The 72,089-nt window shown below is 35.4% G+C and overlaps 1 protein-coding gene and 2 non-coding genes across 3 annotated transcripts; 2 read left to right on the forward strand and 1 right to left on the reverse strand.

Annotated features, from left to right (window-relative positions):
- Nucleotides 1-25,483: 25,483 nt before the first annotated feature.
- On the forward strand, nucleotides 25,484-27,910 carry LOC145010224 (uncharacterized). Its single transcript, XM_078968791.1, has 4 exons — nucleotides 25,484-25,959; nucleotides 26,005-26,488; nucleotides 26,557-27,234; nucleotides 27,422-27,910. Exons 1-4 carry the CDS (start codon nucleotides 25,484-25,486, stop codon nucleotides 27,908-27,910), a joined length of 2,127 nt encoding a protein of 708 aa, XP_078824917.1.
- Nucleotides 27,911-50,417: 22,507 nt separating this feature from the next.
- Nucleotides 50,418-50,490, reverse strand: TRNAV-UAC (transfer RNA valine (anticodon UAC)). Its single transcript has one exon. It is a non-coding gene; the product is annotated as a tRNA-Val (tRNA).
- A 456-nt stretch (nucleotides 50,491-50,946) lies between these two features.
- On the forward strand, nucleotides 50,947-51,019 carry TRNAV-UAC (transfer RNA valine (anticodon UAC)). Its single transcript has one exon. It is a non-coding gene; the product is annotated as a tRNA-Val (tRNA).
- Nucleotides 51,020-72,089: the final 21,070 nt, after the last annotated feature.

Consider the following 72,089-nt stretch of genomic DNA (forward strand, 5'->3'; position numbering starts at 1 on the left):
TGATGACTCCATTGCTAGAGCAGATCCGAGAGGCTTTTGTGGAAGGTACGAAGGAAGAGCGTCGAAAGAGTGAGAGAATCGTAGGCCAGGTGGCCTCATTTGATTACGATATCCATGGGTTTTTGACCCTACACAGGAGGGTCTGGGTGCCCTACTGGGGAGGGGTACGACAGGTACTGATGGATGAAGCCCAATATTCCAGATTTTCCATCCATCCCGGGGCGACGAAGATGTATCGGGATCTTCGCCCAGATTATTGGTGGCCGTTTTATGAAGCGGGATATAGCATGATATGTGGAGCGATGCCTGACTTATAGGAAGGTCAAGGCAAAGCACCAGAGGCACCACGGCAAGATGCATCCGCTAGACATTCCCGTGTGGAAATGGGAAGACATCACCATGTATTTCATCACAAAGCTTCTTAGGACCGCACGTGGAGTAGATTCGATATGGGTCATCGTGGATCGATTGACCAAGAGTTCTCACTTCATTCCGATTCAGGAAAGTATCTCGGCAGAGAGGCTCGCCGAGATCTATGTTTGAGAAATCGTGGCACGTCATAGGGTGCCGGTCTCGGTAGTATCGGATCGGGATGTACGTTTTACTTCCAGGTTTTGGAAGCAGTTTCACAACGAGATGGGTACTCGTCTCCTTTTCAGCACCGCTTTCCACCCTCAGACCGATGAACCGAGTGAGAGGACGATTCAGACTCTCGAGGACATGCTTAGATCATGTGTGCTAGATTTCGGGGGCAATTAGGATACATATCTTCTGTTACCAGAATTTTCGTACAACAACAGCTATCACTCCAGTATAGACCGACCTCCCTTTGAGATGCTCTACGAAAGGAAGTGTAGGACCCTAATATGCTAGGGAGAGGTTGGTCAGAGAGTCATGGGGAGTACTGACCATGGAGAAGACGATTCCTCCAACCAAGACGCACGACGGCGATGGGTAGGGCACGAAACATATACGAATCTATGATGCGGTGGTCGATTAGTAAACATTTGAGACTTTTGGATGATTAAGATTGTTGTCAGGAGGAATGCACGAAGCGGTGGTGTTCTCTGGAAAGCCTAATTAAGGCGGTCGGTTGGGAAGCATCTAGTTAAACTGTATATGAAGATGAAGTGTAGTGTATTTATTGGAGGATGAAGGCGGTGGAGAGCGAATGCAGTGGAACAATGTTACCCGATTAAAAAAAACCTTTGTAGACAAAAATACCCCTGAGAATTTGGTCCAATCACAATCAAGTACTGTTAAAAATTTTCACATCTTTAATATATATATATATATATATATATATATATATATATATATATATATATATATATAGGGAAAACTACAATAAAGTCTCTACATATTGGCCTCATAATCGATTTAGTCCCTATATATTTTTTTTATTCAATTAAGTCCCAAATACTGGTAATCGTATTCAATTTAATCCTTTGACCCGGTCAACAGGTCATCCAACTTTCAAAAATTACATTTTTGGCCCAGATTTCAAAATTTATTACAAATTTGATCCAAAATTTACACTTTTGGCCCGGATTTTAATTTTTTTTTTACAAATTTGGTCCAAACTTTACCTTTTTTGCCCAAATTTTAGAATTTTATTATGAATTCATCCTAATTTTAGTTTTTTTGCAACTTTTTTTTTCAAAAAATTGTTTCTAATATGTTTTTTCTTTATAAAATCATATTTATACCAAAAAAAATGTATTTTCACATAAAAATCTTATATTTTCTATATAAAACTTTTTTAAAAAAGTTTTTTGTATATGAAATATCTAGTTATAAAAATATGTATTTATTTAGTATATAAATATATATAAATTTGTTTTTATAAAAAAATGTATACACACCTATCACCTTATATATATATATATATATATATATATATATATATATATATATATATATATATATATATATGCACACAAATAGGTGTGTATCTATATTTTTTTTATTAAATCGTGTTTGTATATGAAATATTTAGTTATAAAAAAACTTTCTTCAAAAAGTTTTTTGTATATGAATTATTTAGTTATAAAAATAAGTATTTATTAAGTATATAAATATATAGAAATCCGTTTTTATGAAAAAAAATGTATACAAACACCTATTTTATCTATTTGTTTTATAAAATCGTTTTTGTTTATATTTTTTTTATAAAAACATGTTTGAATATTTTTTTTATATAATACGTGTTTGTATACATTTTATAAAATGTATACAAACACGATTTTATAAAATATATACAAACACGTATTATATAAAAACTTATTTAAACACGTTTTTATAAAATGTATACGAACACGTATTATATAAAAAATTATTCAAACACGTTTTTATAAAAAAAATATAAATAAACACGATTTTATAAAAAAAATATAGATACACACCTATTTGTGTGCATATATATATATATATATATATATATATATATATATATATATATATATATATATATATATATATATATAAAGGTGATAGGTGTGTATACATTTTTTTATAAAAACAAATTTATATATATTTATATACTAAATAAATACATATTTTTATAACTAGATATTTCATATACAAAAAACTTTTTAAAAAAAGTTTTATATAGAAAATATAAGATTTTTATGTGAAAATACATTTTTTTGGTATAAATATGATTTTATAAAGAAAAAACATATTAGAAACAATTTTTTGAAAAAAAAAAGTTGCAAAAAAACTAAAATTAGGATGAATTCATAATAAAATTCTAAAATTTGGGCAAAAAAGGTAAAGTTTTGACCAAATTTGTAAAAAAAATTAAAATCCGGGCCAAAAGTGTAAATTTTGGACCAAATTTGTAATAAATTTTGAAATCTGGGCCAAAAATGTAATTTTTGAAAGTTGGATGACCTGTTGTCCGTGTCAAAGGATTAAATTGAATACGATTACCGGTATTTGGGACTTAATTGAATAAAAAAAATATATAGGGACTAAATCGATTATGAGGCCAATATGTAGGGACTTTATTGTAGTTTTCCCTATATATATATATATATATATATATATATATATATATATATATATATATATATATATATATATATATATATATATATATATATATATATATATATATATATATATATATATATAGAAAAATGAATGAGAATGTGATATATGACAAAAGAAATATTTTTATTTATTAGAGTATATATATATATATATATATATATATATATATATATATATATATATATATTACACTTTTATATTCGAATGGAAGTATTATATATATATATATATATATATATATATATATATATATATATATATATATATATATATATATATATATATATATATATATATATATATTACACTTTTATATTCCAAAGATATTAATTTATAAAGTGGTTAAACTCTTAAGTCATGGACGAATGGAAGTATTCGCAACAATTCTGGACTTCTTAATGATCCGTTTTTCAAGTTATCATTTGTTCATGATAATTCCTACCAAATTTTTTATTTTTCAGTTATATATATGAAGTTCTATAAATAATTAGTTTTATAATATTCCAATCATTTTTCGGATTTTTAAGTAACTTAGCTAACAAATAACAATAATTGTTTATCTATAACGAAAGGGCATGAACAGATCAATTTAGTAAAAATACATGTTATGTGTGATCGTGTCTACATAATTTAGAAAAAATATAAATTAAGCGGGCCTTGTTTGTATATGACAATGCTAATGTTTAAACATACTAGACGTTTAATTATGTGGTCCTATTTGGTAACATCATCTAAAATCACACTAGATAACCATTATCCTTCCATAAAAAAAGGAGCTTCTCACCTATGATGTCTTGAATTGTTCGATTAACTGTCCTAGATGATTACATCTTCCTCTGAAGTGGTTGAGTGATCCGGCCATCCCACTTTGTCTTTTGATATTGCACATTGAGTTATAACCAAAATTAAATTGATGGGAGTCTTTAATCAATCAAGAGTGAGTTATTCTTCCAACTGACATGTTATTAGCTGCAACTATGAATGAAAGTAGGTCGAAACCCGGCCCGAATAGACATGGACCCAGAAAACACGGGAACCGGTTAACGAGATTTTGTAGGACCGAAACCAGACCGGTATATAGGAATTAGTTCCGAGTAAGGTACCAGGTAAAGTGAGTTTAGAACTGGAAAACCCAAAAACATCAAAGTGAGTCGGGTAGAATCGGATAAAGTGGATCTACTACCGAAAAAATAGAATTTTTCGGTAATTACTTAGTGAGTTAAACTTTGAAATTTTTTAGCTTTGATATCCCTACTTTGAGGAACTGTAAGTCATTGAATATGAAACCAAAAATGATAAAATTATAGCCTAAAATTATATACAAACTCTAAACTACATTAAAAAAAAAAAAAAAAAAAAAAAAAAAAAAAAAAAAAAAAAAAAAAACCTCATGATGATCTGACTTCAAACGAAGTAGATATGCATTTTTTAAATTTCACAGAATACAAAAACAAGCTGAAAAACAGAAATTTTTCAGCTTTGATATCTCGACTTTAGGGGACTTTAAGCCAATGAATATGAAACCAAAAATTTCAAATTATAGTCTAAAACTATTTACAAACTCTAAGACTACACGATGGAAAAAACCTCATGGTAATCCGATTTCAAGCGAATTAGATATGCATTTTTAAAATTTCACAAAATAAAAAAAACAAGCTGAAAAATAGAAAATTTACAGCTTTGATATCTCGACTTTGGGGGAATTTAATTTAATGAATATGACACCAAAAATGATAAAATTATAGTCTAAATTCATTTACAAACTATAAAATACACTCTAGAAAAAACTTCATCCCAATATGACTTTAAACGGATGAGATATGCATGTTTTAAACATTTCAGAGCAACCAGTTTTGACCCCTAAAACCAGTTCTGGTTCCTAAACCCGGTTTACCTGGACCCAAATGACCCAAAACCTAGATTAACCGAAACTCGGATAAAGTCATTCTTTAAACCTCGAACTTGGATTGGTTCTACATATTCTAGTTCCCATGGTTCCGTTTTTTGGTCCGGTTTTCCGGTTTTAAACCTCATCCCTAGCTGCAACATCGACCATAGTTGTGGCAAGTGCAATAAGACCATAGTCATAGATTTTAGTGAACAAAGCTTTGTACACAAATTTCTTTCCAGATCCATTGAAGCCATCTATGAAGAACACATCTTAAATATTTTAATCCACGTGCCTCGTTATCTCATCACAAGCAAACTTCCAATCGGAAATTAAGTGTCTCGTGTATGTAAATCTTTGTATTCCCCATCTATAAATTGCTAGGTGTATACTTGTGCATTGCACAAGATTAATATACACATATCAAAAGAGTTTTACCCTCGTATTCCAGTTACATTTAAATAAGATTAAAAATATATTTTTTAAACTTTATATTACTTTTATTCATTGTTATGAGTATTCTAAATATAAATTATATGGTCATTTTATTTTTTATTTCAACTAATCTTAAAATTTGAAAATTGAAATATTGGTTTTAAAAAATTAATATAAAACAAACAATAATATATAACATATTGAATTAAATATTATGTACATTCTCTATATAATATTGATTGATAATATGTATCTAATGTAGTTTACTTTAATTATTAAACCATAGCATATAATTTCTTTTGTATATAATAAAACTTACATATTAAAAGTTTCAACATAATAACATTCCTCGAAAAGTGGTAAAACGACCTCAAACCAACACAAAACCTTTAAATCTTGTTTTCTTTGTGAAATTTGTATCTAATTTGTATTGTGTTACTCAAAAGATTGGTCTTTTTATAGTAAACTTTCTATTAAGTGCTTAATAAATGTAACATATAAGTTATAACCCTTTAAGTAGTTAAATCGGTGTAACACCCGTGTTTCTGGGCTAAAAACATTAATAAAGTTGTAATAGTCTAGGTCAACCTTTGTAACTTATTTTGAAGTAATAAATAGGAATTATGTGAATATTATGTGAATTATATGCTTATTAGCTTAATTATTATGATTTAATTAATTAATAATGAAAATAATCCTTTAAAATAAATATTAAAAAAAGATGATATCTTTTAAAAAAGTTGTAGTGGCCGAAACAAGGATTCCGAAGATATAAAGAACGCCGAAATCCAAGTTATAACGAAGAAGTTATGACCTGTCGAAGTTTCGCGACGAAACCGGCACGACACCGGGAAGCGTAAAAAGTGAATATTGTGATAAAGTGTTTTTTAGCCTTAACAATCTAAATGAAAGTCATAGTATTCGTTAAACCGAGAAGTTCGATAAAAAGAACGCCCAAATCTGACTTCGTATGAGGAAGTTATGATTTTTCTAAGTCTTAGCTTAGCAGTAGACAGCTAAATACTCGAATTTAAGATCGAGCAAAATTTAGCCGACACAACCTAAACGAGAATCGAAGGTCTCGTCAATAGTAGTACAACAGTAAAAAGACTGACGAAAACGGACGTCGGATGAAGAAGTTATGAATTTTTAACGGATTTTCCTATCCCAGTCTGTTAAAAATAATAATATTAAAATTAAAATCAAAATTAGCCGACGAAGTCTAAACGAAAGTTGTAGAGCGTAATTTTAGCTATCCGTGCATATAAAGAACATCAAAAACGGAGCTCGTATGCGAAAGTTATGAATTTTAGAAGTTTTGGGTGCAAAATCCGAGGAATTTCGCATGCATGGCTCGGATTTGGCCACGTACGAGCCTCGCATGCATGACGCGTGTCGCATCCGTGGAAGAATCCGAAGCAGTCACGTCTCGCCGACCAGCCTCCGACGCGCCCTTCGCATCCGAGCCTCGCTGGCCTTCGCTGCATCCGACGCGTGTCGCTATTCCCTCGGACCGAAGTCTCGGCCAATCAGAAGACGCCTCGTAGCCGCCACGTGTCCGAGTCTCGTAGGGCCACGTCCGAGCCTCATAGCCAACCTCCGTGTCTCACCTCGCTACTTCCACATGCCTCACCCCTTCCCTGCCACCTCTTCCTATCGTGTCCAAACCTCGCAGGTGCTACGTGGAAGCTCCTCAGCCACGAAGACCTCGGCCTCGCACCCTATAAATAGGGGGGCTGCGAGATCTTCCAAATACTTTTGGAAATTTGACATTTTTCACCCATAAACTTATATTTTGACTATTTTAACTTCCCCCGAAGCCCCGATATCATTTTTAAAGCCCGGAATACGTCCCGAAGTGCCCGAAAACCCGGAAAATTTTATCTTTTCAGTTTTGAAGCTCCAACTCTCGCAGAGCCCGGTTTCTCAATAAAACTCCCGGTTTTATCAAAAACTATCATTTTAAGGAACGAATTGCTGCCCGATTATCATCAAATCAAGTGAGTGTATAGTTACTTTCATCTTACACATAGATATGAAGTATTTTCTATAAAATACGTGTTATGTGTAATTATATTGATTGTTTATTTGAGATGATTATTGAATACAATGTTTTATACAAGTTATAAACTGTATATGTATTTTATCTACAAATATGTTGGGTAAAACATGGGTAGACAAAATAGTTGATGTGTGTTAAAATGATGAGAGGCCTCGATGTTGTTGTTGTTCCAGTCATCTAGTGGAGTACGGATGACGACCACGGACTCTTCTAGACAGTCCAGTGGAACGCTAGCAGGCTCACAACCTGTAGGTGTTGTGAACGATGTGTTCGCTAATGTACTCCATCCCCCTCATGGTTGCCTTTAGGACATTTATTGTTGAGGAACCCCCTTAGCAGTAGTGTTCATTCCGATGATAAAATCCTTAGACTAGGTCCCTTGTATAGGTGTTTAGGGACGTAAAGTGAGGATAACGGGAATGGGTAATCAGGGTTATTGTTAGTTGATGAAATTAATAAGCTTATTGTTGATTGATGAAATTAATAAATTTATTATTATTTGTGGGTTGAAAACCCTATATGCTCACCAGGCTCCCAAGCCTGACCCACTCAGCTTACTGTTTTACAGGTAGTGGACTCAGAGCATAATTATGATGATGATGAGGGACTTTTGGATTATAGGCCATTAGTTGTAAATAACTGTTGTAAGACTTATAATGTACTGTTTATACTTATGTACTGTATCGAACATGACATCCCAAGTCTTTTAATGAAATACATTTCTAAGGAAATGCTGTTGATAAATCTTTATCATATTATTGTTTTGGGAAAAATTCCGCAATTCTTTTATTAAAAGGTTACTCTGATTTTGAAATAAAGTATAAACAAAACCGGTCTTTTCTGGCCGTGAAATTGGGGATGTCACAGTTGGTATCAGAGCATTAGTTTAAGCGAACTAGGAATTTGTAGGATTTCTAGACTTAAACTTAGAATGCTAAGCGATGATTGTGAGGTGTGAGCACTAGTATATTTTAGGAAAGATGCCTAAAATGCTTTTATGTGCTAAATGTTATGTGTTTGCTATACATGATATTATTGTTCGGATCTATGGTCTGTTGCCGACCGGATCTGGAAACCTTATGTGTGTAGGATTCTAAACGTATGACTACGATATTAGAACTAACATATAAACGTTTCAAAGACTTAACATCTAACGAAAATGAAGATCTAAATTCACCTACGATTGGTGTATAGATCGAAATGGCGAGTACTCAAAGTGGGTTCAGAAGTGATAATCCACAGCCTGAGCCAATCACGATGATTGGAGTGTAGGCAATGGTACGTACGACGTTAGGTGAACAGATGGAAGAAACAAAACGTTTACTTCAACAAAGTACGGATGAACTTATTGTGCCAGTACGTCAGGCATTTGTTCTTGAGGCAACTATTAGGGTTGCTAAGTCTATTGAGGAAATGATCAATAACACAACTGCCAACAAAGGTGAAGTTGGCAAGAAGAGGAAATTTGAGGAGTCTTCAAGGCCCAACAAGAGCAACATATCCTCAAAGTTTGGCAAAAGAAGAGATAAAGGAAAATGGTACGGGAAGTGCAAAAATAAACACTCTAGGAATTGTGACGGGGAGGTGAAATGCTTTAAGTGTGGAGAAATAGGGCATTACGCCAATAAGTGTACGATTCCCAAGCAGGTGTGCTACAGATGTAAAGAAGAAGGCCATATTTCTAAGAATTGTCCGAAGAACAATGAAGTAACAAGGCCAAGTGCACCATCAACGCCAAAGGAATTTCGGGATATCCTTGACGAAGCGATTAATAACACTAGGAAGTAGAAGTCAAGACTTGATACCCGAAGATCAAGTTACGAAGTAGTAATGTGAATAGTAACAAGTAGTTTAGCCAATGAGAGGCATAGTATGGGGTAAACTTGAACCTTTGTGTAATCGTTTCAAGAAAATAAAATAAATCCTGGTTTTGTCGTCTGATGAGTAGAATGGCTGGTGTAATTTTTGAAGTTGTCCCAATCATCTGGAATTTCCATCACCAACCAAGTTGAAGTAGAGTTGATCATTGAAGATACGCGTGAAAGAAGTCTTAGTAGAGTCTAAGAAACTTTTATGATTAATTGGACACATTCGTATGTGTTAAATTGCTTTGTATTTTAGGACTTGGGGACTGTAAGATAGTGCTTGGGACGAGTATGAGTAGGTGTGAATAGTAGTAGAGATCTATACTACTGGAAGCACAGGACTCGCACTTGGATCAGGGAAAGTCACAAGGTTACCAAGAAGCTCTTATTTGATTCCGTCTTGTTCTAGTCTGTCGTTACCATCGTTTCGGTAATGACTAAGAAGATGGTTGTTATTCCGACCTTAGAGGTCATATCAAATTGAGTCCGACCACGATGAGTTTATTATGTGGTTCAGAGAACCAAGTTCAATGTAACATTTGACTTAAGCCAGAAGATTGGAATGAAAGATGATCAAAGCAATCAATAGAAGTATCACACTCATTGTTAAAGAAGTTGGTAGTTAGAAATAATACATGTTGAACTGTGATTGTATCACATTAGAACATGAAGGAAAGTACTTATTCCAAGAAGAAGAAGGAGTCCTCAATCAAGATTTATTATGTAACTCGAAGGTTACAATTGAAAGTCCCATGGAGATCCGAAGCTTTTTAGGATTAGCTGGATATTACCGAAGGTTTATCCAAGGCTTTTCTTCGATAGCTGCTCCATTGACAGCCTTGACCCACAAAAGAGCTACTTATACTTGGAGTGAAAAGCATAAGGAAGCCTTTGAGAAGTTGAAGAAGAAATTATGCGAAGCACCAATTCTTTCTTTACCCGAAGGAGTTGAAGACTTCACAGTCTATAGTGATGCATCTAGAGTTGGGTTAGGTTGTGTTTTGACCCAGCGAGATAAAGTGATAGCATATGCATCAAAACTGAAGGAGCATGAAAAGAACTACCCTACTCATGATTTGGAGTTGGCAGCGGTAGTTTTCGCTCTAAAAATATGGAGACATTACCTCTATGGTACGAAGTGCAAAATTTTCACTGATCATAAGAGTCTCCAGTATCTCTTTAATCAGAAAGAACTGAATATGAGGCAATGATGCTGGCTGGAATTACTCAAAGACTACGACTGTGAGATACTTTATCTCCCTGGTAAAGCAAATGTTGTTGCTGATACTCTCAGTCGGAAAGTCAACCTTGAAAAGAAAAGACCAAGAGCGTTGAGAATTGAGGTTGTCTCAACAATTGTGGAGAGTATAAAGAAAGCTCAGGAAGGAGCTTTAGAGAAGAATGACCGAAAAGAAGAAAGTTTGGGCAAAACATTAGTATTCGGTACAAACAACCAAGAGTTGAAGGTATTCCAAGATAGGATTTGGGTACCTAAGACGGAAGGAGTAAGAGATGTTTTGATGGAAGAAGCTCACAAGACCATGTACTCGATTCATCGCGGCAGTACGAAAATGTATAGGGATTTAAATCCCTATTACTGGTGGCCAACGATGAAGCTCGATGTTGCTAAGTATGTGGCCGAGTGTGTGACATGTGCAAGAGTCAAGGCACAACATCAGAAACCGTATGGGAGTTTAGAACTTTTACCTGTACCTATGGGTAAATGGGAAGACATCACCATGAATTTTGTGACTAAACTACCCAGAACAAAGAGCGGTCACGACATGATTTGGGTGGTCGTGGATCGTTTCACCAAGAGTGCACAGCTCATAGAAGCCAATGAAAAATGGTCTATGGATAAGCTTGCGAATGCTTACGTGAAGGAAATTGTGAGACTTCACGGTGTTCCTCTAACAATTGTATCAGATCGTGATATTCGTTTCACGTCACGATTTTTGAAAAGTCTACAAGAGGAAATGGGTACCAAGTTGTGTTTAAGTACAACTTACCATCCACAAATGATACTTCTCAAGATCCAAACTTTATGACTTATTGATCTCAATAACGACCAAATATGAGGCTTAAAGGTTCTAGAGTAACTTCTACTCAAAAGAACCACAATCTTGGGACTAAAATACAACAATACCACCCAAACTAGATCTATAAGAGAAGTCATCAAGGTTAAGACTTTATACCTCTAGAAGATAGATCAAGATGCATAAATTTAGGATCCACAAGTTCCAAGCTGACTAACACTTCTCCAATAAGCTTCTTCCTCTTCAATGTGTAACAAAAACACTCCAAATCACTCAAAAGCCTCAAAATATCTCAAATAAAGGCTAGGGTTTCGATTTTAGGGTTAAGCTTGATGGAGGCTGAAAATAATAGGGTTGCACGTAAGTTAAGGCCTTTAAATAGGGTCCAAGACCCTAAATTAGGGTTTGCACCTGATTGGAGTACGCCCATCGTACAACAATGTCTCTCTGCAATCAACCATCCTAGTATGTCCGACGTACTCCCTATACGCCCAACGTGCTAGGCTTAGCTCTAAAACCACCAAACTTCTGAAGGCCATAACTTCTTCGTTATAAGCCCAATTTTAATGGTCCTTATATCCACAGAAAGGTAATGAGAAGATATACAATACTATCATCTCTAATTAGCGTTAGAACTTTCCGAACTTAAATCCAAATTTCATATAAGGCCCGAACCATCACTTTAGAGTTATACGCTTGGGCTCTAAAGCACAAATTGAACTCTCAGATTACCTAATCTACATTATCCACATCAAAAGGGGGTCTAAATCTCTCTCCCCCAAGGCTCCAAGCCTTATGATAACCGATCTTCTGGTCATGGTCTCAAATTAGGAAATGATTTGAAATAGGGTGTTACAACTCTCCCCCACTTAAATTAGATTTCATCCTCGAAATCACTTCTTACCAGCCTCTTGACAACCAGACGCTCCAAACAACACCTCTTGACTCCCTGAATCCCCAGAAAAGTTGACTCATACTCTTAGTGAACCTCCAAAGCTACCATTAAAACCCAACCTTATCAGAACTCACACTCCTAATGGTAAACATATCACTAATCCCTTAGCTGACAAACCATCACCTCACTGCTATAATTCTTAAACCCCCAAAACTTTGTGTGACACCAAAATTTTTGCAAAAATTTTAAACTTTTAAAACTCATCTTAAATTAAATCAAACAACTGAAAAAGTCATAACATAATCCATCAAACTTAACAATCATATAAAATAAGTGCGGAAGAAATAACAATAATAAGGTCCCAATAAAAATAACAAGTAGCGATGTCCCGATGCTCCATGTCAAGCCTTAGCCTCTTTAATCTTAACACCTGAAAAGTTCTAAGGGAAACCGTAAGCACAAAGCTTAATGAATTCAAACACAGACATTGTACTAACATTCATATTTACTAACCCTAATTCATTTTCCAATTATAGTTGTATAATAAGGGCAAAGAACAAACAACGCCAATAATACAAGAAGGACTTGTAGGTTTGAACCGCACCGGGAAGATCCCGTATCACTTGGTCCTAATCACCTCACCTCACGATGAGTATTACGTTGGTGATCTTACCTAACCACTACACCAGTAAATCCGTATTCTTTGGTGGTGTCCCCATATCCATGATTAGTTACATACAATGCACATGTATGAATTAAACCAATAGTTATATAGCATGCTTTTATAATAAATTCAAATAATCACACGAGCTAACTAGCAAACACAATCATCAATACAACGGTGTGAGAGAACTCACCTTGAGTGAGTAGTAAGGATAGCTAACAATCAAATAATGCTACCAAGCTTGAGCAAACTTCAAAACCTCACCTAATAAGGACTAAAGGTTAGAAAGGAGAAGTAATGAAGCTATGAGTTGAGAAAAGAGTAATCAGAGCAAGGTCTCTTAAATACACATGCTGCTAAAAATAGCTTTACTCCAAAATCTAAAATAGAAACATAGCTTTAACTAAATTTTATAGGAAACTATGATTGTTCAGGATTCCAGAACTATAAAGAAATCCTTCTAAATCCAAAATATGAATTAAATATGAATTTTACAAAAAGGTGTATCACTTCTATCTCCAACAATACAATCAAGTGATGTTGGCCAATTCTACCCAACTTGTAAGTAGAATTCGTCCAAACCAAAATTCAGGGAAGTAAAGGACATACAAATGAAAGTCACAGAGTTGGAGTTGAATGAAAATCATCTCCCAAACTCCGGATATAAAATTCACATTGTGGACAACCATAGCACTAGCAAAAGCTGGTGACTGCCCACTGATCTTGAGTGTGGATCCATTCTAACAAATTTATAATTGGAAATAACACCCCATATGCTCCATATCTTAAATTCATAATAATAAGAACATATTTAAACTTGGAATCACTCTGGATCCTTTCCGAAGCCTTACAAATGATTAAAACAAAATGACATATCAGAACAGACCCAGATCAGACCTAACAAAAAAGATGCTATTCTTGCCCATAGATAAATTCCTCACACAGTGAGGTCGGAATGCTTAAGAAAGTTCGCCAACTCATTTTGGGAAATTTGGGCACTGGTTTGGGGTCCGTTTGCGTTCTAGAGCAAAATATATGAGTTTTACAAAATTACTACAGATCTGATGGAAAACAGAATCGTAACCACCCGTGATTCCTTTTTGGCTTATCCATCCTTCTACCTTTGAAACACATTTTAAGATGTGTTCATCATCCCAATTTAGTCCTCATGATCATGGTGGTACTAAAAAGGGTTAGGTATCATTAGGATTTCATTTTGTCACAAGATTGTAATAATAATCAACATGAAAATGAACATAAAGCACATAAAATCACCATTCTCCCTTTTAGGGTTTCCATGATCTTTTGCAACATGTAATCCCCTAGATCCATCATCCACCATATATGGGGTGAAGATAGGATCTTGAGATGATGTTGACATAAAATTCTTTGCAAATAATAAAAGAGATACAAATCAAATAAGAAGGAGAAGAAGTGAAGATGAAATTATAAAACTAGAACAAGGTTATGAATCAAGTTGTAAGAAATGATAAGGAGGTTCATACCAATATGAATCAAGGCTAGAAAAGAACAAGAATTAAGCTCCAAACAATAGCCCCCTGGCTGCTCTTGATCCCAAAGAGAGAGAGAAAGAGAGAGAGAGAGAGAGAGAGAGAGAGAGAGAGAGAGAAGGACGATGTGAGAGAGAGAGAGTAGGGTTTAGAGTGTTTTTCTTGTGTGTGTTCCAAATGACTCAATTAACACATTAAGTACTATTTACTAGATGGACTTTGCAAATAGGCCCATAGCCCATGGACTTCAATAAAAGGAGTTTACAAGATTATCAAAAGAGTCCAATAACATAAGAAATCAAACCTTGGTAAAATAAATTAACCCAAGGTTACAAGAATAATTAAATTAAAATAACTAAACGTACCGAGAAAAACCGGGGCGTTACACTTTGCCTAACCTCCACATAGGTATGACCATCCTGAAACATAATCACTAAGACCTCTTACTACAATCTGAACTGAAAAACATCCTTTTGATCCTGAACTATCCAACTGATACCTTTGGCAAATAGATTCCTTAACCATAAATTACTGATAAAAAGATCTCTTATATATACAAAGACAACTCCTAACACGAGTCTCATCCATTTTCCAACCCGATACATGACCCATATCCCGAAATCCAAAGATTTACACTTGTATCTTATCTGAAAAATTCTGATTCCACGACGACACTCCATTAAATTGAGATATAAAATTCCCAGTCGACCATTGAGACTGAAAATCTCACACATGGTCCAACCAGCAGGCTCTTACTAAGATTCTAATTGAAAAAGCTATCTTAGCCCATACATCACACAAATACTAATCACTAACCACAAAGTCATCCCATTCCAAACGTAATCCAATCCCTTGCTCCAACCACTCTCTACAAGGTCTCATCCACATTATCATAACCATACGAGCCTTTCCTACAGGTCTCACTCAGTCTACACAATCGAACGGGCTATGCCGATGGCTCTCAACTAATCGAGTGCTATGTAGGTCAAATTTTGCCTCGAACCCATTGGTCTTCCTCTCATAACAAGGGGAAATCCTCTAACAAAATTGTCTGCCTCGCCCCAGGTATGCGTTGATCCCCTATCAGCCCAACTACCACTTTTATGATGGCCTACCTCAAAGTGGTGAATGATACGACTACATCGCAGACTTACAACACTTCCCTAACAGTCTAATATCCTTGTGTATGCTATGGATGCCCATAGTTTTACTACACTTCCATACCGCCATGGACTCAACCCATGGTCTTGTTCTCCATCTACCATACCAACCCCCAATCAAACATGAGTCAAACAATATTGTTTATATCCCAATCAGGTGTTCAGGTCATGCTTCGAACCCCAAATCCTTCATCAGACAAGAACTTGCAGAGAGGCCCTAACACAACCCTCAACCTGGATCCATCCACATGTCTGCTATACATTACAACGAATGCGCGAACATGATGTTTGAGAGCTTCTACACTCTTAACCTTGCGCAAACTCTATTTGGACTACCACTTGAGCCGGCTTCCCTTCTGACTAGGGTGTGGAACCCTCCCTAGTTCCGCACCTAATTTCATCCCTGAAAATCCAAAAGTTTTTCCCCCACTTGGATTTAGCTACAAACTACCAAATTCACTAGAATCAATAAAATAACAAAACCCCTTTCCAAAACTGACGGATCTCCTACCCAACATCCCACCTACTGAGGGATCTATGCATTCTAACCATCTTCATGATGGGTTTTGTATACTACAACATCCTATGGTGCACATACAACCCTAAATACCTTGAATCTATGTTTTCACTAATTATACATGAAAATGGTTTCCAAGGCATTAAACCTATAACTAGCATGCATTTGGCATAAACCAGATAAGATACTAGTTAGGGTAACATACCTCTTATGTAGCTTGAAGTCTTGATGTATTTGGCCTTAAGAGCTTAGCCCCAATTTGTGTGGAAGACTCAAATGAATTCACAACACATCATGGACAACGGATGAAACTTGAGAGAGAATTCATACATACCAAAACCGTCCATAACCTCCAAGAATACATTGGTTGTGATTTTGGCTATGAAGTAACATATTTATATGTGGAATTCCAAAGGTCATGGGTTAACCCAGATCCATACCCATGGGTGTTATGATCCATGGTTCATGTAGCCCAACTCTTTATGTATCCATACATAAACTTGGTCCAACATGGATCATGAGCCCAACACATATAAATATAACTAATTACCATAATTAGTCCCCATAGAATTAACTAGTCTCTTTTGATCACAAAATTAATTCCAAATTAATTTTTGATCAATACTAATTAAAACATATGATTTCATATTAATATATTAGAACTTATAATATATTAATAAATCATATATATAACCTTCTCTCAAGAATCCATCCTAACAAATTGTCCTAATGATATGGAACCCAAATGGACCATGCTACTCTTGGTTCAAGTACATACCAATAATAGTTATGGGCATAGACATCTAATCCAACATTTCAATCGATAAAATTTTGAAATTTCATTGACAATCTCAATGTCTGGACAAGCCGACGTGATTGTAATCATCATCCTCTTGCTACTGCTCCTTCCCTAGCAACAGTAGCAATTGGACCCAAGAGTCCTTCCATGAACAACTACCATTCCTATTAAGCAATGCTAACATTTATGAACTCTGACTTTGTTATTGTACTAATCTTTCTAATTTGTCTACTGATCTTCCAAACGATACCCCTAAATTGTCTCCGCTAGTGACCCAAAACAACATTCAGACAAACTAAATCCAGCTCAATAAGATGTGTCCCACTCATAACCCTCGGCATGAAAAATGGCATATAACAATCTTCGATAATATAAACCAGGAAATAACAAAGAACTAAACCAAGGATAATGCTTACACATACAACACATGATTCCAAAACACACACACATACATACATACATACATACACACACACACACACACACACTGATAATAAGGCATGAAAATACAAAATATAACATACCCACAACAACCTCTGATGTAACTATGGCCTCCCCTGACTGACACTACTACTCTCAACTCCTCGTTGTTGGGGATCCTGCCTTACCCTCACGATCATTAGTGATCATCAAATAATTGGAGCAGGTGCACTCACTGCTCCACCCCTCAACATCGGATAGCCGGCCTTCTTGTGGCCTACCTGTTTAGAGTGAAAACACATCAAAACTGACCCACAGGGGAATCCCTACTAAAATAACCCATCTGATCACAATCGAAACATCCATTCTCCCTCATGGGTCCTCCAACACTCACCACATTAGCCCTAGACATGATGGCCTCCCAAACATGAATCTTGAGTCTTAGGCCTCTTCTCCTAGCCCGCTGCGATCTGAATCCACCCTGGCTTCCTCTTCCTGGGGTTTTACAAATCGATATCTCGCTCACGGGCTCTAGCAATCCTATCATTCAGGGTATCACACCCTGAAAAACTCACAAACTCACTGATGTCATCCCTCAGCATATCATGATACCTTACATTCTTTATCTCCTCGTCCTTTGCATACTGCAGAACCAACAAAGCCCTTTCCCAGAACATGGCAATGATTTCTGCTACAGTGTGACTCGTCTAGCGGAGGTCTTGAAACTCCCTTGCCAACTATTGTACCTCAATAGTCGGTGCAAACTCTTCCCTATACTGGGTCACAAGCTCATCCCAAGTCATCATCTCTAGGGCTTCGCCTCCCAAAGAAAAGTCTACCTCCTCCCACCAATCTCGAGCTCTATCCTTTAGAAGACGGGAAGCAAATCTGACCTTTGATCCCTCAGGGTAGAAACTCATCCATAAAGAGTTCACCATATCCATTAAACATCTCCTAATAACACGGGGGTCCTTTTCCCCAAAGAACTCAGGAGCTCCACAAGCACAAAACTCTCGGAAAGAAAGAGTGTGAGCTCCCACAATAGCCATAATCTCAGTGCAAAACGTGCCCAGACGCTCATCTATAATCTCCATAATCTCCTCATTGACCATCCCAAAGATCACAAGAGTCTGATCCAAAATACTGTTAGTAATCTCCGATGAGATAACTCCCGCATCAGCCCATTAATTAGCTTGGTACCTGCACCTGAGCATGAACTAGAACATGAACCTCCTCCATGGGTGCTCATCACCATTATGAAAAACATTCATACAAATTATTAGAACATACCCAAGAATCCTCGTGCCACGGGCATCCCAGATTCTCTGTGACTCTCCTCGATTCGACTATAGATCTTTTGCTTGCAGTAGTATAATCCTTATACTACCTTCCACACTGATCCATACTTTCCTCATGAATTATCCCAAATCCTCCAAGTCACCTTCTCAAACTGGTACTCGAAATACTCGTTAAACAGCACAACCAAATCCACTAAGGCACTTCCTAGGTTCCCAACTTCACCCTACCATTAGAAGATGAAAAACTCCCACTAATTTTAGCTAACTACTTCATGAATACAATCACATTCCATAAAGATTAGATAATATTTCGAGTAAAAGACTCAACCCTACAACAATTAGACTTAAATGAGAGCTGCATAATAGAGTCAAATCCATCACTCTGAGATTATTTAACCTTTGCAACATGTGACTTAACATAATCACTTAATGGTTAACTCACATCACTCAGAGTTCCACAAAGCACAAAAAAATAGCATTCGTGCAGTAACACTCCGTGCTACAGAACAAACAAAGAACATCCAAAGCTCACTTACTACCACCCATGCTAGGAACTTCCTCTCTCACTACTGGTTGCCTTATGCCTGCAAATTATACACAATATAGGATCAAGTAGATTGTTAAATAAAAGACTCTACCCTAGGACCACAACCAAACAAGGACCAGGAAATAAGGCCAAATCAGTCATTATAGGGCTATATGATCCTAATCGTATACAAATTTTAAATCATACACTTAGCAAGTATTGTTACCAATACATATTCGCAATCTAGCATAACATTTAACGCTTCCTAGGCTACTCAGGCCTATCTATCATATAATTCCGGAAAGTATCCCTAGCCTTATCCTAGCATGCAAACATTCATATTATATAACATATCAACATGTATGGGTATTCTGGTAATCACTTACTTGAGCTCGGCCGACTGCACACATCATACCCCCTTTTTCTATACAAAAATCTTTTTATAAATTCGTTTTCTTTTAAAATATTACCAATTCCTTAGCTTGAGTTCAGTTACACTCGAGAGTGTGCCCGGATCCTTCAAACCAAGGCTCCAACACCAACTTGTAATGACCCATGAGTCATAAGGTGAAATTTTCATTTTTAGTTTAATCAGAAACACCAATTATCTTTTTCCAAACCTTCAAAAGTATATCATAATGAAATAGTTGTCATAGTACAATCCCAAAATCATCAAGTTGTGGAAACATGGGTGGTGGCATTGCGATCAAGTTAGGCCCTTCCCTTTCGAACCGTAACCATAAAAACCTACCATGATGGGCCCAGCCCTGCAAAACCAATGGGCCCAACCCAACATATAAGTACAAGAGTTACAGAGACAGCTACCACCCTACATAATATACATTAGGCCTAGCCCTTCCTGATCCATGGACCTAGCCTAACATACAAATAGGCGTAGCCCATCATACAATGGTCCTAGCCCAACATACCATGTAATAGTCACAAAGACAACTAGCATAACAGATCTTAGTGGGCCGACATTGGTGCCTTCGACCCATGGGTACAATGGGGAGACTCACCTCAATCCGAGACATCTGAGATACACGCTCTGCTACTACCGGAAGCCTCACACTAGGCATAACTAATTATCCTTAATCAATAATCCTTAATCAATAATTAAGACAACTCCTAAAATCCATGGTCCAATCATTGTTTTACTTTTCCAATGGGTAAAAGACCACTTTACTCTTCCCATACCTCGTCTAATAATCCATGGCCTAGCCTCCAAAATACCCGAGGCCCAAAAGTCCTAAAATGAACTTCTTAGGAGTACGCCCCATGTACCAGAAGCGTACGCCCCACGTATTGCCTGCTGTTGTACAATGTACAAGTCACTAAAGCGTAACTCGAGGAATCCATGCATTACGTTACGTGTATGCCTATGTACGCCCATCGTACTCATCATAGGGACAAAACTCACATTAAGCTCTTAATGTTTAAGACCAAAACGTCTAAACACAAATATGACCCTTAAGGGTGTCTTAAGTCATAAATTTCCTGAATTTATGACTTTTCATGGCTTAATGGGGTCTAAACCACAATCTAAGCTTCCTAACTTCATAAAAAGGTCACCAATTCTTGCATGAGAGGATAATACTACACAAGATCTAAATTTTATGACTTAATGACCTCAATAAGGATCAAATATGAGGGTCAAAGGTTTTAGAGTAACCTCTATCCACAAGAACCACAATTTTGGTATTAAAACATAAAATACCACCCAAAATATATCTACAAGAGAAGTCATCAAGGTTAAGACTTTATACCTCCAAAAGATAGATCAAGATGCACAAATTCAGGATCCACAAGTTCCAAGCTAACCAACACTTCTCCAATGAGCTCCTTCCTATTTAATGTGTACCAAAAACACTCCAAATCACTCAAAAGCCTCGAGAATGCTCAAATGAAGGCTAGGGTTTCGATTATGGGGTTAAGTTGATGGAAGGTGAAGATAATAGGGGTTGCACATAATTTAAGGCCTTTAAATAAGGTCCAAGACCCTAAATTAGGGTTTTCACCTGACTAGAGTACACACAAAGTACTCTTGGTATGCCCAACATACTCCAAGGTACCTCCATGATCAACCTTCCTAGTACGCCCGACGTACTCCCTGTATGCCCAACTTACTAGGCTTTACCCTAAAACTACCAAATTTTCGAAGGCCATAACTTCTTCATTCTATGCCCGATTTCGACGATCCTTTATATCCAAGGAAAGGTAATGAGAAGCTATACAATTCTATCATCTCTCATTAGCCTTATAACTTTCTTAACTTAAAGCCAAATTTTATAAAAGGCCCAAACCATCACTTTATAGTTATACCATTGGGCTCCAAAGCACAAACCGAACTCTCGGATCACTGAATATACATTATCCACATCCAAAAAAGGTTCTAAATCTCTCTCTCTCTCTCTCTCTATATATATATATATATATATATATATATATATCCTATGGCCCCAAGTCTTATGATAACTAATCTTCGGGTCACGGCCCCTAATTAGGAAACAATTCAAAACAGGGTGTTATACTAATCTTCTTATTAGAGTATAATTATCAAATTACATACCATTTATTTAAGTCATAACTATTGTTGCTACATGCTTCTCCGGGTACATTGATTACAACTTCTTCTAATGAGCACTCAAATCACATGCCACAAAAGAGAGATAAACACTAGGTTAGAAAGCCATACGGAGGGGTGGACCCTAGTATTGCTCTCTAATGCCTAATCCAGATGTTGGTTCGAAGTTATAAAAATTTCAGGGGTTCTTTCGTCCTTAAAACCATTACCTAATCCTTGTGTCTTTGAAGGCCTTTAGAGGAATCTATACATTCCATGGTATTTGGTTTTACCCGATAACTTGATTTACCTGGGTAAAGTCATCTAGGTTATGTGTACTGCTTTAATCTTGTAATTGCATGACTTCTAGGATATGTCCTGTTTCCCTGCTTATGCTATAAGAATTGATATTAGTGCAACCAATGGTTCACTATGTACTGTTCCATGTCCAATGGGGATCCAAAATCTGATTAAACCATGTATTTTTGATTTAATTGCATTAAATTGTTTCATGTCGCTTCTCCAAAAAAATTATGTTGTAAGGAGATGAGGACTGTATTATTTTGAAGTCTAGCATCTATATATTTGTGGCTCTTGTTTGATGATCTTGTAACATTAATGGCAGTGATAATATCCCTAAGGGTCATACTGAATGCCTAACATATCTTGCTAAATGTGAATCGAGTTGCCTAAGTTTCTTTTTCATTAATGTGGGTACCTTAGAGAAACAGTGTGCACACATTATCTCAGTCGAACTTCAGCTTTCACATTATATTCGGTGGACACATATGTCATGAATATATCCATGTATTAGGATTGGGTCGTCATCCTTTATCTAGGTTTCTTGGCTTTGATGTGTTGCGAATATCTTGTGCAAGAGTCTGTGTCGTTGTCTTTCTTTTATGATGGGTCCCCCTCCCTCCCCCTGCTTACGGTAACGTGTCATAGTGTTGTTGGCGTTTATTACATTACTATTGTAATTGCATCTCTCAATTTTTTTTAAAAAAAGAGTATTTTACGTGAAACATAATTATTTTTAAGAATTACTTTTTATTTTTGAATAAGTAAGAATGATTAAAAATTACACTTATTCTTAAAGAATACAAATGAAAATGGTGAATAACCACATTTATTCTTAAATAATATGACTAAGAATGATTAAGAACTACATTAATTTTTTAAAAATATGACTATTTAAGGTTAAGAATTATATTTATTCTAAACAATTACGACTAAGAATGGTTAAAAATCGAACAGAAACATCTAAATAAATAAATAAACTAATTTATGTTAAAGGACTTGGATACAAGTTAACATTTGTTATCCCATTCTTAAAAATAACAAACTTTATATATTACTATGTGAGAATGTAACACTCATTAAAAACAAAAAAAAAACATAATTTATAGATTATTCTGTAAGAATATACTATTATATATAATCTTATCATGTTGTAGATTATTTAACAAGAATATACTATTATATAATCTTATCGTTATGTGTATATATAACCTTATCATTATGTTGTAGATTATTCTGCAAAAATATAACGATGAATAATGTTTTTTTTTTTTTTTGGAAAATCAGAAACCATTGTTTGTGTTAAAGGACTTGGATAGAAGTTAAATTTTGTTTTCCTATTCTTAAAAAAATAACAAACTTTATATATTATTATGCGAGAATGTAACAACAACTAAGAACAAAGAACCATAATTTATAAGATTATTTTGCAACAATATACTATTATATAATCTTATATATATATATATATATATATATATATATATATATATATATATATATATATATATATATATATATATATATATAGTCTTATCACTATATTGTAGATTATTCTGCAAGAATATAATGATGAACAATGCTTCTTTTTTGGGGAAAAATCAGAAACTATTGTTTATCTCTATTTTACACACTATATCCAACCTTCATGATCTTGATCATAATATTCCCCTTCATGCACCATTTATGATTACTACCTTCAACCCCCCCCCCCCCCCTTCCCCCTCTTTAAAGAAGCAATTTTACATTTAATCATAAAAAGAAAAGAATAAGTAAAAAATCGTTTAATGATTGAAAAACAGATGTATATTCCGGTAGGTAAGCAAGAGAAAAAGACCATGATAATTGATTTCTTCAACAACTTTGGAACGAGAACGACAGAGTGAGAAACATTAAGAATAATTAAGAATGAGAAGTAAATTTTGTTAGAATGACTCTATTTATTATGTGAGAATATGAGTATTACATAAAACATGTGTTATTTATATCATATTCTCTAAGAATGGAAAATAAATTCTAGTTGAAATTCTAAAAAAAAAAAAATAGCACATAAACCCTATTGTGTAAAAAAAATTACAGATTTAACAAAAAAAAGATGAATATTTCTACCTACGTATCTAAGGAAAAAAACAATTGTTGTACCTACCCAAATCTAATGGATTTCCAAAGCCAACATCTAGTAGAGAAATCTTGAGCTCTCTATTTCGTGTAAGAAATTATGCATGTAATTAAAAGTCTGCAAATATATTAATAGTTCCAACATTATAATTACATTGTACCTAGTCGAAAGAAACATTCTTTAACTTTTAAGATATTTTAAAACAAAATAATGGCTTCCTACTTATGAAAAACGATCATTACAAACAGGGACGGATCATTAATAGGGCCAGGAGGGGTCTTGGCCCCCCCTGAATTTTGGGTTAGAAGTAGTCCACTAAGCTCAAATTTTCGGAATATAAGCCCAGGTAAGTGAAAATTGGGTTGTGGCCCCTCCTGCCCAATCGGAAGACGTGAACGATTGAAGGTGAATTGAACGAATGCCAATCCTAATCTTGTGTTCTTCATTGGTCGCTTATCGTTGGTGGTAGTGAGGTAGTCGTCGACTGAGTAGCATGCCACAATCACCACCGTCCACTGTCAACATAGCCACCGCACTCCGCAGGTCACCCTTGACCTTCCGGCTCTGACCCCCTGCCTCCACCACCAGCAGACACACTAACACAGCACAATAGGCAGGGCACAGGCGGCAGCAAACCAGCAACTAAGCAGCAGACCTTCAGTCTTCTGATTTCTGTCTTCTCTTCTTTGTTCTTTCTTTTAATCTTGTTCACAGTTCAGTGAGTTCATGGAAGAAAATCAGAAAATTAAGTATGTAATTCTGAATTTCTAAATTCCTTTTTTTCTCCCTTTGGTTAAATCTTAATTGCTTCATTCAGTGGTATGTATTTTTGATTGCAACATGAAAAAAACAAGAAAAGTTCATACAATCATACATTAAAAGTATACACAGCAGGGACAAATCTTTTAACTGTGTATACTTTTAATTTTTTAATTGCTTGTTCAGTTGTTCTAGACTCTAGGAAGTAGGAATTTCACACTCACACAGTTAAAAGATTTCACACTTTATTGACTGTTCACTGTTGTTACTTCCTCCAATAGTCAAATTGCTTATTGTTTGTCTAAATGAGTTATTGAGCTGAGATTGTTGATTAATATGAATTGTTCCTTCATTGTGTTGTTGTTGAAATTTGAAAATCAAGTAATTAGGATTTGAAACAATGTTGATTAATATGAATTCCTTGTCTTGTTGTTGAAATTTGAGAATCAAATAATTAGGATTTCAAACAATGTTATATTTTTTTCTTTTGCTGTTTTGTTGAAATTTAAGTTAGTGGCTAATTGTGAATGAATTGTTCATACATTTTGATATTTTTTTATAGATATAATTATGGGCAAGATGAAAACCATTCATTCTTTTTTCAAAAGAATGGGTGATGATGAAGACACACTTAATGAAAATCATGAGAGTAAACGTCAAAAAGCTTCAACAAGTGAACCACAACCGCAACAACATGGAAATCAACAAGAGAATGACAATTCTGAAGCCACACAATCAAATTCTAATGAGGTGGATCTTAAGCAACTAGAAAGAGATCCTGCTAAACGAAAACAAATGTGGGATTATCCAGTTAATTTAAGAGAAGAAGTAAGACGAGCTTATATGACTTTAGGACCTTTCCAAATACGTCTTAAAGAGTATCATGCTAAAGGTTCAAAGAAACACCCTCGTAGATTCCAATATGCTTGGTTCAACATTTTCCCTAATTGGTTAGAATATTCTCCAACAACACACTCAGCTTATTGTTTTATTTGTTATATATTTAACGATAAACCAAGTGTGTGTCATGGTTATGATGCATTTACTGTTAAAGGATTTGACAATTGGAAAAAAGTTAATGATGGGTAAAATTGTGCATTCTTGAAGCATATTGGTTGTTCACAACATAGAAATGCAGTTGCATTTGCTGAAAACTTGATGAACCAAGAAGCACACATTGAAAATATCATAGTGAAGCAAAATGAAGCGCAAATATTGAAGAATCGTTTACGATTAAAAGCTTCGATTGACACGGTTCGTTGGTTGACATTCCAAGCTTGTGCTTTACGAGGAAAAGATGAAATTCCTAATTCCAAAAATCGTGGTAATTTTCTCCAACTACTAAAACTTCTAGCATCTTATAATGATGAAGTTGCAAATGTTATATTAGAGAAAGCTCCTTATAATTCAAAGTATACTTCTGGAGAAATTCGAAAAGAAATTCTAAGTATTATTGCAAATAAAGTTCGGAAACATATTCGTAGTGAAGTGGGGGATTCATACTTTTGTGTCATGGTTGACGAGTCACGGGATGAGTCTAAAAAAGAGCAAATGGCAATAGTTTTGAGATTTGTTGATGCAGAAGGGATCATACGGGAAAGATTCTTGGATTTGGTTCATGTCAAGGATACCTTATCGTTAACCTTGAAAATAAATATGTGGAGACAACTTTTACATATCAGTTTGATGTTAGTAAAATCCGTGGCCAAGGGTATGATGGTGCTAGTAATATGAGAGGGGAATGGAACGGATTACAGGCACTTGTTCTTAAGGATTGTCCTTATGCGTATTATGTTCACTGCTTTGCTCATAGATTACAACTAGCACTGGTGGCTGCTTCAAGAGAAATTATTCCTGTGCACCAATTTTTTTCAAACTTAATTTTTACAATTAATGTTGTTTGTGCTTCTAGTAAGCGTCATGATGAGTTACAAAAGGCAAAGGCAACTGAGATTGAGCATTTATTGGAACTTGGTGAAATTGAATCAGGAAAAGGATTGAATCAAGTTGGGACATTAACAAGAGCTGGTGATACACGTTGGGGTTCTCATCTTCGTTCCGTTTGTAGTTTGCTTAACATGTTTGATTGTACTCGTGTTGTGCTCCAAGGAATAATTGATGACATATCTGCTACTTATTCTCAACGCGGAGATGCCGATGCAGCTTATTGTTACCTGAAATCATTTGAGTTTGTGTTTATTCTTCACTTGATGAAGGAACTAATGGGAAAAACTGATATACTTTCTCAAGCTCTACAAAAGAAATCCCAAGATATTCTTTACGCCATGGAGTTAGTTTCAGCAACAAAGGAAGGTCTAAATGGTTTCAGAAACAATGGATGGGATTCTTTACTTGCACAGGTACAATTTTTTTTGTGAGAAACATCAAATAGATACGCCAGATTTGAATGCTCCATATACTTCTACTCGATACTGGCCTCAAAAAACAGATAATCATGTTACTTTTGAGCATTTTTATCGAGTAGATTTGTTTACATCCACATTGGACAAACAATTACATGAGTTGAATAGTAGATTCAATGATCAGGCGATGGAGTTGTTACGTCTTAGTTCTACTTTAGTTTTAAAAGAACACCCTAAAGTGATTAACATTGATCAGATTTGTCTTCTTGTTGAGAAGTATTATCCTGAAGATTTTACGGAGCAAGAGAGAATTCAATTACGATATCAATTGGAGATTTTTAATATTGAAATGACAAATAATCCCAGACTAAGTGGTGTATCAACTATTGCTGACCTATGCAAGGGACTTGTGGAAACTCAGAAACGTGAGACATATTATTTGCTTGATAGAGTGGTTCGGTTAATCTTGACACTTCCAGTTTCTACCGCTACAACAGAGAGGGGATTTTCTGCAATGAAAATATTCAAGAACCGTCTTCGCAATAAGATGTCAGATGACTTTCTCGCAAACAATTTGGTGGTTTACATAGAAAGGGAAATTGCTAAAAACATTGATTCAAAGTCGGTAATTGATGATTTTAAAGACCTTAAAGGTCGTCGGGCTGAGTTGTAATTCTTTTTTTAGGTATTGTTGGTGTTTAGTTGATAAAAAATTTGCTTTTTTGTGTAAGAACGGTAACTTTAGGTATTTTGGTGTTTAAATGCGGAAAAAAATAATTTTTTATTTGTAATAACATTAATTTTAGATTTTTTTACTTTCGCCCCCCCCCCCCCCCCCAAATTATATGTTCAAGCTCCGTCACTGATTACAAAGGACCATTAAAAAAGAAGAATTAGCTTCCGCTTTAAAGACAATTGGGGAGTTAAAACTATATATATATATATATATATATATATATATATATATATATATATATATATATATATATATATATATATATATATATATATATATATGAAATGAGAACACTATTTAATGTGATAACGTGAGAACACTACTTTATGTTACTATTCTACTATGAATTTAATATGTATAGTATTGTAGTAATTATTATATGAATATATTCAATTTTATATTGCTATTCTACTATAATATATATATATATATATATATATATAAATTTAGTAAATTCTAATGTGAATGTTAAATATATGATTGTTCATATATCCGGTGATGAATAATGCCATAAAGTTGTACATACAAAATTTTAATGTGAATATTAATGTGTGATTGTTTGTATATTTGTTGATGAATAATGACATATCGTTATATATACAAAACTCATAGTAGAATAGTAACATAAAGTAGTGTTCTCACGTTCTTACATTAAATAGTGTTCTCATTTGAACTTAACCCTATGTGTGTGTGTGTGTATATATATATATATATATACACACACACACACACACACACAAAGTTAAGTCACAAATCACATATTTTTGTATTATACAAATTACACTACATGAAAAGTTACCGAGAAAATGAAATTGGGATTAACTTGGTTTTAGAATACGAAATTGAAGTTGACCCAAATGAAGAAATCTTCAACGACCCATTGGAGAACGGGAAAAGAAAACTAGGAAGTTGAGACTTCTGAAGGCCAAAATTGAAGAAACGATTTTGATGAATGGGTAACTCTTTAGGGGAAGATAGGTGGTTGATAAATTATTAATAGAAAAATTAGTCCATCTAGGTCGCCAAATCCACCTAGCCAAAATCCCAAACATAACCGCAATCCAAAGAGGTAACCTGAAAAATCATAAGATTTGACAACACATTCCATAAATTAGGTCCTTGTAACATCTTCAACATAATTTAATGCCCGATAGGTCAGGTAAAATCTTAGAATCCTATTTAAGTCTTTATGGCTTAAGGACCCTAGTGTGCTGGGTGTACGTAAGGTACGTCGGGCATACTTCGATGAATGCACGAGACACGGTAACCCCCTTGCTATGGTGGGCATACCAATTTGTATGTTAGGCGTACGTCAGTCAGGGGAAAACCCTAATTTTTAGGATTTGCACCCTGTTTAAACTCTTTATATGCCCCCAGGATAAGTCTTCGAAGCAATTTACTAGGTTCAGAAAACCATGTTCGATATAACATTCGATTTAAGTCAGGAGATGGAAGGAACCAATAATCGAAGTGATCAACAGAAGTATCTCAGTCATCGTTAAGACTAAGCAGCATGTAGCTAGAAGTGTTACCTACTATGATATGATTAAACAATTCAATTAGAACATGAAGGAAGGTATCTTCCATGTTGGATATTGACTTAAAGAGATCTGATTCTAGCCATTGCATCATGCGATGGAAATTCACTAGGGTAATGACCATTCGTTTACCAAAGTAAAGAACTCATATTGGAGTGAGTCTGTTTGAAATGGAGCAGGAGCCTCCGATGAAGTTCAAGTTTGTAATTCGAAGGTTAGGACAAGAGGTTCAACAAAGAAGGAAGGGCAGGTACAAGTTTGAGCGGCGCCAACAACTAAGAAGTCTAAGGGTTTGATAGTCATTGGGAAGTACATAACAGTTACGATTATTACCTAGGATGGAAAGGTAACATACAAAATCATTATTCAAATTCATGTTTTGTTGATTCTTCCAGGACGTAATCATCCTAAGGAGGATATAATTGTAACGCCCATAAAATAAGCTAGATGTTGAAAGCGTAATAGGATAATTATTTGTCATGACGATAAACACATATTTTTGATAGAAGATTATTTATGATAAATAATCTAAGCGACATTCATAGGAATCGTAAAACTGAGAGCGTGCATATAGGGAACGCCCAATTTGACTTTATATAAGGAAGTTTTGATTTTTCAAAGTTTTCAACGCAATTGTGTTAGCACAGAAACTGAAATAAAGAACGGTTGATTATTAGTCATACCAATCTAAATGAGAGTTGAAGGTATAGTCAACACATATCCGTCGATATAAAGACAGTCAAGAACGGATATCATTTACGAGAGTTATGATTTTTATATGGACTTTAAGAGTCTAAGCCTAAAAAATCAATTTTTTTTTTAAAAAAAATGAGAATTAGACGAAAGAGTCTAAATAAAAGTTGTAGATCTTGTGGATAGCTACGCGTGGATATAAAGAACATCAAATAACGGAGTTCCTATGAAGAAGATACAACTTTTCAAAAAATTTAAAATTCGAGCATGCCTTAGCACGCGTGGCACATCAAGCACCTATAAATGTGCGGCATGCAAACCCAAATTCTACCCTATAAAGAGCGAAGCGCCCCATTCGTTCCTCGCTCCACTAGAACTCCTCTATGGCTATATCTCTCTGAAAGTTCCAAAGTTTCTTAGATTTTAGGGTTTTATCTAGGGTTTGGAGGATTGGAGTATCCGAAAAATCAAAACTCTCGACTCGGAACTCTGCCAGTGCAATTTCCAAACTTGTGTCAGGAAAATCTCTGTAAGTTAAGCTACACTTGTATCACTTTTAGTGTAACTTATATATATATATATATATATATATATATATATATATATATATATATATATATATATATTCATAATCATTATTATAAACCTATAAATAAGATTTATTGTTGATTCCAAGTTATTATACCGATTGATCTACTTATAGGGTGATGTCTAGGTTGGATTTAGTTAGGTGTTTAAAGTGGGATTTCCAAATAGTATACTTTGTATACCAAATAGGTCGTACCTCCGATATAATTCTACTTGGTTTTTCACTTGATAGATCTTGATGTAGACATTGAGATTAGTGTGGATTCTTAACTATCATTAGTCTTCGGAAATATAAAACTAAGACTCAGTAACATTTGTACCTAGGTCACATCAAACGAAAAGCCAAGGTGTTCGGTGAAGCGCTACCAATTCACCAATTAATCACTCTTAACAAGTTAGTGCATAGTTACTTTCATCTTACACATAGATATGAAGTATTTAGATAATTCAATGCTATATGTACTTATGTGTAGAGATGTTATGTGTTAGATAAAATTTTATAAAGATAAAATTATATGATTATACTGTGTAAGTATTTTTTATAAATATAATACATTGGGTAATGAAGGGTAATGAAAGGTAAAAATGATAAGATGTCATAGTACAATAAAAGATGATAGGGTATCACGACATTAATGGTAGTATTGTACTAACAATATAAGAACTAGTACTATTGTACTAATGATGTAGGAACTAGTACTATTGTACTAACGATGTAGGAACTAGCACCATTGTACTAATGATATAGGGACTGACACTTTTGTACTAACGATCTAGGAGTTAATACAATTGTACTATCGATGCAGGAACTAGTACTATAATACTGACAATGCATGGATTGCTACTGTTGTACTAACGATGTAGGAACTAGTAGTATTGTACTAACAATGTAGTTATTTAAAAGAATACATATGTCAACTATAATAATTACAATGATGGTCCTTAAGATAGGTCTCTATAGATGAATAAATAAGGTATTGGGAATGGGTAATCAGGTTAATTGTTTGATATCAAATAGATTATTAAACAAATCAGCTATATTATTTGGGTTGTAAACCATGTGTACTCGCTAGGTTTCCCATCCTGACCCACAAGGTTTCTTTGTATCACAGGTATCGATACAAAGGTAATTGATATTTGGAAATGATGAGAAATTCAAGGAAATATAGGTCATAGTATGAAAAATATGTTGGATTAGGTGTCTAAGTCTATAACTATAATTGGTATCTGCTTGATTTGATTTGTAGCATGGTCCTTTTGTGTTGTCTTCACTCATGCAACTTGATAGGATGACTAGTGGAGAGAAATAGTAGGATTTATTATATGAATAATAAATTGGTACTTAGAATGATTTTATTAATATATTATAAGATTAATATATTATTTGGAAATCATTTTATAGGAGGCCCTATAGAATTCGTCCAAGGCTTGTAATTGTGGAGGTCCATGGATTGCTTAAGCCTTAAGCATGAATTAGGGTTTCCTCCTGAAACCCTAGCAGCCCACAGCTATATAAAGACCCTCCTCCTCCACTTTGTATTTTTGGCCAATGCACGCTTGATTGAAACCATAGCTGATTTTCCACCTCTCTCTTTCTCATCCTTTGCATTGGGTGTTTGTGACTCCATTAGAGGTGCAACACTTGGGGAACTAATCTTTCAAGAGTTAAGCTAGTTTTATATATGAATTTCGAATTGTATATGCTAGATCTAGGGTTATTGCTTTGGTGTTCATATTTGTATGTTCAGTAGAGAAAAACTTAGATCCAAAGCAATTAGGATGTTTTTCAATTCAATTGATGCAATAGTGAATTGTCCAAAGAACAAGAAAGTCAAATTTTGCTGTATAGACAGGGAACACAACAAGTTGAATATCAAACTCGACGAGTTGTGTGAACCCGACGAGTTCACTTGGCAACTCGACGAGTTGACTCGTTTGTCCCCTAAAATTTCAATTTTCAGATCAGATTTTGAATTGGATTATTACCATAACTCGTTTTTATTGCTTAAAATCAATTTTTCTAAATGGTAACATGATATCCTTATCAAAATTAAAGGATTTGATTAAATTTGGATAAGATAAATTATTATTGGATAAAGAAAATGTTATTTTTAATTTAACTTAGTGTTTTGAAAAGTTTCAAAAGAGCACCCTTTGTTTTTATATTTTAAAATTTGATTAAATAGCTTTAATTTTGAATTTTAAAATTTAGAACATTCGTATTTTGAATAGTTTAAAATACACCCTAATGGATTTTATTAATAAGATTAATTAAGTGTTTAATTAAAAGAGAATTGATAAACCATAATATGGTTTAAATTTAATTGAATTAAAAGTTTAATTTATTAAAGGTTTAAACTACTTAGTATTTTAAAAGTTTAAAATACACTATTATACTATATAAGATTAAAAGTTATATATATATATATATATATATATATATATATATATATATATATATATATATATATATATAAAAGAAAAGTCAATCTTACCGTTAGTAGGCCTCATTCACGAAGCTGGTCTATAAGGGGTGTTTAAGGAAGCAATCTGTAAAATGGCTGTCAATGGGTATCCACTCTTACCCATCGCACCCTAGACTAGTGGAGGGTCGTTAGTCGAATGGTTATGATAGGACATTAAACTCTCACTAAAAGTATAATGAATTATACATTAACTACATACTTTTATGAAATTCTCATTCTTAGTTACTTTAGGAAAATGTGAGTTTGATGCTAACCCATGAAATTGCACATTGCACCTTAGTGGTTGTTAGTGGAGCATGTGTGGTTAACCGGAAAACTAATTTAGGACTAATGAAGGATGGCAATGGGTAGCTCGTAAATTATTGTTGACCAATAGAGTGTGTGTGGTTAATCAGCACATTGATTATGTGATAAATGACATCGAGAGTACCTAGCTAATTTGCATGGTTATCCACACCTTGTTTGTGATCCTTGGTATCCCAGTCACAAACTTGAAGGGCATAATCGAGATTAAACATGCCATTGAAAATTTCAATTAATCTCAAAAAGATATTGGAATTTCATTTAAAACCTAATTTGTTTAAAATTTCGTTTTCATGGTGGAATTAATAAATCGTCATTTACCTACCTTCAAATAATTTACAATTGGATTATGGCATCCCTCTTCCGAATGGTGAATTATTTTGTTGGGTCCTAGCCTTAATATTTCATTTGGGTGTTATATTAATGATTAAATCAACTAACTTGAATTTCTCCCTTTTTGTAGATGTCTAGTTTTGACAACTATGGTCTTCCAACTTTTGGAAAAAGCTTTCTGTCTGAAGATGATCTTCCACGTGTCGATCAAGGTGATAGATCATTCCTTTCATCGTACATTGGTGGAACTGGAAACCATACTTCTCTTCCTCTGTCTCCATCAGTGATTCTCCTTGAACCACGTTTTCCTCAACTAGAAAAGTTCAAGGTTACTCAAGCCATATTGGCATGCAAGCACAAAGATGGAAAGTATGTGTGTGCACACGTCCTGAAGATATAGTTGCACATTGACAGATTGGGAATGTTGGGTGTCGTTTTCCTAAAGGAGCTAGCTGTTGACTTGGTTCTTCAATCACTTCTTGAGTCATATAGTCAATTCATTAAGGACTACTATATGACAGATAATGTTGTGACCCTTATAAATCTGATATATTTGTTAATTGCTGCTGAAGCAGCAATGCTTTAGCGTACTGGTCAAGCAAATTTGTTTAAGGAATCTATTTCCCAAAGTTCCATGGAATATGGTGATCGGAACCGTGATAGTCCATAAATTGTTTCTCCTCTTAAGGGAGAGAAATCGGCCAAAGTTAAAAGTTTGAATGTATGAGAAAGACCGGTTCTGAGATAGTTTCATGTGCCGATGCTAATGAATCCATCTGTTTCTACTGCCAATTGAAGGGATATTGGAAGCAAAGCTTCCTAGACTACTTGAGAGATCTAAGAGATGGTAAAGTTAAATTATATGACTCTACTTCATGCACATCCAATATCTAACTCTATTAAGTTCCTATTTATAGATTCTTATTACATGATGTTTTAATCACATTTTGATGTTTTGTAGGATCGAAGAGAAAGAAGGAAGCTTAAAAGTAGAGTAAATTGAGTCTGATCGTGAGAAGCTAGATTTCGATCACATGGTTCGAATGATTAGATTTTTGAGCTGATACTTAGGATTTATGATATATTGCTTAGGAATATTTAGAAACATAGCTTCATATGTATTTGCATTTTAAGGACAAGATTTCGGCATTTTATGAATAAAATAAAATTTGATTTTATCTTATTTTACGTTTCCTTGCGATGGAATTTATGGAAAATTGGTGTTTATATTTCTATTAGTAGCAATGTTTAAAATGTATTTGATTCTTAGTTATACCGCTTGTGGTAGTGTCATAATTTACCATGTGAGGAAGCATTCTCATCACCCAAGTTTCAATTGGACAGAAACTTGGAATCACATGATTTGAATTGTGTGATGTATGAAAATCTTGATCCTTGATAAATTGGGACTAATTTTTTGTTCACATGTATGTGTGAATCAAGTGAAAGAATAAAGGATCTAGTACACATTGATGTGCACTGATCAGATCTACCACAAAGGAAGATGAGTCTATTCATCATGATTTATGGATAGTTCAGCAAATATGGTTAGTCTTACAAGACTAAGTGTAATTCTGGTACTTTGAAAGGTTTCAAAGTATGGTAGAATGAATAACAAAAATCAAATTGGGTAGAAAGATAAAAGTTTCTCCGATCTGAAAAGAAAGGAGAGTACTTTGGTATCATGTTTTATGATCATCGTAATGATTACGGGACCATGTCACAATTGATCCTCTAAGGATATCTTAGCTCATTTATTTGACTGAGAAGAGGAATCAATTAGTGTTGAAATGGTTAAATCAAGAAGATGAGTCATACTTCATTCTAAAGTCAAGTTTTAGAGTTATACTCTAATTACTCAAAGTTGTACCTTGAGTAACATGTTCTAAGTACGTTTACAACACCTCATGAAATGTGGAGTAGAAATGTTTCTTACTCTTGCACATTTAAAATTGGTAGTTGTGATGTTTTTTTTAAACAAATACCAACTAAGACCAATTATATGAAGTGTTTTCTTTATAAGAACCCAAACTAAATTTCGAAATTTGTTTATTGAGAAATGTTCTTTGACAGAGAATCCTATATGTCAAGAGGTTAGTGGGATTCTTATTGATCTTGAAAAGTTTCAGGATAACAATCGAGAATAAACCTATTAGTAATCACTAGCACACGAAGTTTCTCCGATCTGAAAAGAAAGGAGAGTACTTTGGTATCATGTTTTATGATTATCCTAATGATTACGAGACCATGTCACAATTGATCCTCTAAGGATATCTTAGCTCATTTATTTGACTGAGAAGAGGAATCAATTAGTGTTGAAATGGTTAAATCAAGAAGATGAGTCATACTTCATTCTAAAGTCAAGTTTTAGAGTTATACTCTAATTACTCAAAGTTGTACCTTGAGTAACATGTTCTAAGTACGTTTACAACACCTCATGAAATGTGGAGTAGAAATGTTTCTTACTCTTGCACATTTAAAATTGGTAGTTGTGATGTTTTTTTTAAACAAATACCAACTAAGACCAATTATATGAAGTGTTTTCTTTATAAGAACCCAAACTAAATTTCGAAATTTGTTTATTGAGAAATGTTCTTTGACAGAGAATCCTATATGTCAAGAGGTTAGTGGGATTCTTATTGATCTTGAAAAGTTTCAGGATAACAATCGAGAATAAACCTATTAGTAATCACTAGCACACGAAGTTTCTCCGATCTGAAAAGAAAGGAGAGTACTTTGGTATCATGTTTTATGATTATCCTAATGATTACGAGACCATGTCACAATTGATCCTCTAAGGATATCTTAGCTCATTTATTTGACTGAGAAGAGGAATCAATTAGTGTTGAAATGGTTAAATCAAGAAGATGAGTCATACTTCATTCTAAAGTCAAGTTTTAGAGTTATACTCTAATTACTCAAAGTTGTACCTTGAGTAACATGTTCTAAGTACGTTTACAACACCTCATGAAATGTGGAGTAGAAATGTTTCTTACTCTTGCACATTTAAAATTGGTAGTTGTGATGTTTTTTTTAAACAAATACCAACTAAGACCAATTATATGAAGTGTTTTCTTTATAAGAACCCAAACTAAATTTCGAAATTTGTTTATTGAGAAATGTTCTTTGACAGAGAATCCTATATGTCAAGAGGTTAGTGGGATTCTTATTGATCTTGAAAAGTTTCAGGATAACAATCGAGAATAAACCTATTAGTAATCACTAGCACACGACCTAAGGTCGATAACCTATTGTGTTGACATATTCTTGTTTCTGTACCCATTCCAGTTAAGTTGACTATGCATGTGAGTTCTGTGACTTTTCTTTTGATTGCATAACGCAAAGCACCTTAATCAGTGAAACTACATGAATCTGTATGAGTGGGCTGCTTAATAACTTGGAAGCACTTCTTAAACAAGTTCGGTCCATATGAGTTTGAATTTGTAATAAACATTGTCTTATGATGATGGTTTGAAATGACAAAATCAACATCGATAGGAACACATATACCATAAAATGTGAGTAGCAAGATGTTTCTCTCTACTTCATGAAAATGATTGTGAGGAAACACTTTCGCGAGTAGATTTTAAAGGATTAGAGTAAGCAGTTGTGGTAATTGCATTCTCAAATTTGAGTATGATTACGACATCCATTTTCATAGTTCACATTGTGAGAAATGGAAAATAGTTTGAACATTCGGGACTTGTTGCCATAAGTTCTAAAAGGGTTTAGACACACACATAAGCTATATAACGAAAGGTGTATGAGCTTGAGAAGTCTATATAAATACTTATCGAAGCACCGCATATCAAAAATTTGAACTTTGGTAAGAAAGTCAATAGGTATTGATTTCTAGAAGTCCTACTAATTTCTGGGTACATGTCAAAGCTAGTGAGAGCATAATTGTTATGTTAGTAAGAACATAATTGTTATGCTAGTGGGAGCATGACTATTATATAAGGTATTGCAAGTTAGCAATGCTATTTATAGGAAACAAAGTTCTAAATTTGCAAAGTTGCAATATTTGGAAATTGTTTCGCTATAGTAAGGCTTAAGGGGGAGTGTATTAATACTTCATTTCAAATCTAAAAGTTTATATTGAAATTTTAATCAAACTTAGTCATGGAAATATATGAATATCATTTTGAAATGATTCAACATAGGAAATTCAATATTTGGAAATATTGTAGCAAGAGACTGATCAAGTATCATGTCTTTATGTAAGACATTATGTATCAGATCCTATATGCTTCAGACATAGGATTGATTGAATATGTTATAATATCCACCCATTATAATTTTCCAAATGCCTATAGCATTAAGAGGGAAAAAGACTGGAACCAGATATGACTAAATTTGTTAAACAACTATCAAGGGCAATCTGATCAGTTGCTTGTGGATAGTTGGAAGTATAGTACTAATTTGGACAGACCATATTGACATGTTCTGAGTAAAGGTAAGTCTTGTTTAGAATTAATAGTCATATGGCAATATGGAAATGTTTCCATAATGAGAGTTGGATATATAGATCTATGTGTGAGTTAGAAACTTTAATGCAAGAAGGATGTTCAAGGAATGCTCTTTGAATATGAGACTTCATTTCCATGGAATTATTTTGTAACCAATCTCCAATGGAATGTTTTGTAGTATCATTAGGAAAGTCCTTGTGACTTTGGTGCCTTGACATTACAATAGGATCATTGCATGTAAGTTTAGACTCTAACGGATTCTAGTAATGGTAAAAATTTTGTACTCTTACAGTTGTGATAAGGATATGGAATTGTGAAATGAACATCATTGGAAATGTGTTCAATTGATTTGTATCACAAAGAAAGGACCATAGATAAACATAGTGTGCAAGTTTTGTGCATGGCATGACTAATGTTCAAATTCAAGTATTAAGTTGATTGGTTGAAACATTATACAATGAATAATGTCTAATTAATATGGTGATTAAATAATAAGTGTTCTATTTATATTCAAAAGTTTCGAGACCACATTGGACTAGGTTGTTCTCGTTTTTCAGTTCGCATGATTTACTTCCCGAATAATAAGATTATTCAAACATCCACATTCGATCATACTTTAGGAACTAAGTAGTGAATTAACACTGTCATGAATCTTACTGTAGATTGTCTAAGTGATTAGACATAGAAAAGGTTTGCTGCAGTGTTCGTAAGTACTCCTAAAATAAGAATTTGAGTATTGGATAAACTCACGCTTAAGAATTACTTCATGAATTTTATCACGAGTAATTTTGAGATGATAATATCTTATATTCTTGAAAGGGAGACATATGAGTTGTTGTTTACAAGTCGATTGTACATTGATAACACGTAAACGCGTCAGTAACTTGATGTTATAAAATGTATTATTGTGTGTGATTTGGTGAGTAAATAGTACAAGCATATGAGTCGATGTTTATCCAGTCCTTTTACCCTCAATGGGATAAAAGCTATATCTGTGGGCCCTCGATGATTTATTGATGACACCTGATGCGCTTCGCCAAGCCTGGACTAAGTTTATATGTTCAATTGTAGTCCGAGTTAGTCGTTATAAATCGGAAGTCAGGAAACAAATCTTGGACAAAGAAAATGATTATAATCCATGTCTCATGTCTATACGATATCTTGTAGAATGGTAGGATATTTGATCACTTATCTAAAGGATGCGTCATTAATTAGATCAGAGTTCGACAATGACTTTTGAAAGCTATGATAGCTAGTCAAATTCTGAAGGCATATTTGCAATAACAATTATTAGACTTATCCAAGTGTTAAACTGTTGGATTAGGTGTCTAAGCCCATAAATATAGTTGGTATGTGCTTAATTTGATTTGTAGCATGGTCCTTTTGGGTTGCTTTCACTCATGCAACTTGATAGGATGACTAGTGGAGAGTAAGAGTAGGATTTATTATATGAATAATAAATTGGTACTCAGAATGATTTTATTAATATATTATAAGATTAGTATATTATTTGTAAATCATATTATTAATTAGTAATTAATCAGAAATTAATTTGATATTAATCTTAATAATGGAGGGGCTAATTTTCCAAATCACTGGTAATTGCAAAGTTTGGCTGATGGACTCCTTTGAGAGGACTGGACGAAATCTATAGGAGGCCCTATAGAATTCGTGTTAGCCTTAAGCAGGAATTAGGGTTTCCTCCTGAAACCCTAGCAACCCACAGCTATATAAAGACCCCCCCCCCCACCTTGGATTTTCGACCAATGCCTTAGTAAATTAGCTCAATTTATTCCCTTGAAACACTCATTCTTGGCATCTTCGATGGTATTCGTCTTTATTCAACAAGTTGTTCGGTTGCATGGTATTCCCCAGTTAATTAATTCTGATTGGGTCAAGGTGTTCCTTAATGACTTCTAAAAGAAATTATTTTGCCTCCAGCGTACTACTTTAAAGCATAGTATCACCTATCACCCACAGGTGGATGGACAAATAGAAGATCATAGCGTTGAGACATATTTACGGTGTTTTGCCTCGTTATTACCAAAATAGTGGGTAAAGTAGCTACCATGGGTGAAATGTTGGTATAATACATTGTACCACTCATCTATTCAAAATAACCCCTTTAAAGTTGTGTATGGTCGAGATCCTCCTCAATTGATTAGTTATGATCAAAGCGTCGCGATTACATTTAAGGTGGACAATTATCTGTAGGAGAAAGATTTAGTTCTATAGCAGCTAAAGGCACGGCTAAAGTGTGCTCGATAGCTAATGAAGGCTCGATCGGATGGAAAAAAGGTGACTTGGTCTATTTGAGACTCAGACTGTATCAACAAATTATGGTAGTAGGGAAGCGTAATGCAAAGCTCGCTCCTCGTTTTTATGGCCCTTTTGAAGTCGTAGCTTGGATCAGGAAGGTATCTTAACTTCTCAAGCTACCCAATTATTCTTCCATACACCAAGTATTTCATGTGTCTCAACTTAAGAAGGTGGTTAGTGATCATTTAAAAGTAACTAGTCTTCCAGAAGGTTTGACAAATCACATGGAAGTGGTGGTGGCTCTAGACATGTGTTTAGCAGTAGGAAACACCAAGGTGAACAAGAGTTACTAGTGAAGTTGAAAGGTCTATCAGAATCTGTCACACCCCAAAACTAAGAACGGCGGAAACGTTCTAGGGCGGAGGATGTCATGTACAGTATCACAACAATGAAAAGTAGTAAACAAGCAACAACATCATCCATTGCAATAATAATATAATTTTAATACAAGTGTATTCTGTCAAATTATAATAGACACTAAAGCATAAATCAAAATGAAAGATGAGTCTTGAACGAGCTCCATCTTCTCTAAACCTTGCATCGGTATCTGTCTATTGATGACCTGAGGATACAAGTAATTTTGAAAGCGAGTATCAGCTTTGAAGCTGGTGAGATCATAAGTATTTTAGTGTCTTAATTTGTATGTAAGAATTTGTATGTATATGAATTGTAAGTATTAAAAATGTATATGAACTGTAAGTGTGAAAATGTTTTGTAGAACAAATGTAAACGTTTGAAAATCCTTAGAAATCCCTATGATTCCTACTACTATAAAAGGGAGTCTTCTACCAAGACCTAACTGTTCTGAATGTAGCCTTCTACCAAGACCTAACTGCTCTGAATGTAGCCTTCTACCAAGACCCGACTGTTCTGAATGTAGCCTTCTACCAAGACCTAATTGTTCTGAATGTAGCCTTCTACCAAGACCTAACTGCTCTGAATGTAGCCTTCTACCAAGACCCGACTGTTCTGAATGTAGTTTTCTACCAAGACCCGACTGTTCTGAATGTAGCCTTAGTATTACCCTTTGGTACTAGGGTAACTAACAATGTTAACTGGCGACATCCGTAGACGTACGTTTACCTCTGTTGCTAACAGCTGGGTATAGGAATAGTTAGTCCCTTAAAGTATACCTGTAATCGTATCAACCATCGACATCCGTGGATGTGCTTTTATCTCTGTAGCTAACAGAGATTCTAGGAATGGTTAATCCCGCAACGTATCCTTTGGTACTAGGATATTAAATCCAATTTATCTCGTTGATTATGGGATTGAATCACAAGGTAAAGATAAGAATGAGGATTATATAACAGCATCTATACATATAAAATGTACTAGTAATTCATGTAAGTGTACTCATGTAAATGTATCTATGTAAATGTAGTCATGTAAGTGTATCTATGTAAACGTATTCGTGTAAATGTACTATAATGTTCTGCGTGTACTAGCTGTAATGTGTGTTCTCTCTCTCTATCTAGCATGTATAGTAATGTACTGTGTGTACTAGCTGTAATGTGTGTTCTCTCTCTATCTAGCAAGTATTGACTCATGAATGAACTGAATCATTGTATGATATCGTGTTCTAATAATAGTTCTAGTATCTTCCTAAACTACCCATATGGTAGCTTACTAGTAATGTAACTGGTACGTATGAACATGGATTTATACCCTTGCTACCCAAGGGCATTGGATGAGCTGGAAGGACCTTTATGACTATATATGTACAAATGATATATAGCTAATATTTAAACGACCTTCGGACGGGTACCTGATATCCCACCTGACCACATCTCAAGCGCGAAAAGGAAATAAGGTGGATAGCCTTGATAAGTCTTTTGAACATTCCTTATATAAATATACATATATAGGCATGCAATTTATAATATAAAAGCGTAAAGTAAGCTTTGTAAAACCTTTGAACATAATTATTATCTAAGAAAAGATCGACGTGATGTCAATCTATAAAACGGTTTGAAGGCATGGGTTTTATAAAACAGTTTAGTATAAAGAAACATTTGTTTGAAACACAATTGTAAATAAATTTGAAATATAACATACAGAGTAAAATGTACAGTGAAATAAGGAGTTTTAAACACATAAAGTGTTTATGAAAAACATTTGAAGGAAACTGTTTAGTAAAACGGCTAATGAGTAGCCAATCATTTAAATGCTGCTTATTAATCACATATGATTGATATAATAATTAGCATAATTCTACTTGTATCCCCCCCCCCCCCCCCAAAAAAAAACATTTAAAAACAGTTAAAATGTTGATTTAGGGGTATGAACTCACCTGTAGCAAGTGGATCGAAAGGAAGTGTCGGATGAGTGCTTGGTGTCAAGTGAAGACTTAGACATGCACAAAGATCCTAATAATATATAAGGATATATGTATATACACAATTAGTCTTTAAACAACTAATAAACAAAGTTAAGACACTTTAGGACATGTTAAACACTTTATACAAGTGTTATAAGTCTCAAGGGTTGCATCTAAGTGTTGTAGGGAAAGGCTAGTGTGTTTGGGGTTTAAGGGTAAACTCTCTTGGAGTTTACAGTTTTCATGACCATTACCCTAGGATTTTACGGCAGTAAACTCAAGGGTTTATGGTCGTAAACTCTACACTTTATGACCATTTGTTGTTTTGAAGACTACTAAGCTATTCCAAGCATTCCTACTTCATGATTAAGCCTTAGGAAGTGTTGTGTGGCATCATAACACTCCTAAATGGAGTTTACGGTCTAAGGAGAATTTACCCATGAGTTTACTACCTTAAACTTATGAGTTTACTACCTTAAACTCCTAAGTTTGATATTTAGCAGTTTTCAAGTCCTTAGCTCAAACATGACACTAGTCTAGGTTAGACTTAGACTTAAGGAACAACCGTGGGACATTTATGGGACTTTTACACCACATTTGAGGTGTTTACGGTTTTGGGAGCTCCCCAAACCGTAAACACATAAAAATATATGAATTTGGTGCTTTTTGTGTGATACACTCATCAAGGATGGATCTAGACAAGTCCCTAAGGCATTATGAAGCATCTAGACACCCTAAAGCACCCTAAGGCACTATATTGGGTGTTTACGGTTTTGGGAGCCTCCCAAAACCGTGAACACCTTGTTCTTGGTGTTCTTGGGACTTTTCCTTGGTATAAACATGTATAGCAAGCTTAAAATGACTCTAGGATAGAAGTACTTACATAGAGGAAGCTCGAAATGAACTTTAAATCCAAGAACACTTAGTGTGTGTTCTTGGTGTTTTTGGAAACTAATAAAAACACAAAAATGGATGGATTAAAGGATGTACAATCACTAGATTAAGTGATATACTAACTAGAAAGGGCTAGAAACACTTACTAGATTGAAGATTTTGAATAAAAACTTGGATGATACTTGAGAGGATATTTTGGAGTTTACTCTTTTGACAATTGGGGAGTAAACACAAATAACTAACTTTTTGGGGAGTAAACTCATACATAGGTATGAGTTCACGATTTTGAGTGATTTTTCAACCCAAAACATAAAAGTTTGGTCGAGAATTTCTAAGACGCGAGGTGTTTGCGGTTTTTAAAATTCAAAACCTGAGACGACACTTTCTTTCGCCCGTTCGTTTAAAAATAATATTAAAATAATCAAACGAACTTTATATTTCTTAAAAATAAGAAATAATGACATTGACTTATGATACAAAGTGGTTGACTTTTAGGGTTTGACTGAATGGAAATTTCGGGTTGTCACAGAATCCTAAGCAACCTTTATGGAGAAAATTTCCATTCATAATCAGTTTCCTAATTTCCACATCGAGGACAAGGTGGATTTTCAGATGAGGGGTATTGATATGAACTGAAAGAATAAGTGGCGCCAAGTATACCATCGACGTAAAAGCAATTCTGCATGGGGTATTTAGTATTTATTTTATTTAGTAAGTCATTTAATAGTTATCCTATGGTTCTTTGGTTTTTATTTTGGATTTTGTTTCTTAGTTTTATGTTTCCTTATTTGTGATCCCTTAAGTTTCAAACTTCTGGGTCCTACCTCTCTTCTCTTGAAGCATTACATCTTTAAGTTTTTTATTTTGCGACTTGTGCTCCATCAAATCCCTCTCCATTGGTGTATCTGACATCAACAAGTTAATAGCTACATTTAATCACTTGTACACTTGAGTGTTTCTCAACAGTATCAAGTGTTACCCCTCGCTCTATGAGGTTGAGGGTTCAAGTCATGTCGTGGACAATAGGTGGAATTAGGTGTTAGTTTAGGAGTATATTTGACTTGTGGTAAAAAAAATCTATTTCCCCTAAATACCCTTGAACCATTTCCATCTTTCATCTGTTGAAGTTTCTGTTATTGGCCCATGCATCTTAAACACTTCATTTTTCCATTCATAACAACATTGACCACATTGTTGAAACGTTTATGAATAGTATCTCTTGATCAATGAAACAAGAACATAGCAACTCGATTCTTCACATGGTGTGCCTACACACACAAAAATATTTTAACTAGTTTATCTACTTGGAGATACTTTAAGGCCTTCAGCGTTACACCCATCTACAATGTATTACAAAGCTTCGAGAAAGTTAACCTATTCATTCTTAGTTGATGAAGACATGTCTCAATCACTTTCATAGACTAATCTGTGGATATATTCTTTTCTCCCAGGGTCGAACATCTTGTAGTGAAGTCTACTTGGACACATCTTTGAACATATACTAATATATGTTTACACTGATCGAATATACCAACTAACTAAATGAAGTATGTGATCCCATAATGCACAAAATGCAACTACTTTTCTTTTTATGTATAGTCAATTTAAAGTTGAGCCAAAACTGCAATATAAGTAAATAACCATCACTTTAAACATCATATGATATGTGATACTAGCATCTAGTTATTTAACTGATAAAAGAAAGGTAGTAGCTATTTAACCAAGAACACAAAGACACAAACACTAAATAAAGCAAGGAAAAAGCCTATTAGTATCTAACCAAAGATTTAAGGGAAATGGACCATAATAGTCCTTTTTTTGGTGGTGTTTTACCAAAAATAGACAAGAAAATAGGTGTTTCCACATATAGACATAAATTTCGTAGAGTATCCTTGACTGCTCAGTAGAATTGACTTAATCTCTGAAGAATCAATGTGGTGAAAAAAAAAATATGAAGAACAATTCAGCAGAGCTACCTTTCGAGAAACTAACTTATGCTTCGAGGAATTGATGTTACAAAAAATTAATAATAAATAAATAATATCTTAATGACAATTCCGTAAAGCTATCTCCAAGAAGTGAACATTTTCTCCGAGGAATGACTTATGCTCCGAGGAATGAACCTCAATTTTTTTCCACATCGATTCCTCGAAGCATAAGTTAAATCATCGGAGAAAAAGTTCATTCCTCGAAGGTAGCTTTGCGGAATTGTTCATATATATATATATATATATATATATATAGATATATATATATATATATATATATATATATATATATATATATATAGATATATATATATATATATATATATATATATATATATATATATATATATATATATATATATATATATATATAGAGAGAGAGAGAGAGAGCTAGGTTCATTTGTTTAAACTAATTATTGTGTTATTGTACGCATAAATGTGGGTCAATCAAAATTAAATAAATAATTAGAGAATTAAATAAACGAATAAGGGTAATTTAGGAATTTGTTTAGTAACTTCCAATAATAGTCCCTATAATCATGGTATTTACTTTTAACCGAAATAAATAAGCTAGTCGTCCTTACTTCCAAATTCATCTCACTCTATAAATTAGGAAGCCCTAGATTCTATGATCATCGAATTCGCCAAATCGGAGAACTTAATCGAAGATTCATCTCCTCCTGCTTCTCTTTCTTCATCATCTCTATCTTCATGTTCCTCTTCTTCTTATCAGCATCGTGTGCTGATTCTCGCAAATCAGACGTTTATTGCAATGCGATGATATTGATTACGCCATTGATCTCTTGCATCTCCATGCTCCTTCCGTTCTCGATGATCATCGCCTTCTTTTCCGTCTACATAAGCAGGTAAAGGATGTGCTTTTTCGATTTGAATGTTGTTCAAAAAGATTGAATAATAAATTGGGGGTGAAATGCTAAGAATTCGGTTGTATTTTGATTGTGAAGAAATTTATTGAGCTTTTGAGGAAAGGAATCGAAGAGGATCGTAATTCTGCAATCAATTGCTTGGTGACTGCACTCGCTCCTAGAGCTCTCGACGCCTATCCTGTATGATCCGATATTCCTATTGTTTTCTGTAAACATCAATTGATCTTGAATATTCTTGCCATTAATTTTGCATTGTCGGATTGTTTAAAGTTAAACCTTCGTTTGGAAAGTTAGTTTGTGCTATTCTGGTTGAGCGAATTGAGGTAGTTAGAACTAGTACATGATCTATTACTTACAAGCCACAAATTGTATAAACTACAAATCCAAAAACGAACACTGTACTCCAATTCTATTTCTGGTTAAAGAAAGTCATATATTCTTCAACTTTATGAGTGTAAAGATTGAGGTCTTTGTGTTTCTTATTTCCTGTTAATTTGTGATTGTCTTCTGCATTAGCATTTGTCTTTTTACTATCATTGTATCTAATAACTCTCCTGATTTTAATATCCGAACTAATCCCTTAACCGTGTCTTTTTCTTTATCTATCTATATATATATATATATATATATATATATATATATATATATATATATATATATATATATATTCTCCTTGTTTTGGTTGTGACATGACTCTGTTCTTGATTCTACGGAAGCATATGAAGAATTCAAGCATGTTCTGTATTTATATACAATAAAGATGATCAAACTTCCCCTGTGGTGAATGAGATAAGAGTTCTCTACTTCTGTACAAACAACACTGTATTCCATCATATTCACATTTATGTTTTTTTTTCTTATTTAACACTTGGTATGGTTCGAGAATTTGTTATTCTATAAGAATTTGTTATTTTACAAGAAAAATATGTTCAAGAATTTGTTATTCTACAAGAAAAATATGTTCAAGAATATTTTTATTATGTATATATTTTCCTTTTTTTTTTCAATTGCTGGTTCGAGACTTTGTTATTCTACAAGAAAAATATGTTCAAGAATAATTTTATTATTTTATGGGTCAAGAATTTTTTTTTTTTATTTTTGAATATATTCAAACATATTCTGTCAGAATATCCGAATTAAAAACCTAATAATTCGTAAAATCAGATTTTTAAAATTAATAGAATCTATGATCCCTTAAAATATGCAAACTTCCTTTATTAAATCTATGTTAATTGACTAAAATACCCTTCTAGTTAAATTAGATAGTATTTTTTGATTATTTTTAATTCAATAATATGTATTAATCACTTTCTTAAAATAAGTAAAATAATTGGCCCATATTTATGCATACAATAACGCAATAATTAGTTTGGATAGAATAACCTAGGCCTATATATATATATATATATATATATATATATATATATATATATATATATATATATATATATATATATATATATATATCCATATTCTAACAAAATAATAAGTTTAATCTCCTATTGATAAGTGTCATACAATTAGAATTCTTCATTAATGTTATATATATCATCTATCATGTCACTTGTCAACCTATTAATTATCCATTTTTAATTTTAAATTTCACTCTAATTACATTAAATTAATAATTGATTATCCATTTGAAATTTTAAATTTCTCACTCTAATTACATTAAATTAATACTTGATTCTTGATTTCAAATTTTTTCACTTTAACTATATTTAATTAATAACATTACCTTGAAAAATAAAATTAAATTAATACAGATTATAAGGCGACATAACTTCACATATTTATTTAAATCATCGATTATAATTTTATATAACTAATAAAATATCCCTTAAGTAATAACTTATTTAAAATAACTGTTTAATAATTTTAATTTTTTAATATGAAAATTTAATTAATTTTATAATACGTGGTTTTCACGTGTTATAAACTAATATATATATATATATATATATATATATATATATATATATATATATATATATATATATACCTAAACTCACTATACTACGTCGTTTTGTATTATATAATACATTCTAATTGTCCAATGTTCTTATAATTTAACTTCTAACTTGATTTACTTCCATAATTTTTATATATTAAACATTTGTCTTCCTCTTACATAATTTTCATTTTCAACTACAATATATATAGCCTAGTAGGTGTTCGGTAAAAATATGCGATCTAAGAGAAATATAATAGTGAAATTTTGAAAATCTTGAAAGTAAATCAAGTTTGGGTTGGAGTTTAAAAACATTATAATGAATATATAAAATAAAACGACGTATTATGGTGTGTTTGGGTACGTAAACTTATATACCATTAAGGGTATATTCACTTTTCTCATATATATATATATATATATATATATATATATATATATATATATATATATATATATATATATATATATATATATATATATATATATATATATGAGAAAAGTGAATATACCCTTAATGGTATATAAGTTTACGTACCCAAACATACCATAATACGTCGTTTTATTTTATATATTCATTATAATGTTTTTAAACTCCAACCCAAACTTGATTTACTTTCAAGATTTTCAAAATTTCACTATTATATTTCTCTTAGATCGCATATTTTTGCCGAACACCTACTAGGCTATATATATTGTAGTTGAAAATGAAAATTATGTAAGAGGAAGACAAATGTTTAATATATAAAAATTATGGAAGTAAATCAAGTTAGAAGTTAAATTATAAGAACATTGGACAATTAGAATGTATTATATAATACAAAACGACGTAGTATAGTGAGTTTAGGTACCTAAGCTTATATACCCTTAAGGGTATATTCATTTTTCCACATATATATATATATATATATATATATATATATATATATATATATATATATATATATGTGTGTGTGTGTGTGTGTGTGTGTGTGTGTGTGTGTGTGTGTGTGTGTGTGTGCGTGCGCGCGCCACATCGATTCCTCGGAGATTAAGTCTATATGTGAAAACAAAGATGCAGAAATACATATTAGGTGTTATCAAAATTGAAATAGTTGTTACCGGTGCCACACCTGGACACCAAGCAAAACCGCCACTATATGGAAACACTTTGTCTATTTTTTTTTTTTGTAAAACACCATTAAAAAATTACTATTATGGTCCATTTCCCATGATTTAATATAACCAGAATATTGAACTTTTTGAATAAACCATTGTAACTGTGAAGAAAGTTGTTTCTTCTTCTGATGTAAATGGGTTTTGAACTTTTGTCTTTTAAAAAAAAGTTTTAGAAAAAAAAAATCTTTGTATATGAACAGTACCCACTTACTGGCTTTTTGAATCTTGATAAGTATGCAACAATCCAAGATTTCATGGATATTTACAATACGTATATTCAAGATATGTCAATTTCATTTGCGAAAACAGATAAAATAATAAAATGGTTGCTTGACATAAACAATGAAGCAAATTCAGATCTGTCGATTTGAAAAATAAATAAATAAACGATTAAGTCTTTATTATCAGAATCAAACCATCTCATTCAAAATTTTAAATAAATACACGTGTGGATTGCTTGAAGAAAGAGTTTTTGTTCTGTTTGACAGCTAAGTGGCCAAAATGAAAAAACGATAACTGTTCCTGCCCGGGATCGAACCGGAGACCTTTAGCGTGTAAAGCTAACGTGATAACCACTACACCACAAGAACTTTGTGTTCTATTTCGAAAGCTGTGCTAATATAATTAAGAAGAGATGATTCAGTAAAGAAATAACATCGTTCCAAACCTGTGAATTACTGAATTTCATTCCAAGAAACCCCTCGTTTTTTTTATACCATTTTGCCCTTCAAAGATTATCACGATCTCATGAGAATCCTGATTAAATTGTGAAATAAACCTTATGTGCAAAGTAAATTGGATTGAATCCATGGTATGATAAGTGATCGTATGTAGAAAAAGATCGATTATGGATGTACATATAATCGATTGCACCCTTGATTATGTGATCGTGATTATCGATTGGAATCCACTGCTGATTTTTATGCGATCGTGATGATCTTAGAGTAAAATGGTATAAAAAGACGTGGGGTTGCTTGGAATGAAATTCACAGTTGAATCATCTTATGTTGTATTATATAAATAAAATTTTCATCATTAAAAACAACGTTCTTGTGGTGTAGTGGTTATCACGTTAGCTTTACACGCTAAAGGTCTCCGGTTCGATCCCGGGCAGGAACATTGATTTGTTTTTTCACTATCTTTTTTCAGCAACTAGGACAAAAAAAATTCCAGCAATCCCACGTGTCTTTATTTAATTAAGATGGTTTGATTTAAATATAATAAAGACTTACTTACCGATATTAATTAATCTATACTTGTAAATTACTTTTTTTTTTAATCATATGTGTTACTCTTATTGATTTTATGTGTTTTTTGTTTTTAATTATTTATTGTTTATGTATTAAATGTAATAACGTTTTTCAATTTCAAGAATTTAGTAATTTACTCAGATATCGACTCACGATTTCAATATTTTCAGCCGATGGGATATGTCCGGTGTGCCGCAAGGCATGGTTGAACTTTTTCGGCGAACATGTAGTTCATTCCAAAGAACTCTCGGGGTTCAAATACAGACACAATATGGTTAGGGATGTTTTGGTCGACATATGTAAGCGTGCCTAGGTTTCCGCCAAGAAAGAGGCTCATGTGAATTTCCTGACTGACCTGATAGAAGGAAGGTCAACCCTTAGACCGGCTGACGTTTTTACATCATGAAAAATAATAAACACTATAATTGGAGATGTTCATGTCCAACCCATCATAAGTCTATGGAGGATAAACTATGGTTTACTAATAATATTTTAGATATGATAAGAGTTAAACTTTAATTCTTTTAGAGTGTCTCCAATATAAGCTTTATTTATAGCTTATTACTATTACAATGCTTGCTTATTATCATTTAAACTGTTAAACTATGCTGGTTGGTGATCTTTTGAGGTTGGCTCACCAAAAAAAATCTTTAAAAAAAAATGAAATAAACTTGGTTGGCTCCGGCCTTTTTCCTTGTTTATATTGTCATGTGTTATCTTTAGATAGGTGCATTTAAATTCATTTTAATATATAAAACTATTTTAGTTAATAACTATATTTTAATTTTGGTAAAAAAAATCAAATAATACATCCTGAAATATATAATTTATTTTTCCCAACAAAATAAAACCAATATTGATATAATATTTTGATATATTTTTTAGTATAAAACGAGATTAGATTGGATTGTTAACGAGTGTGAATAATTAGATTGAGTTGGGTTGTATAAGTAAAAGAGAGAAAAATCAATTTTTTAATAGAAAATTTAAATTGGGTTGAGTTGTTAATGGGAATAATCTTAGGACACATAGTTTTCTTTTATTTTCTTGTTGTTGATCACTTAATATATAATTAATATGTGAATTTACGTGCCTTGTGCATAATTATAATTATTTAACTAATATATATATATATGAGATATTAAAGTTATTATATTCTTGTTATTAATTTTGAGTTAATAGTTCTTACAATAATTTATTATAAAACATTCTAATTATTATATATTATACTAAAAGAGAAGCCCCCTTGTGAACAGTTCTTCACTGCCAATGGTTGATTTTTTTTTCCTTTAACGGTCAAAGGTATTGATTTTTTTTTCGGTTGGTCCTCCACCGCCATGGATCACATCGCAACCCTAAATGTTTTGGAACTATATTTTCACTAATTATACATGCATTTTCATTTTTCCCAAGCATTGTACCTAACTAGCATACAATTGAACAATTGAACAATATAACAAGTTAGATGACTTACCTCTTAGTATGACTTGTAGTTCTTGACTTTTGAAAGCTTGAGCACCTCAAGTATGATGCCTCTAATGGTTCACAAACACCATATGCAAGAGGAGGCTTTAGAGAAAATGTTATTTGGCACAAAATCAATCTCAATCTCTTAGAATCAAGTGGTGGCTGATTTTGACACTATAGGTATGTATTTATAATGTGGCAAATGCTAGGGTTACACTTTGTAAACCCTAATGACCTTTCATATACTTAGGATCCATGGGTTAACCTCCATGGACTATCCGTGAGTTATCACATTGGTTTAGACCATCCTAAATAACTATGGATCATTAGACCACATTATAAATATCATTGATTTACATAATCAATCCTCATATATTTAATTAGTCTCTTTTGATCACAATATGAATTTCCAACTAATTCTTGATCAATGCTAATTAAATAATATGATTTCTCAATTAATATATTATACTTTTAAATATATTAATCAATCATAAATAACCTTATTCTCAAAAGTTCATCCTATCAAATTGCACCGATGAAGGCAACCCAAAGGGATCATGCTACAATCAACATCTCGGTTATAGTTATGGCTTATACATGAAATCCAACAGTCTCCCACTTGCATAAGTCTAATAACTATAACTACCAATGTACCTCTAGGATTCGACTTAACAATTGTAAGCTTTCAAAAGCCGTTGTCGAACTCTAACCTAGTCAGTGAATCGTCCTTTAGATAAGGGATCATATAATCCTCTGTTCTCAAGATATCAACTGAAAAAAATTACATGGAACAATTTCATACTTATTGTGCAGCAGTTTGTTTCTCGATTTTCGATTCGTCTGACATAGAACATAACTGAACACATCAATTTAGTTCTGACCGGGCCCGACATATAAGTCAAAACAGAAACATCAATGAGCCCAAGATATTGCTTTTAATCCTCTTAGGATAAAAGGGAACTATTAAACTTTGACATTATATGCTTGTACTAACTACTCATTAAATCATGCACAACGATACGTTTTATAACATCAAGTTACTGATGCGTTTTCATATCATCAATGCACAACCAACTCGTATTCAACAACTCATATATCTTGGTTTGAAGACTATATGATGTTATCTTCTCAGGATCCTTTGTGATAAATTCCATGAAGTGATACAAGTGAGCACGGGTTGATCCAATACTCAAATCGTATTTCAGAGGTACTCATGAATGGTGTAGAAAACCTATTACTATGCCTAACGCCTTAGACAATCTTACAAGCCAACTCATGATAGTCTTCTTTCATAGTTACTTCCAATGTATGATCGATGTGGATAGTTTGAATAATCTTATTATTCTGGAAGTCAATACATGCAAAGTGAAACACAAGAATAATACTAATCCTATATGGTCTCCAATTACATCGCAGTTTCCACCGCTTCTTTTTTTACTTCCCGATCCTTCTATCACTGCTCACTTAGATCCTCCTTCATCTATTCACTGAACTCACCGCCTCTTTATTTCACATATTCAATCTCCTCTGCTTACTTGAGAAATCCATCGCAATTGATCATAATTCAAAATAAGCCACACTCTCCCTCTCCACCACCAGCAACGACCTCTTTTCTATCTTTGTTTCCATTTTTCACAACTTTCAATGGGAGTCGATGGTAATAGAATTTGCAATTATCATCCCTAAATCTTCAAGAATCTTGGCTCCATCGTCGCACCATAGTCGCAGATTTCAGTCCAAGTTAGATTCATCAAGCTACTGTCTCCCTTTCCACCACCGACAACAACCTATTTTCTATCTTTGATTCCATTTTTTCTTACAACTCTCAGTAGGAGTCGATGGTAATAGAATTTTCAATTATCAGCCCTAAATCTTCAAGAATCTTGGCTCTACCATCGCACCTTAGTTACAGACTTCAGTCCAGGTTAGATTCATCGAGACGACAAGTAAAGTTAGGGTTCTTGGTCACTTCGATTCCTCTCAATGTAGATGTGGTCCAGTCCCCTTTTACCACAGTATTTGTAGCTTAAGTTTTCAATTCCTGTTTTCATTTTTTATGTGGTGTTTGTTATACCAATTTGTCGTTGCTGGTGTGTCTAATTTTTGGCAAGATTTTTACGTCAATGCTTCTACCTGTTTCTTCTTCTCTGGCATTGTGTATTTGCTTCCCTTCATCTGAACCATTCCTCTTCCGGGTTTAGTTTTTTTAATTTTGTTTTTTTTTTTGGTATTCCTGTCTTATCTTCCACTAGGGTTTCCTTCGTCAATTCTGAATTTCACTCTCCGACTGCTAATTTGATTTTTGCTTGGTTGTGTTTTCGGAATCTTAGCTTCTCAAATGCCATTATTCTCCAATGCTTCTCACCTTTTGTTTTCCGACGATTTATTGTGACTTTGGATCACTCCAAGAGCCTAGGATTGTAGATCTTGCCTTTTCTGAGTTGGATTTAATATAAAGTTGGAGTCTTGATGCATTAAGTCCTCCCATGCTTAAATTATTGGTCACTTTATGGAGTTTAAGTGCTTGAAATCATGATTGGACCATTTTGAGCCATGCAAAAGCTTAAAGCCTTTGACTTTATAGATTAAATCTCCGAGGTCATGCTATTCTGAATTTTGGATGTCATGACTTAAGGTATTAAGCCCTTAGGGTGAATTTTTGCACAAAGGTCCGGAACGCCACGTGCTCATCTCGGGAACATGGTGCATTCCGGCAAGCGGTCCCGATCCTCCAGGGAATGCGACGCGTTTGTCTTATTAGTAGAGTTTTTAGTTGTTGGGCTTAGACTTAGCTTTGGATGTGGGCCTTGCTGATTGGGCCTTTTTGGGCATTGTGGTGTCATTTCGGTTTTGGGATTTGTTGCTTTGGGCCTTTTAGAGCATCTGAGATCAACTATTGGACTAAGGGAATTTTTGGGCTTTATGATAAGGCCTATATGGGTTGGGCTTAATTTGGAAAATTGGGCCATTAGTAGGCCTTTGTAGAACTTTTGGTTTTGGGCCTTTATGGTTTTTGGACTTAGGCCTCAGTTTTGCTTCAAGTTGGGTTAGGGGTAAATTGGTCAATTTACCCCAAGTATGGATTATGGATTATAGTTTGGAACCCAATTGCTAATTGGGTGTTATCTTGGTTCTGATATCTCAGAGGAATCATCAAGGCAACAGCTAAGGATTTCTTTTAGTGAACTTATACATTCGAGGTGAGTCTCCTCACTATTCTATGGGTCAAAGGCACCATTGTCGGCCCATTTGGTTTATGTATTGTAGGAAGACCCAGGGGTAGCCCTTGGCAATTTGTATGAAAGACCAGGAGGCAGCTCCAAAATGTATGCAAGACCAGAGTCTGAACTCTGGTAGTTAATTAGTTAAGTAATGTAGATTGTATGCTATTTGTCTTTGTGATACTTGCATGGAAGACCTGGAGATGGCTCCTGGAACTTGTCTGTATGACCCAGGGTGGTGGCCCCTAGCTTGGAAAGAAGACCATGAGGCGGATTGTGTCATAATGGCAAGACTATGGTTGACACATAATACTTTTATAGATTGATTGGATATGTCTGATATGTTTGGCTCATGGTTATGTATGGTATGTGGTATTTTGGGGAACTCACTAAGATTTATGCTTACAGTTTTTGGTTTAAGGTATTAGGTACTTCTGGTTCGAAAGGGAGGGGTCCGGCTTGATCACAGCTCACACACCTATGTTTTTCCACAATGTATGATTTTGGGAATTACTCTGATAATTGTTTTAATTTGGTATACCTTAATGTTTGGATAAATGTAAATGGATGCTTGAATCTATATATTAAAAATGAAATTTTTACCCTCGACTTTTATGATATTTCAAGTTGGTATCAGAGCCTTGGTTTGAGGGATTTGGGTATACCCCTCGGGTGTGTCTGGACTCAAATTGAGGGTTTGTTGAAATTTTTTTATAAAATAAACATTTAAATAAAAAGAAATTTATAATCAAGAAATGGGTATGATACGTGCAATCAATCGAGCTCAAGTAAGTGGTTACCAAACTACCAATACATGTTTATTAGGGATGAGCATTTGGAATAGGGAACCGGTCGGAACCGGATAGAACCGATCGGGCCGGGACTGGAACGATATTCTTGTGGATTTTTGGAACAGGGAACTGGTGGAACTAGCAAAACCGGTAGAACCGGAAAAAACCGAAACCGTATGTTGCTGTTTTTTGAGGACTGGTTCCAACATTGAAGACACGACAAGAAATGGGAACCGATAGAACCAGAACCGCTAGAACCGGAGGTCCGATTCGGTTCTTAATTTCCGCTGACTTCGGTTCCCGGGCGGGGTCCGGTTCGGGCCCGTTCTAGCCGGGTTGGTTCCTTTGCTCATCCTTAATGTTTATTATGATATATTCTATGATTATGAGAATTTTATGCTAGATTAGGGCTAAGGATCTGCTCTATATTATATAATATGAGATATGCCCTTTTATGTTTGATTATATGAGCTATAGAATTGCATGCTAGTATAGATTCCTAATGAGTGAATATAATGGATTGATTAGTGTATGTTGGTTAGATTTTCCGTTGCCTGAATATTGTTTGCTTTGTGCTTTGTGGGGCTCTTAGCAATGTAAGATAACTACCAAGTGAATATGCTAAGTCACATGTGGCACATGATGGATAATCTCATAGGGATGGACTTAACCCTATTGCGCAGCTCGCGTTTGAGTCCAACCGTTCTAGGATTGAGTCCTTTACTCAAAGGATTATTTGATCTCTATTTCATGTGACTATATTCATGAGGTAGCTATTTGACATTAATGGGAATTGTAACATCCGGAATTTCAGGTATAATATTTATTCTTTTAAATTTCAAGTTTTGTGGAAGGACTCGGCGAGTTGATGCGTAGACTCACCGAGTAGAGACGCGAATCATTATCCGGGTGGACTGCTGGACTCGGCGAGTCCACACTGTTTAATGAAACCCTAATTCCTCGGGTTTGGGGCCTATTTAAAGGGCCTTATGGCCATCATTTGCGGCTACCAGACCCCAGAGAGAAACCCTAAGTGTACTAGAGCGTTTGTGAGAGGGAAAGGAGCTATTTCTTGATCTTTGTTGGTGTTTTTGCAAATAAAAGAGGACCAAGACAAGAGGAGGCTGAAGAGGGTGCTAAGCTAGTGATTCCAGAGCTCAGATACTTCATTTTAAGGTATCCATTCGAACCCTTCTTCAATTTATGATGTGATTCTTAGAGTTACGGCTTTTTAGCCCCATTAGAGGATGATTATATGGAGTAATTGGTCCCTTCTCGTGTTGGTGCTGTAGATCTGGACCCAAAGAGGTCCAGAGACCCTTTCCCCTTGAGCTTTATGAGCTTTAATGGAGGTTATGAACTTAGGGTGTCACCTTAGAGGCCATATCTTCAAATAAGGCCTTTGAGCCTTTGCATGTGCACCAAGATGTTAGATTTACGTGATTATAATGCCTTAGGAAGTTGGATCTATGGTTTAGAGAAGCGGATCTGACCTCAAGAGGTCAGTTCAGCTTGAGCATGGCATGGACTCGCCGAGTCCTTTAGCCAACTCGACAAGTAGGATGAGGGTTTTCCCAATAATCACATAGTTGGTGACTCACTGAGTTGGGGAAGTGACTCGGTGAGTCAGAGGGAATCTAGAGGACAGAGTGCACGATGGTACTCGCCGAGTCAGGAGCGCAACTCGGGGAGTTGGGTCAGGACATTTCACAGATTGTGAGCAGTGATTATTTACAGAGTTGAGGTTGACTCAGTGAGTTGAATAAAGACTAGGAGAGTGAAGAGCATGTGTGGACTCGCCGAGTCACAGTTGCACACTCGGCGAGTTTGGTCAAGGTTGACCGTTGACTTTTAGGGTTAGTCAATGATTGGACCTTAGAGTCATAGGAAGGGTAGGATAGTCTTTTACCCTTCCTAGTGGATGTATTGAGAGGAAGAGATTAGCCTAGTCCTAAGGGTTGTATTAATTAGGGTATTTATTTCATGTGATTAGGTAGAGGCTAGACCAGAGTTACCGAGTCAGAGATTTACTGAGACATCCAAGGTGAGTCTTCTCAATATACTTTACCTTGAGTAGGTAATTAGAGTTATGTGATATAGTGTTTTATATATATTATTGTTGCACTGCATTCTTCTATGTGATTTATGTTGTGCATGCTTGCAGAGTTAGAACCTGAGGGTTCACAGAGTTTAGGTGCACGGACCCATAGAGTTATAGCCTCGAGTGGCTAATATGTGTTATATGTGGTATTTTGGGGAACTCACTAAGCTTTGTGCTTACAGTGTTTTGTGTTATGTGTTTCAGGTGCTAGTGAGGATCGCGGGAAGGCGCCGACTTGATCAGTACACACACAGGATTTTTAAGCTATGAGATCTTGGGATTGATATATGTTATGAATTGAGTTTCAAACAATGATGTTTTTTGAATAATAAATGAATTATGTTTTTATAAAATGCGAAAAATTGTTTTGGAAATTTACGTTGTTACAAGTTGGTATCAGAGCCTTGGTTTGAGAGATTCGGGTACACCTTCAAGAGTATTTGAACTCAAACTGAGGATTTGAAAAATATTTTCAAAAGGGAACCAAGTTTTCTAAAAAGAGTATAAGATTTTTTGAAAAAACACAGAGCAAAGACGTGTGTACGATCAGTCAACGTCCGAATGGTGATTTCCCAAAATACCCTTATGTTATATGTTTATGAGATTGATATGATGTATTCTCATGTTAGAGTGGGCTAGGTATTTCCTATTAGGACTAGAGTGGCCTGATTTGTGATGCCTTAGCCTAAGGGGAGGTGAGTTGCTATGAGATGCTTGAGAGTGAGTAGGTAGCAGTGAGGAGCTTACGAGAGATCTATAGAGAGTGGATTATGCATAATAGAGTACTTGGGACTTGGGATCCTAAGAGGAGGACTTGGGGTGTACACTGATACGGTGCAGAGAGTAGTATTGGGCTCGTATCACTGAAAACACCGGGGCGGTGTACAGTTCAAGTAAGAATCTTCGGGATGCCAGAGATCAAGGAGGGATGCATTATCGAGTGAGGGTATGATCGAATGAATTTCTAATATATCGTATGTTGTATTTCAGAGGTAGATCATGGTGAGGACACAACTTATGCCAGAGAGCAGCGAGACTAGTGATGAGGAGATCCGTCGGATCACCCATGAGGAGGTGGTTGCGGCCATCAGGGCAGAGATACCAGAGATGTTCGGGTCTATTAAGACCACGTTGATTGAGAATTTTGACGAGCGTTATGCCGCTCTTTCTGAGGCTGATGTCGCAGCGGCCACTGCAGTTGTTGTTGCTGCTAGGCTGCAGGGGGTGACTCGTTGTTGTTTAGGGAGTTCAGCAACACGAAGCCACCAGAGTTTGATGGGATGCAGGATCCGATTGCAACGATGAGATGGGTATCTGACATTGAGGGGTGTTTCTATAGTTGCTCGTGTCCGGAGCACTTGAGGGTTCGGTTTGTGCTGAACCAGCTTCGCCTGGGGGCGAAGGACTGGTGGAAGTTCGCGACAGCACACTATTCTCCAGCAGAGCTTGCTGCGGTGACCTGGGAGAGGTTCACCACCATGTTTCGTGATGAGTACGTTCCCTCGGTGGAACAAGATCGGTTGGTACAGGAGTTTTTGACCCTCAAGCAGGGTACGGAGTCTGTTACGGCTATTAGCAGGATGTTTCATGAAAGGGCAATGTTCTGCCCTGAACATGTGTCTACTGAGCAGGCACGAATGAGCCGTTATTTGAGACATTCGGGAGTTCATGGCAAACTCCTCGTACCGGATATTTGCCGAGCTTCAGGCAAATGCTAGGAAGAGGGAGATCGAGCTAGAGACTCAGGCGAGGGAGGAGACGGAGTCTCAGGGGAGGGATCGGCGACCGGCACAGTCCGAGCCAGCAGCCAAGCGGGCCAAGCCCGCTGATCCCAGAGCAGGGAGCCAGAAGGGCCGCACTTGTGGGAAGTGCGGCAAGGGTCATGATGGAGTTTGTAGAGCGGGATCTTGCTACAAGTGTGGCAAGGAGGGGCATATGGCCAAGGACTACCCAAAGGGGTTTGCAGTGTGTTTTCACTGCAACCAGACCGGACACCGAAAGGCCGAGTGTCCGTTGTTGTGAGGGACTACCCAGGGAGCACCTTAGGGATCTGCCCCTACTGCTATCAGAGCTACTGAGAGTCGGTCAGTGAAGGCCGAGGTACCGAAGGCGCGAGGGAGAGCCTTCCAGTTGACCACGGAGGAGGTCCGCGCAGCGCCCGATGTCGTGGCTGGCATGTATTCTTTCATGTATTTATTTTAATGTTTAAGATTTTGTGCTTATATTATGATATGCGTAGGTACTTTTCTTGTGAATTATGTACCTGCTTTGGTGTTATTTGACTCGGGTGCGAGTCGATCTTTTATATCGTTGGCTTTTAGTCAGCACATCAGTATTAGTCTAGAGGCGTTGAATCGACCACTGAGAGTCTCCATCGCCAACGAGAGAGCATTGTATGCCACGGAGGTGATTTGAGGATGTGTACTTGAGATTTTCGGTGTAGAGTTTCCTATTGATTTGGTCCCGATTGCGATGGGGGGCATCTGTGTCATCGTAGGCATGGATTGGTTGAGCAGATTTGGAGCAGTTATCGACTACGAGCGACAGTTGGTGACTATATGAGACCCAATTGGGGGAGTTCTTACGGTGTACGGTGAGGGTACCCGTCCCGATTCAGCGTTTTGTTCGGCTGCTAGAGCGAGGCAAAGTCTACAGCAGGGCTGTAGTAGTTTTGTAGCGTATGTGATGGATACGAGAGTTGGTGCAAGGAGACCGAGTACGGTTGAGGAGGTCCTGATAGTGCGTGAATTCCCTGATGTTTTTCCCAAGGAGTTACCGGGTGTGCCTCCCGAGAGGCAGGTGGAGTTTCGCATTGATTTGATTCCGGGGGCAGCACCTATCGCCAAGGCGCCCTATCGCCTTGCACCTCCAGTGATGCATGAGTTATCCTCGCAGCTTCAGGAGCTGCTGGGGAAGGGGTTTATATGGCCGAGCAGCTCGCCGTGGGGAGCACTGATCCTGTTTGTGAAGAAAAAGGATGGTTCGCACCGAATGTGCATAGATTATCGAGAGCTGAATAAGTTAACGGTCAAGAACCATTATCCTTTGCCAAGGATCGACGATTTGTTTGATCAGCTGCAGGGAGCATCTTGGTTTTCCAAGATTAATCTGAGATATGGATATCATCAGATGAGGGTGCGCGAGGAGGATATCCAGAAGACCGCATTCAGGACTCGTTATGGGCATTACGAGTTCATGGTGATGCCATTCGGGCTCACCAATGCGCCTGCAGCGTTCATGGATCTCATGAACAGGGTATGCGGACTGATGCTGGATCGATCAGTGATTGTGTTCATTGATAATATTTTGGTGTATTCAAAATCCAGGGAGCAGCATGAGGAGCATTTGCGGGAGATCCTCAACATGCTGAGATCGAAGAGGCTTTATGCCAAATTCTCCAAGTGTGATTTTTGGTTACGAGAGGTGCAGTTTTGTGGTCACCTCGTTAACCAAAAGAGGATTTTGGTCGATCCGGCCAAGATCGAGGCGGTGATGAGTTGGGAGGAGCCAAAATCTCCTTCTAAGATCAGGAGTTTTCTAGGGTTGGCTGGCTATTATCGGAGGTTCATCAGGGATTTCTCCAAGATTGTTGTTCCTCTCACCTGGTTGACCCGGAAGGGTGTGGTGTTCAGTTGGGGCCCAGAGCAGCAGGCCTCATTTGAGACTCTTCGCCAGAGATTGTGCGAAGACCAGGTGTTGACTCTTCCAGAGGGGATGGAGGACTTTGTGGTGTATTGTGACGCATCAATATCTGGATTGGGCGCGGTGTTGATGCAGAGGGGGCATGTGATCGCGTACGCATCGAGGCAGCTGAAGCCCCATGAGGCAAGGTATCCCACCCATGATCTAGAGTTGGGGGTTGTGGTGTTCGCCCTCAAGATTTGGCGCCATTATCTGTATGGGGTTAAGTGTACGATATACACGGACCACAAGAGTTTGAAGTATTTAATGGATCAGCCAAACCTGAACATGCGTCAGAGGAGATGGTTGGACGTGGTAAAGGATTATGATTGCGAGATCCTGTACCACCCGGGCAAGGATAATGTGGTAGCTGACGCCCTGAGTCGTAGAGCAGGAGCACCCTTATTCGGGATATTTGTATGAGATTGACAGTGATGACTCTGGTGTTGGACACCATCAGAGGGGCTCAGGCTGAGGCAGTGAGACCGGAGAACCACAAGAGAGAGCGAGTTATCGGGCAGGTGACGAAGTTCGTGACCAATAGCAGAGGGCTTATGACCTTCCAGGGTCGGATTTGGGTACTATTTGTTGGAGGAACGCGTACCATCTTGATGGAGGAGGCACATAAATCGAGGTTCTCGATCCATCCCGAAGCCACTAAGATGTTTCTGGATCTTAAAAAGGAGTATTGGTGGCCCTGTATGAAGAGAGATGTAGCGTGGTTTGTTGAGAGGTGCCTAACCTGTCGTAAGGTTAAGGCCAAACATCAGAGACCGCATGGTACGTTGCAGCCACTGGAAGTCCCAGAGTAGAAATTGGAACAGTTATCCATGGATTTTATCACCAAATTGCCGAGAACAGCAAGGGGTGTCGATGCAATTTGGGTGATAGTAGACCGTTTGATAAAGAGCACTCATTTTCTCTCCATTAGTGAGAGTTCTTCTGCGGAGAAGTTGGCAGAGATATATGTGAGAGAGGTGGTATCGCGGCATGGGGTGCCGATCTCGATTGTGTCAGATCAAGATGTGCGTTTCACTTCCAAATTTTGGAAGAAATTTAATGAAGAGTTGGATACGAGGCTGCATTTTAGTACCGCATACCACCCACAGACTGACGGACAGAGCGAGCGGACGATTCAGACGCTCGAGGACATGCTCCGAGCATGTGTGTTGGATTTTGGCGGAATTTGGGACACATATTTTCCCTTAGAGGAGTTCTCCTACAACAACAACCATCATTCGAGCATTGGTATGCCACCCTTTGTGCTGTTGTATGGGAGGAGGTGTTGGACTCCCATTTGTTGGGGAGAGGTAGGGTAACAAGTGATGGGTAACACGGAAATCGTACTTAAGACGACAAAGCAGATACAGCAGGTCAGGCAGAGGTTGTTGACCGCTGAGAGTCACCAGAAGAGTTATGCGGATAGGCGACGATCCGAGCTTGAGTTCCAGGTCGGTGATTATGTTCTTCTGAAGGTATCTCCTTGGAAAGGAGTGATCCGATTCAGGAAGAGGGGCAAGCTAGGGCCCTGGTATATTGGGCCATTTAGAGTGATCGCGAGAGTGGGAAGAGTAGCGTATCGCTTGGAGCTACCTGCGGAGTTGGAGCGGATTTATAATACCTTCCACGTGTCTCAGCTGAGGAAGTGTATAGCCGACGAGTCGGCGGTAGTGCCGTTAGAGGACATTCAGGAGGATGCGAGCCTGAACTACGTGGAGAGACCAGTTGCGATTATGGATCGGAAGATCAAGGTTCTGAGGAACAAGGAGGTGCCTCTGGTGCAGGTTCAATGGCAACATCAGAAAGGATCCGAGTTGACTTGGGAGCCAAAGTGGGAGATGCGTGAGCAGCATCTGGAGTTATTTCAGGGACGAGACTTCGAGGACGAAGTCTGATTCAAGTGGGGGAGAATTGTAACATCCGGAATTTCAGGTATTATATTTATTCTTATAAATTTCAAGTTTTGTGGAAGGACTCGGCGAGTTGATGCGTAGACTCGCCGAGTAGAGATGCGAATCATTATCCGGGTGGATGGCTAGACTCGGCGAGTCCATGCTGTTTAATGAAACCCTAATTCCTCGGGTTTGGGGCCTATTTAAAGGGCCTTATGGCCGTCATTTGCGGCTACCAGACCCCAGAGAGAAACCCTAAGTGTACTAGACCGTTTGTGAGAGGGAAAGGAGCTATTTCTTGATCTTTGTTAGTGTTTTTGCAAATAGAAGAGGACCAAGACAAGAGGAGGCTGAAGAGGGTGCTAAGCTAGTGATTCTAGAACTCAGAGACTTCATTTTGAGGTATCCATTCGAACCCTTCTTCAGTTTATGATGTGATTCTTAGAGTTAGGGCTTTTTAGCCCCCATTAGAGGATGATTATATGGAGTAATAAGGCCTTTGAGCCTTTGCATGTGCACCAAGATGTTAGATTTACGTGATTATAATGCCTTCGGAAGCTGGATCTATGGTTTAGAGAAGCGGATCTGACCTCAAGAGGTCAGTTCAGCTTGAGCATGGCATGGACTCGCCGAGTCCTTTAGCCGACTCGACGAGTAGGACGAGGGTTTTCCCGATAATCACACAGTTGGTGACTCACTGAGTTGGGCAAGTGACTCGGTGAGTCAGAGGGAATCTAGAGGACAGAGTGCACGATGGTACTCGCCGAGCTAGGAGCGCAACTCGGGGAGTTGGGTCAGGACTTTTCACAGATTGTGAGCAGTGATTATTTACAGAGTTGAGGTTGACTCAGTGAGTTGAATAAAGACTAGGAGAGTGAAGAGCATGTGTGGACTCGCCGAGTCACAGTTGCACACTCGGCGAGTTTGGTCAAGGTTGACCGTTGACTTCGTTGACTTTTAGGGTTAGTCAATGTTTGGACCTTAGAGTCATAGGAAGGGTAGGATAGTCTTTTACCCTTCCTAGTAGATGTGTTGAGAGGAAGAGATTAGCCTAGTACTGAGGGTTGTATTAACTAGGGTATTTATTTCATGTGATTAGGTAGAGGCTAGACCAGAGTTACCGAGTCAGAGATTTACTGAGACATCCGAGGTGAGTCTTCTCACTATACTTTACCTTGAGTAGGTAAGTAGAGTTATGTGATACAATGTTTTATATATATTATTGTTGCACTGCATTCTTCTATGTGATTTATGTTGTGCATGCTTGCAGAGTTAGAACCTGAGGGTTCACAGAGTTTGGGTGCATGGACCCATAAAGTTATAGCCTCGAGTGACTAATATGTGTTATATGTGGTATTTTAGGGAACTCACTAAGCTTTGTGCTTACAGTGTATTGTGTTATGTGATTCCGGTGCTAGTGAGGATCGCAAGAAGGCACCGGCTTGATCAGTACACACACGGGATTTTTAAGCTATGAGATCTTGGGATTGATATATGTTATGAATTGAGTTTCAAACAATGATGTTTTTATGAATAATAAATGAATTATGTTTTTATAAAATGCGAAAAATTGTTTTGGAAATTTACGTTGTTACAGAATCCTTCAGCAGCTAAGGGTTGGGTGAGGCCGGGAACCTAAGAGAGCTTAGGATATGCTTCAGTGGGTTAGTAGTGCGGTTCAGTGAGTTTGTGTGCATTGGTTCGAGGAAGTGACCTTGAGGATTCGGGAGGATTGCTGAGGAAATTCTAGATAGGTGTAGAAGGTAGTATTGGGTTTGTACTACAGAAAACACATGATCCATACTCGAATCGGTGAGAGTCTTGGAGAATCTAAGAAGCTTATGGGAGGAGGACTCTTGAGCATGTTTTGATCACTGGCATGTTGTATTTAAGTTTGGAGATGAGCACTCAGTGAGGTGTTTCATGTTCTGGTTCTAGTTCTTATTCGGGTTCTAACTCAGGTTTAGGTATTGAGCCGATTAGCGAGCAATTGCAGGGTTCTGTCCAAGATTTGTTTCCCTTATTGCTAATTTATGATGATTGATATTAGACTACTAATTGAACACATCAATTCAGTCTACGCTTGGCTAAGTGCTTTAGATGTCATCATCAAATCATCGAGGGCCCCACATATATCGCTTTTTCCCGTTTAGGGAAAAAGGAATGGATAAACTTCGACTCATATGCTTGCACTATTCACTCATCAAATCACACACAACAATACATTTTATAACATCAAGTTACTAATGCGTTTATGCATTATCAATGCACAGCTGACTTGTAAACAACAACTCATAAGTCTCCGTTTAAAGAATATAAGATATTATTGTCTCAAAACTACTCGTGATAAAATCCAAGAAGTAATTCTCTGAGCGTGGGCTAATCCAATACTTAAATCCCTATTTCAAAAGTACACATGAACACTTCAACAAACCAGTGCTATGTCTAATACTTAAGACAATCTACAGTTTAATTCATGACAATCTTAATTCACTACTTAGTTCCAAAAGTATGATCGACTATGGATCTTTGAATAATCCAGTTATTTGGAAAGTAAAACATGCAAAGTGCAACACAATAATAACTTAATTAACTATGGTCTCAAAACTATTGAACATAAATAAAAAACTTATTATTTAATCACCATATTAATTTATAACACACGTGTTTCTAGGCTAGGTATTAATAATGATGTAATAGTCTAGGTCAACCTTTGTAACTCGTTTGGAAGTAATAAAGATGAATTACTTGAATATTATGTGGTTTTATGTGCTTATATATTTATAAAGAATAATAAAAATAAGCGTCAAAAATAAATGTTAGATAAACACGGTATCTATAAAGAAAATCGTAGTGGTCAAAACAAGGATTCCGAAGATATAAAGATTACCGAAATCCGAATTATAAGGAAGAAGTTATGACCTGTCGCAGTTTCACTACAGAACCGACACGACGTTGTGGGACATAAAAAATGAGTTTATGATAAAATGATTTTTAGCCTTAGTGATCTAAATGAAATTCGTAGTACACACTAAACTGAGAGCATGCATAAAAAGAATGTCTAAATCTAATTTTGTATGAGAAAGTTATAAATTTTCTAAGATTTGGCATATCAGTATGCAGTCCCGAACTCGAAATATAGATCGAGCGATTTTTAACCGACACAACCTAAACGAGAATCGAAGATCTTGTCAATAGTAGTTTAACGGTAAAAAGACAGATAAAAACAGACATCGGATGAAGAAGTTATGAATTTTTAACGGACTTTTCCTGCCCCGGCCTGCTAAAATATAACTTTAAAAATAGAGTCAAAATTAGTCGACGGAGTCTCAATGAAAGTTGTAGAGCACGACCTTACCTACACGTGCATATAAAGTGCGTCAAAAATGGAGCTCGTATGCGAAAGTTGTGAAATTTTGAAGTTTGAGGCACAAACTTTGAGGTTGGAAGAACGCCAAGCATACTATGGAGTACGCTAAGCACACTGATGTACACCCAGTGTACGAGGTCTGTACACCCGACGTACTTTTATTTGCTCGGTCCAGAATTACCCACGACACACCCTTCGCATGCTTGACACGTTGATGAACACGTCCGAAGTAATCCACTCCTACACCCAACGTACGTGAGTACGCTCCGTGTAGAATGCCACAAGGTAGTACGCCCCGCGTACCTGGAGATTATGCCCAGTGTAACGCTAGGCTTCGTCCACTATAAATAGACTACGATGCATTTCGAAATTTGTTTAGAAATTTTACACCTTTACACCTTTTTCGTTCTTGTAAACTGCGATAAATACCCGAAGCCTAGATACCTTCCTAACATCATAAGAAAGCCCCTAAGAGGTCGAAGTCTCCAAGAAAAAGAGTTTTTCGAGTCAAAACTCTACCCGTGCAAAGCCCTGTTTTTGAGTAAACCTCCCGGTTTTATCGAAAAAGATTATTTTATGGGACAGAGTGTTGTCCAATTACCATCTTATCAGGTGAGTGTGTAGTCACTTTCATCTTACACATAGATATGAAGTATTTTCTATAAAATATGTGCTATGTGTGTATATATTGTTTGTTTATTTGAGATGGGTGTTGAATGAATGTTTATACAGGTTTTAAACTATATATGTATTTTTTTTTATCTACAATTATGTTGGGTAAAACATGGGTAGATGAAATGGTTGATGTGTGATAAAATGATGAGAGGCCTCGATGTTGTTGTTGTTCCAATCATCTAGCGGAGTATAGATGACGACTATGGACCTTTCTAGATAGTCTAGTGGAACGCAAGCAGGCTCACAACTTGTAGGTGTTTGTGAACGATGTGTTCACCGGTGTACTCCATCCCCCTCATGGTTGCCTTACAAACATATATGGCTGAGGAATCCCCTTAGCAGTAAAGCCCATCCTGATGTTGATCCTTAGGCTAGGTCCCTTATGATAGGTGTTTAGGGACGTAAATTGAGGATAGCGGGAATGGGTAATCAGGGTTATTGTTGGTTGATGAAATTAATAAATTTATTATTTATGGGTTGAAAACCCTATATGCTCACCAGGCTCCAAGTTTAACCCACTCAGCTTTTTGTATTACAGGTAGTGGAACAAGAGCATAGTTGGACGATGATGAGAGATTTTGGATTATAGACCAGTAGATGTAAATAACTGTTGTAATGCATATATTGTATTGTTTATGCTTTTGGTCCGTATCAATGTTGACATCTCGAGTTTTGAATGAAATGAAAAATACATTTCTTTAAGAAATGCTTTAATAAATTTTTATCATATTTTGTTTTGGGGACAAATTCTGCAACACATTGTGAAAAATTACTCTAATTTTATTTTAAAAGAATAAACTAAATCGATCTTTTCTAGCTGTGAAAATGGGGATGTCACATAATTAGACTTTATTTATTGTATAATGTTTCGATTTATCAACTAAAAACATGAACTAAACATCAGTCATTCCATGTTCCAAACATGCATACTATGTTTCTCTATGGTCCTTTCTTTGTGAACAGATCGATTGGATATAATTCCAATGATCCTCATATCACAATTCGAAATCCTTATTACAAGTATAAGAATTCCAAATTCTCATCACCACTAAATGTGTTGGAGTCTAACCTTGCATGCAATTTGCTTTTGAGATGACGTGGCCTGAAGGTCACAAAGACTTTGCCAACGATGTCACAAAATTGCCAATTGAAACTTTGTTACTTAAAACAATTTCATGGTAATGAAGTATCAAATTCAAGGTAACTCCTTAAACATCTTCCTTGCATTAAGGTTTCTAACTCATATGTAGATTTCAATAACCAACTCCCATTATGGAAACATTTTTATATTCCCATATTACTATCATTTCTAATCAATAATTATCCCAATCAGAAACATGTCAATATGGTCCTTCCAAATATTACTATACTTCTAACTGTTTACAAGCAACCAATTTTTAGGGAACTTCAGATTGTTCTTGACAATTGTTTAACAACTTTACTCATATTTTGTTCTAGTCCTTTTTCTCTCTTAATGTCCTAGGCATTTGAAAAATCAGACTAAGTGAATATTATAGCATATGTAATCAATCCTATATCTGAAGCATGTGGGATTCGACACATAATGTCTTACATAAAGACATGATACCTGATCAGTTTATTGCTATAATATTTCCATATATAGAATGTCCTATGTTGAATCATTTCAACATGATATTTATATATGTCCATGACTAAGTTCCATTAAAACTTCAATCTAAACTTTTAGATGAAGTTCCATTATAACTTCAACACGATATTCATATATGTCCATGACTAAGTTCCATTAAAACTTTAATCTAAACTTTCATATTTGAAATGAAATATGAGTGTCATATCCCCTAAATCCTTTTATAGCGAAACAATTCCCAAACTTTGAAACTTTGAAATCTTTGTTTCCTACAAATAGTATTGCCAACCTAGAATACATAACATAACAATTATGCTCCCACTAGCATAACAATTATGCTCATATCTGCATAACAATTAACCCCCACTAGCTTTGACATGTATCTAGAAATCAAATGGACTTCCAGAAATCAATACTTTTGACTTTCTTACTAAAATGCAAATTTTTGATAAGTAATGCATTGATAAGTATTCAACCAGACTTCTCAAGATCATGCACCTTCATTAGATAGCATATGTGTGTGTTTAAACCGTTTCAGAACTTATAGCTATAAGTCCTGAACGTTCAAACTATTTCTTGCCATTTCTCACAATTCGAACTATGAAAAGGGATGTTGTAATCATATATGAATTTGAGAATGCCATTATCACAACCACTAATGATAATGATAGTAATCGTATTTAAAATCTACAAGCAAAAGTGTTTCCTCACAATCATTTTCATGAAATAGAGTGAAACATTTTGCCACCTAGATTTTATGGTGAATGTGTTCCCATCCATGTAAATCTTATCATTTCCAACCTACAATCATAAGATAAGGTTTATAACAACACCAAAATCAAATTTAATTTTCTTTTCATGGACTGAACTTTTCTTATTCTTATTTTCTCGCCCTCTGGTGGCACATGGAACTACCAACCCTTCCAAGTTGCCAAGCAACTCACTCCCATTGACCAATGTACTATCACTAACCAACGTGCTTTGCATTTTGTAGTCAAATGAGAACTATAGAACTCACATGCATAGTCAACTTAACTAGAAGGTGCACAAAAACAAGAATGTGTCAACTTAACATGATAGGTAATCAACCTCAGGTCGTGTGCTAGTGTTAACTAAAAGGTTTATCGTCGATTGACTCCTAAAATCTTTTAAGATTAATAAGACTCCCACTGAATTCTTGACATATAATTTTATTTTCTGTTAAGGAACATTCATTGAAAAGCAAAAACAAGCATTCAAAAGTTAGCGTGAGTTTTTATCAAGACAACACTTCATTTAATTGGTATTAGTTTATCTTTTTTTTTAACCAAAAATCACAACTACCAATTTCAAATGTGCTAGAGCAAGAAAACATTTCTAATCCACATTTCATGAGGTGTTATAAACCTACTTAGTTTTAGATGAGATTCATAGTTACTAGAGTGTGACTCAAAAATTGATTTGATACGAAGTATGAGTCATCTCTTGATTAAACCATTTTAATAATATCTTATTCATCTTCTTAGTTGAGATAATTTCACTTAGATGTCCATAAAGGATCAATTGTGACATAGTTCCATAATCATTAAGATGATAATAAAACATAATATTAAAGTACTCTCCTTTCCTTTCAGATTGGAGAAACATTTATCTTTCTGCCTAATAGATACTTCATAATTGTTCTACCATTCTTTGAATCCTTTCAAAGAATCAGAATTAAACTTAATCTTATAAGTATAATCGTATTTACTGAAACATTAGTAAATAATGACGAATAGACATATCGTTCTTTTTGGTGGATCTAAATAGTACACATCAACGTGTACTAGATCCATTAGTCCTTCACTTTGACTCACATAAACATATGATTAACGAATTAGTCATAATCTTCCAACGATCAAGATTCTCATACATCACACAATTTTAATTATACGGCTCCAAGTTTCTATCCAACTGAAACTTGGGTGATGAGAATTCCTTTATCACTTGGTTGATTATGATATTTCCACAAACAACATAATTTAAGAATCAAATCCATTTAACATTGCTAATAATAGAAATATAACCACCAATTCTCATAAATTCCATTGCAAGGATATATATATATATATATATATATATATATATATATATATATATATATATATATATAT

The sequence above is a fragment of the Lactuca saligna genome, chromosome 8 (genome assembly GCF_052625555.1).
Source record: "Lactuca saligna cultivar CGN05327 chromosome 8, ASM5262555v1, whole genome shotgun sequence".
Lineage (NCBI taxonomy): Eukaryota > Viridiplantae > Streptophyta > Magnoliopsida > Asterales > Asteraceae > Lactuca > Lactuca saligna.

Excerpts from the sequence above, each read along its gene's own strand:
- LOC145010224 (XM_078968791.1), top strand. The coding sequence starts at position 25,484 with ATGGGTGATGATGAAGACACACTTAATGAAAATCATGAGAGTAAACGT. Across the intron at positions 26,489-26,556 it reads GGGAAAGATTCTTGGATTTG|TTTGATGTTAGTAAAATCCG; the intron begins GTTCATGTCAAG and ends TTTACATATCAG. Across the intron at positions 27,235-27,421 it reads GGGATTCTTTACTTGCACAG|GCGATGGAGTTGTTACGTCT; the intron begins GTACAATTTTTT and ends TTCAATGATCAG.